This window comes from the organism of the source record quoted next, unplaced genomic scaffold, assembly GCF_019419815.1.
Source record: "Pyrus x bretschneideri cultivar Hongxiangsu unplaced genomic scaffold, Pyrus_bretschneideri_v1 Contig36, whole genome shotgun sequence".
Lineage (NCBI taxonomy): Eukaryota > Viridiplantae > Streptophyta > Magnoliopsida > Rosales > Rosaceae > Pyrus > Pyrus x bretschneideri.
Window position 1 is genome coordinate 3,154,408 of NW_025999679.1, and position 72,089 is coordinate 3,226,496.

At 39.5% G+C, this 72,089-nt stretch overlaps 1 protein-coding gene and 1 long non-coding RNA gene across 2 annotated transcripts; both read right to left on the reverse strand.

The window, feature by feature from the left end:
- Positions 1–28,094: 28,094 nt before the first annotated feature.
- LOC125480841 lies at positions 28,095–36,651 on the reverse strand. The gene is made up of 3 exons (XR_007261108.1): positions 36,608–36,651; positions 28,292–28,989; positions 28,095–28,210 (listed from the first exon to the last, which is right to left on the reverse strand). It is a non-coding gene; the product is annotated as an uncharacterized LOC125480841 (long non-coding RNA).
- An 11,094-nt stretch (positions 36,652–47,745) lies between these two features.
- Positions 47,746–50,186, reverse strand: LOC103950462 (protein At-4/1). The gene is made up of 6 exons (XM_009361674.3): positions 50,036–50,186; positions 49,848–49,953; positions 49,528–49,735; positions 48,666–48,799; positions 48,481–48,576; positions 47,746–48,347 (listed from the first exon to the last, which is right to left on the reverse strand). The coding sequence occupies exons 1-6, from the start codon at positions 50,135–50,137 to the stop codon at positions 48,202–48,204; spliced, it is 792 nt and encodes a 263-aa protein (XP_009359949.2). The 5' UTR covers positions 50,138–50,186; the 3' UTR covers positions 47,746–48,201.
- Positions 50,187–72,089: the final 21,903 nt, after the last annotated feature.

A 72,089-nucleotide genomic window follows, 5' to 3' on the forward strand; every position in this document is an offset into this window, starting at 1 on the left:
GATAAGGTCTAACAACTTGTTAACTCATGACATGGGTACCATTATCCTCACCAAGTGCCCCATGGTCGCCGATTCTTAGAAGACACACAACCCCCAGATCCATGCCAAGATGATTAGATAGATTTTAGTAAGTGCATAACTTTCTTAATTTATTAATTTTTTTTCCCTTACTTATTTAATGTGGTTTTACATGAATAAATTTTTATATTTTTTGGTATTTTAGGCCAACTTCTAATAGAACATGGAGGACAAGGCGACTGCCGACTACATGACTAGGTAGCTTAACCCCAACAATTTCATGAACATCCTTAATGGAATGCTTTCAACATAGTCAAAGGTCAAAGACCTAACCACTCGACAACTGTGATGTCTCAAGTTAATTGACTACTTTGCATAATTGCAACTTATGAGTTCTTATATGACATGTATGTCAGAACTAGTAAATAGTTGTTTAGTGTAATCAACACTAATGACTTTAAGACAAGTAATACTCTTAATGGAGTTGATATAACACATACTAGCCTTATCGGATTGTCAAATTCCAATTAACTATCCTATGGTTATTAATGTTTTAGGAATGAACATATGAGAAAGGTCTCACTGTCCATTTTAACGTGTCTTGATATATTGCTAGCATACCCATCTGGAAATTTTACATTTTATAGCCTCTTTAAGTATCCATTATTACCTTCCAGCTTGAAAGTATAATTGTCGAATCTCTTCTTGTATTTACCATTGACAAATTTTGGCCACATATTGGTCCTTATCCTTATCTCTTGCATGCCAAAGCGAGTCTTCATTGTCTCCTTCAATTTTTCCTTGATAGGCAAAGTCGTTCCCACCACATTGTTGCAAATATTCTTCTCAATATGCATAATATTAGTAATGTGTATGATTTTAATTTGGACCAGTATTCCAAGTTAAAGGATATACCCTTTTCATCCAATTGCAATATTCCACTAGTCTTGATCCTTCCCCAAATTAGAGATTATTCAACTTAGATAGCAGCTCATCTACATATTGTTCCCTTGGTCTAGGCCGAAACTCCATAGTCCAATCAAATACTTTAGGCTTAGTACACCACTAGTAATTCCAGGGCAGCCATCTTCAATGGCCCAAGTAGCATACCTTTTCAACGTGCCAAAAGGACAACCTCACCGCATGTAGGGAATATTATATAACCTTTGGTGCTCTAAGCCGACAACATATCATAAGCTGAGAAATCATTAATTGTCTACACAACTGCAACTCACAGAGTGAATATTTTCCAGTGGATTTGTTGTACATTTATATACCATATTTTCATAAATTTGTCAACTTATCAATTAATGATCACAGATAAACATCAATAAAATCAGCGGGTGAATTAGGACGATGACCAAAGGTAAGTTATAAGGAAGGACGATCACTAGCCAAATGTTGTGCTCACACGAAAAAATTCCCAAATGGATTGAAGCCGTAAAAAACAAGTCCTATTCTGATTTTTATGGCTCCGCAGGAAAATCAAGATAGATTTTATCAAATTCTTTCCACGCTTTGCCATATGTAGGATGTCGCAGAATATCATCCTCCTTATGCCACCTTATATCACGTGTAGTGTGGGTCAATATTTACAATCTCTGTAATCTTGGCTTCAGTGGATTCTAACGGAACACCTTGTTTGAAATCTTGTTCTTTTGATATCTCCCCTCATTGTACTTGGGACAATTGTCTAGCTTCTCGAATTCACCGAAAAACAATACACAATTGTTTTTGTATGCATTGATCTTGCGATATCCCAACCTAAGATTGTTCAACATCTTTTTTGAGTTAGAATAATTTACAGGTAATGCATTAGGTTTTGGAAGCATACATTAACAATCATTATCATCATATCGTAATTTTGATTGGTCATATTATGCTCCACTTTCATGTGCATCAACTCTACACTGGCGGTTAAAGATGAAAAATCTTAACAACCGAAGTACAATTCTTGCTAAGCTTCTTTCAACAATTTATCATACTTTTTGGGGTCTGTGGACAACTCATCGCCTAATTAAGTGAAGAATTAGAGAAAGCACCGTTCAATATGTCCATCACTCAATTGTGATCAACATGGCCAGATGAAGGGGGTTTATGCCTAAGTATCCTATTATTGGAAAATGGTGACGGTGTAATGGGTGATTCTCCTTGATAAGTCCAATTTGAGTAAATGTGTACCATCCAATTCTCGTACTACTGATATCGAACTTCGTCCAATGTTATCCAAACATAGATACCTAATACTATTCTGAGCACTGATTTGGTTGCTTCCAAATTGAATAAATTTGTTGACCCAATCCATAATTTTAGTCATCATAACAAGTTGATATACGATTGATCGTCCTCTTATGCCTCCGGTAATGATCTTATCTCATTCACAAGTGCACTTTCTATGTTGCGGTTTATGATTCTCGTGACTATTTTTTGTCATAAAAAGTTCGGCAACATCTCCCTAGGGTTTCCCAAGTGTACAACATAGATATATTGTAAACAATATCTAGTATGCACTCGATGAATATTAGGAGGACTTAACTGAATTTTCAACGAGCGGAACTTAGCCACTTTCGCCACAATCCCTAAACACATACTATGCACACCCGAACTATCTAAACTAGACAATTCAAGAATCAGTTAGATCAAGGAGGCGTGTTTACACGCACATAGATTCTCAAACGGGTCTAAGCTTTTTTTAAATTTATTATACGAAGTTAATCAACATAATTAATTTCATATAAATAGTTATGAAATTTTAAAGAATTTCACACCATGATTTCGTAAGCTACTACTGCACAAATTTAATTCACCTAAGCTACATATGTTTCAATAGTCGTCCATAAGGGTAAGGAACTTTGGATGAATATGAATGGGTGTAAGCCTCGCTGCTCAGAAACAGAAACTCAAAATTTCACATAACCCACGTTTCAAGAATCATATATATATCACAATTAAATAAATTTAAACTTACTGAAAAAATAAATTAAGAGACAAATACATACCTTTCCGTTAATTTTCTTCGAATCTAGTCACAAACTTACAACAAACAAAATTAATTAATCACGCAATTAAATAAATAAAAGTTTAACAAATAAATAAAAAGTAACCTTAAATCAATTGGGAGAGGGAGATATAGGGGAGGTATGCCTGATGAGGTGGGTGTGGGTTTTAGTCAGAGAAAAAGAAAGAGAGATTTTGTAGGAGAAGTAGTACGGCGCATGAAAAGCTAAGAACTGTAAAGTCTAGTGTCAGTGTTTGGCTTTCCTTGTCAAATAGTGTAATTGAACCATCAAATATGCTCAATCTGGCTTTAGAATATACTCAAATTATGGGCTGTTGCTGCTAGAGTAAATATTCGAGAAGTGGCACATTTCAACTCAAAGGTTTGTTCATGCATGTGCATTTCATATCTTTATTTGTGTTACATTCCATCGAGTTTGATTGTCTAGCCAGTTTAGGGTGCTAACTTCCAACTATTTAGGCACACAAACAAAGACAGCCTACATGGGCTGACTGACACATTTCTGATGGTAGTCAGTTTCTGGCCATTGATTTGGCTAGATCTCTTTTGCAGCCGACAAGTGTTCTTGAGACAAGTTAGCTTGTTTTTGGGGTATATTTGCTTCTAGGGTTTTAGTTTGTTTTTGGGGGTTTTAGAACTTAATTTTAGAGAGAGAGAGAGAGAGAGAGAGAGAGAGAGAGAGAGAGATAGAGTTGTTTTAAGGCCTTGAAGCTTGCATCTTCTCCATTTATAAACCCTAACTGCCAAACCTTCCTCATGCATTAAACACCCAATCATTGTCTATTAGGGTTGCATGGTTTCTAAGGTTTTGCATTTATGTCTTGGTCTGGTTTTAAGCTTCAAATTCGTTTTTAGACCAAGCTTTTGGATTCAAGTTAGATTTTTCCTTCAACAGTTTGATTGGAGAATCTGACTAGTCATTCGAATCCAGATTTCTTGTGCACATCATAAAATCATATCATATCATTGATCATGTTGATCTCAGTGCCATAAGGTGATGAGCTTAGGAGGAGCTAGCACTTCATGAAGACCGAAGAAGTCCGTCTCGTGTAAGGCAAGATTGCACAAAGGTAAAGCTGCTCCTTAGATAGGGTTCTAGGAATTAAGCTTTGTGTGGATATTTGTATGAACCTTGGTTTACATTAGTGGATTGGACTTAGTGGAAAGTCCCCGGTTTTTTAACCAAAAGGTGGGTTTTTCCGGGCAAAAATATCTTATGTTCAAGTTATATTTATTGTGTCACACATCCCACATACACATACATGGTACGTATACTTGTTAAACATTTAAATGGCATGTGCTCACTGTCATGCTCACTTGACGCATTTATAACTTGCAACGAACTACAACCTTGCTGACTAGGATAACTTTTGGGGTACTAAAATTGGTTTTTGAATCTTAGATTTATTGACCAACAAATCTATCTTAGTTGACTAGTGGGGTTGACTAGTCAGTCCAATGGATTATTATTTTTATATACAGCTTATTCCACATGGTACCAATTTCAATTGGTATCAGAGCTTTGTTATAGATATAGAGTGATCACTGGGTTTTGTTGGTATTGCGTGGAATCTCACCATGGACCGTGATCGTGTCGGTAGCTTATGTAATACACCTCCATTCTTTGATGGTACAAATTATGCTGCTTGGAACGAGAAGTTTCAAATCTTTCTTAAGGCACAAGATCTTATTCCTATGGATTATTACATTCTTGAGTGGAAGGCTTAGGGCTAGAAAAAATTCCTAAAAATCCCAAACCAAAAAAAAAAATCCCGATCCCAAACCAAAATTCTTGAAATTTTTGGGATGACAGACCGAACCGATCCTGAAATTTTGGTACAGGAATCGGTATTGTCTCCTCAAACTTTTGGTAATCTCATACCGAACTGAAAATAAATACTATATATAATAATATTTATATATACATCTATATATATTATACATTTGAATTGTTGCTAACTACTAGTAGCAATATAATTTATGTGGTTTACTGGTACTAACCATAACCCTTTATTGCCACATCTGTAGGTACGAACCTCCCACACACACACACTCACCCTGCACTACGACTTCTCAACCAAATATGTATATTTCTTAAACATGAAATCAAAAAAATTGTATTGTTAGTCTTCGAACATATTAGGTTTGTAACTTATTTTTTTGCTTTTGGGTTTGTTACTTATTTTATTTTGGTTGCATGCTAATTTGACTTGGTATGAGTGATTGGTATTTTAATTTGTATGAAATTTGGGAATACTGAGCCATCTCGAAATACCGAAGTATTTCAGGAATCCCGAAAATTGGGAATACCGAAATTTAGGTTCAGGATTGGTTTTTGAATTTTCGTCTTGAAAATTTTTGGTTTGGGATTCAGGATCCCATTTTCAGTTTGGGATCCCATACTGAACCACCCATAGGAAGGCTTCATCGAGGCTTGTCAATGGAGAGTCTGTGATTAAGCCAAAAGGTGAATGGAATCAAAGAGAAATTGCTTCGGCTATGACAAATAGGAAAGCAAAGAATGCAATTGTTTCTGTCATTTCGTCTAATCAGTTTGCTCATGTACAATATTGCACTACTGCCACGCAAGCTTGGGACAAACTCTAAATTCTTCATATGGGTGATAAACAAATGAGAGGTCTGAAGCTCCAAATGGCCCTTTCAAAATTTGAGGATTTGAGAATGCTCAAGTCTGAGACTTTCTTGGTCTTCTATGAGAAAGTTGAAATGTTAACAAATGAAGCCTTGGGGTTAGGGAAGCCTATTGATGAAACAACCATTGTTCAAAAGATTTTGAGATCCTTGCACAAGAGATTTCAAGCAAAGAATGTTGCCATTCAAGAGGTTTAGGATTTAAATGAGATCAAGCTTGGAAATTGATTGGGAAGCTCATTACCTATGAGATGGAGCTTGATATGGATGAAAGTGACTCCAAGAAGAAAAAAGAAGTGGCCCTTCAAAGTGTTGAGAACTGTGTGGTTGTTGGTGATGTGTGTAGACATGCTACAAAAGATGATCTTGCCCTATTCGTCAAACAATTCAGAAGAATTCTCAAAAACAAAGGAAAAGATTCTAAATGGTTTAGTGAGTCATCAAACAATCAGGAAAAACAATCTATTAAAGTGAAGCACAAATGTTTCACTAGAAAGAAGACAAATGTTTGTTAAAGGTACCTGGTCACTGCTTTGCATTGTGCTAACACCAAACTCCTTGGTCAAAAGCACAAAAAGGTGATGATGGTTACTTAGATGACAATAATGATCATAGTTCTGTTCATTTTGATGAGTCGTCAAATAATGAAGAAAAGGTTGTTGCTTTTATTGCTTCAATTAAGGAAGTGTCGTTGAGTGATGATGATTCTGTTCTGAATGGCAATGAGGAGATGTCTTATGATGAATTGTGCATAAAGTATGATTCTCTCCTTGATGAGACTTGTACTACAAAAGTGGAGAAGATTAAGCTCACTAACAAGGTTACTGAGTTATACAAAGAAAACAAGTCACTTCGTTTAATCAAAACTGAACTGGATGAAAAAATTGGTTATCTTGAGGGTCATGTTGAGGAGTTGAATGAAAAGGCTTCTAATTGCAATGACAAAGTCGAAAACGATGATGTTATTACTACTTTTGAAGCTCATGTTCAAAACTTGCTAGAATCTCAAGATAACTTGATGAACCAAATGCATGCATTGAAGGCAACTAATGTGATGTATCATGAGGCCAACAGGAAACAACTACTTGAACTGAATGAGGCAAATGATAAGGTTATTCATCTCACTATTGGGGCTGAAAAAATTGACAAGATACTGAGTATTGGGAAACTACACGGTGACAAAAGTAGTGTTGGTTATGTAAAAAGAAGCTTAAGTTTTATCCCCACCAAAACAAAATTTGTTAGAGAATCTATACCTGTATCTCAGAAAGTCAAACCAAGTCTAAGGACAAGATATGTTCCAGCGTGTCATCACTGTGGTGAAGTTGGGCACATTCGTCCAAAATGTAGAAAATTGTACTCTGGAAAGACTAATTTGCTGAAGGATCAGGTGGATCATTTAGCAATCGAAGTCAACAGAATTGCTCAGCTTATTCATTCTTCTTCATCTGGAAATATTAAACAAAGTTCGAAGTGGGTGCATAAGGACTCAAATAGGTGTCTTGTTGTTCTAAATGCTTTATCAGCTACCATATCAAATGTGTGGCATCTTGATAGTGGGTGTTCTCATCACATGACTAGAGATAAGGAAGCTTTCTCATCTCTTACCCCTTTTGTTGGCGATGGAGTTGTGTTTGGTGGTGGAGACAAGTCTCAAATCACAAGAAAATGTGATGTCAAAATCCCCGGATTGCCTAAGCTTGAAAATGTAAGTTATGTTGATGAGTTAAAGTCAAATCTCATTCATTAGCATTAGCCAGTTGTGTGATGATGTGGCTAATAAAGTGTGCTTCTCAAAAAGAGGGGGTCAGATTGTAGATGAACACAAAAACTTGCTTGTTCTCCCGAGATTTGGTGACAATTGCTACATTCTTGATGTTTCTAAAGTTGCTGAATACTCCAAATACAACAAAGCCATTGATGAAGCAAGAGACTTGGGCATGTGAATTTCAAAGACCTCAAGAAGTTGTCCAACCATAAGGTTGTGAGAAGGCTGCCACCTATTTCTATTTCTGACTTATATGTTTGCAAACCATGTCAATTGGGAAAGCAATCTCGGGTGGCACATAAGAAAGTGACTGGCATCGAAACAACTAAGCCTCTTTAATTGATTCATATGGATCTTGTTTGACCAATTCAGACCTTATCGTTTGGTGGCAAGAAGTACATCTTGTAATTATGGATGACTACTCTAGATTCACTTGGGTATTCTTTTTAAGGGAAAAATCGGATACCTTTAAACAGTTCATCACTGTGTACAAAGTAATGTTGAATGAATCTCTGTCTAGCCATCCTGCTCTAGTCAGAATCATAATTCATCATGGAATCAAATTTGAGAATGCTCACTTTTGTGATTTCTGTTCAACCAATGGCATCAAGCTTAAGTTTTCTACTCCAATCACCCCTCAACAAAATGGAGTAGTGGAAAGGAAAAATTGTGTTTTGATTGAAATGACTAGAGTGCTACTTAATAGCAAAAACTTGGCAAAGCACTTTTGGGGCAAGGCAATGAACACTGCTTGCTACATCTTAAATCATATGTTCCTCAGACCTAGCACTAATGTGACTCCCTATTTATTCTAGAGGGGGTAAGAAGTCAATAGCAAAGTATTTCAAAGTCTTTGGGAGTGTGTGCTACATTCTGCGTGATTGAGAACATCTTGCAAAGTTTGATAGTAAAAGTGATGAAGGAATCTTCTTGGAGTACTCCAACACAAGTCAGGCCTATAAAGTTTATAATCTGAGGACAAAGACCATCATGGAGTCCATAAATGTCAAGATTGATGACACTGATGTCCCTTCCCTTTGACAACTGAAAATGATGATGTGTTATTTCCCTCTTTTAAGGATAATGGTGATGCTTTTGGTGAGTCAAGTGTGGTGTCAGAAAGTGACAATGAGAGTAAATCAAGCACTGATCAAGACTCTCATGTCAAGTGTGGTGTTATTTCCCTCTTCCTGCTCTGTCATCCTCATATTGCTCGCCCTCATCTCCTGCTTGTCATTATCTACTCCTGGTCTGGTAAATTTTGAATCTAACGATTGATTTCTTCGATTTTGTTTCAGATCGTTAAATTATTACTGGGTTTTCATCGATTCGTTGTTTTGGGTTTGAAAAATGTGAAAATTTGGAATTTTTACATCAAAGATTGTCAATTTTGTAGATAATATTAATTTTCTTGAATTTTGTGGTTTTGGGTGTTTTTGATTTGGGTTGAATTTCATAAATCAGTAGTGGCTAAGTGGTCCGAGGCGGGTGGGTGATTAGCATCGTTCAAATTGTTTGTCTGTGTACTTTGCAATGACTCTGCAATGGCAGTAGCCTGGTGCACTAGGCTGCACATTTGTTTATATTAGTATCAGTAATAATTAGGTGTTCTATGAGAAAAGTAAAATGATAATTATGGTGCACATTTTGATTAGAAAATTAGTATTAAGGACAAAGAATTGTGTGCCTCAGCGTGTGATGCTCTTGTCTATTCCTTTCACGTCCACAATTTGATGTATATGCAAGGCTTTGTTTGCAAATGCAAGGCTTTTGATTAGAAAACTAGTATTAAGGACAAAGAATTGAGATGCAAATGCAGAGTCTTGGAGTTTGGGTGTTGTTTTTGATAAATTATTAATAAATAAAATTCAAAAACGTGGAGCCAAATTCATTAATTGTTTGTCTATGTATCTACTTTGCAATGACTCTGCAATGGATGCCATGGCAGTAGCCTGGTGCACTGGGTTCAGTTGTTTGTTTTGGTCTGTTGTACTTTCCCGTTCATATCCCTCCGATTCTATTTCAATTGCTTTTTACAATTTTTCATTTAATCTCACTTATGTAAATAAAAGCAAAAAATTGCTGTTGTTTGATTCCTTATGCTGAAATACTTCAGTTTTATTTGCAATTCTTGATTTTTTTGCATGGTATTTGTCCGGGAAGATCTAAGTGTTTGATCACAGAGGCTATTCCGACAAAGCTCTGCATTGTATTTTTTCCATTACTATGTGCTGCTCTTGTGGGAATCTCTCATGTGATGATTACTGAATCATTGGCAGGACGTCTTCGCCGAAGGTCATGTAGGAATGGGCACCTCAAGTGTATTTCCACATGCTGGGTGCATAGAGGAATGTTGACATGTCCTTACCTTCGGCCATGAGGTTAAGCTCTCTTCGTATGCGATATGCGAAGAATAGATATTGAGAGTTCAGACTAGAGTGCACCAGTTCGCTAGTTACTAGAAGAAGGGAGAAGATCCTGATTTGAGTTTGTATGCCAAATAGAAATCATATAGAACGTATATATACATTTTGTATACGCAACGTATTACTTCATTCGATGACTCCATATCATGTGTAGCTCCTAACATCATTCTTTATTAAATGAAAATTTTATAATTTTATATATAAAAAAATGTATGATTTTTGTTCTAAATTGCTTTGTTGGTCTTTTGGGTGATGAATGTGATGGCTTTTTGTTATCCTGATTTTTAGTCCGAGATTGCACCAAACGTTTTATTAAGTTAGTCCAGTTTAATCTAATCTAAGCTAGTTTAGCTTAGTCCTGAAGGTAGTCAAGTCTGAGATAGTCCGATGCAACAAATGCACCCTTAAGGTCTTGTACTGTAAAGTTTACAACGGTCATTGTTATAGTCAAAAGTTTTCCTCCACCTTTTACATCTTTTTTTGGATCTCTTTATTCAGTAAATAACAAATAAATAAATAGTATTTCTTTTCTATTTCATTTAAATCGTTGGATATAGGATCGAATAAAAATAAAGCTTTATCCGGATCTCACATTTTTATGTTTTTGAGAATTGAGACTCTCGGGCGACTCTCGGGCTCTCCTTGCTATGTTAATTCCCTCTCTCTGTCTCAAACATCTGAATTGCCACCAAGAGGACAAACTTATACCAATCTATAAAGAAAATGCAATATTTGTTTATGGTATGGAATATAATTCTCTTTCTTCCTAATTTCATTTATATTTTCTCTTCTTCTATTTAAATGATTATGGTTAAATTACGTCAATATTTTGTTTTGAATTTTTTATATTTAAAAAAAAACAATAAAAGGAGAAAGGAAAGAGAATGATAATAGGAGAGAAGAGAATCTTACTCTTTATGATATGTTGCATAACATTATATTTTATTAGATAACTTATATATATAGACAAGATGAAATAAAACCTTGGCATGAATGAATGATAGAGAGAATAGGAATGTGCTCAATTCCCCTAACATTCCTTAGTGCCTTCGATAATATGCCACACAACAAAACAAGTTCCTTTCAAGTTTGAAGAGCGCATGCCTTTCTCAACCTGACACACACACGTTCTCTCTCTCTCTCTCTCTCTCTCTCTCTCTCTCTCTCTCTCTCTCGTATGTATGCATGTATATTTCAAATATAATATTTGGCTAACCTTTTCAAGCTCCCAACATGGATTCTCCTTGCCAGTGCAAAACCCATCACCTCTCTCAATAGATTAGTACTAGATTCTATCATCACACTTTTTCTCCCTTCATCATTTTTAAATACCAAATATTGAGAGAGACAGAGAGAGAGAGTTATGTTTTATTGTCTACTTTTATTTTGGATGGGAATTAAAGGGCTGCTAGTGTTCGACGACGACCCTTTTCAGTAAAATATGAGAGAGAGAGAGAGAGAGAGAGAGAGAGAGAGAGAGAGAGAGAGAGAGAAGAGGTCCCCCTCTTGAAGTCATGATTGCAAGTGATGTGGGTGAGGATGGATGGGGCTGCCTTTTGCTTTGTTCGATCACACTTTTTTTCATTGGTAGGTGTTGAAGGCAATGTCTGTTTGCTTGGGCTTGTAAATTTTCTCGATTTTATCTTTGAGCCTCCACTCGTCTTGGATTTGACTACCCATTGTGTGAAATGGAGGAACATTCAGGCACAAGCTCTCCTAGTCGCTACCTAGTTAATAATTCATTAATTTCTAGCACCAAGTATCATGCATCATTTGCACTAGCACTAATGAGAACGTGACATGTAAATTCTCTCCCCGGCCTTTGTGTTGATTATTATTCGTCTATGATCCAATGTTTCATTTGTTTATATTTAGACGTAAAATTTGTATTTTTCTTCTTTCTAATACGATTAACAATGTATAACAAATTTTTAATTTAATGATATTTTTCGTTTCATTGTTAGAAAAAATTTCAAAGAGAAACCAGATATATTGTCCGCCTTTCCCGAACTACATGATCTCTATGAGAGGGTTATGGGAATTAATTTGGGCACAGTTAACATGGTATGGGAACTAGGGTTGAGATGTGTGATCAGCTAGCACAAAGTACGTAACTCCTTTCAGCAACAAAAAAGGGGAGAAAAACAAACAAAGTGAGTCATTTGGCTGCAGTTACAGTTTTGAAATATTCATGCAGTAAGTCATGTACTGATTACAAACCAAATGTTTTGATTCCTGTACAACTTTAGTCTTTATACACCTAAAAACATACATAAAGCTCCATCTATATCATTAATCATTAATATATATATATATTCTCTTGTTTCCTATAGCTAGCTAATTGCATTTATAATTAAGTTTTATCGTGATCCCTTGCTTTCTGCAGAAGTTTGGAAGCCCTTAGATCCTCATCATATCCCTTATGATTATGAAATTAAAAATATAACGTAAAATGTTAGTTGATTGAATACATACATGCTTTGAAGTTTTAACAGTATGAAAGAATATACCAGAAAACTAAGAACACTAAGAAGAATTTAGAGAAACTGAGAGAAAAGCAATGAAAGTTTTCGTATTGATGGAAATTGTAGTTGTTTACAATAAGCTGCTCACAGCCTTTTTATAAACTACATCCTCTAACCAACTCTCTTACACAGTAAGTTTTCTTCTAACCACCTCAACTAATTCTTAACTGTTTCCTTGATGATGTGGCATCTGATGTAGCATAAGTCAACATGAAGCAATGCCGTGACTTATGTAAAGCGTATTTCACTTGTATATTCTTCAAAATTAGGCATGCACAAGGGTTCAAAATAGACAAGAGAATTATTGATTGTGATGTGTGAAATATTCAGATATTTGGTTTGGATGTTGTCATCTTTGTTATTGTCTATTTTGAACCCTTGTGCATGCCCAATTTTGAAGAAAATACAAGTGAAATACGTTTTACATAAGTCAACATGAAGCAATGCCGTGAGCTAAATATCCCTGGTAACCTTTTGATAACAACCTTTTTGCTCTCACAGCAGAAATGACGCCATGCCTCACAACACTCTGCTCACCCACAAAAGTAACCACAAGTAATCCAGGACGATGGAAAGTAACTATTTTCCCGTAGCAAACTATATTGGCATGATTATAATGCAACCAATATGTGCCCAAAATCAACAATATCTAACGAGATAAGGTTAGCTGGCATAACTATATCCCCCACCATCACTGGACATCTTGGATATACACAATCAACATAACATCTCTCCCCTCTAGGCATAGCAAACTCTAAATCATACCTTAGAGGTGTAGGTTGAGGTTGCATCACTTGAGCAAATGTATGAGAAATGACAAAATGCGTAGCACCACAATCAATGAAAACTCTAGCAAAGTGACCAAGAATGTTTAACGTACCTATGATCAAGTCTGGATGATTCTAAGCATCCTACAGAGAAATATTGTTAATACGTCCCTGGGCTTGTTGTCGTCCCCCACGACTTCTACGAGCTTCATTATTTCGCCCCTGTACACCACGACCTTGACTTGATTGACCAGGTTACCTCGAAGATCCTGCACTACGGGAAACAATCTCCACTTGTCGGGGTTGTCCTCCTTGGTACCACTGAGATCGACCAGCTGGAATGGGAAGATATGGCGTATAACCTCCAAAATACTGAGGATACCCACTCTGATAATAAGGATCTTGGGAATACTGATACTGCCTTGAAGCATAAGGAACGGCATCACCCTAATAATGGTAGCACCACCACGACCCATATGACCATAACTACGAGACCCTGGAACTTGGTGGATCGGTGCTGGTGGTGGCAAGGAAGACTAATGGGGCCTCTACTGATTCTGAGGATAATTTATAGCTCTATGCCCTATTTGACCGCAAGTAAAACATCCACTCCTATACTCCCCAAAATGTCTATTGTTACATCTGCGGCACAACGGAGCCCTTCCTTTACTAAGCATCCCCCTGTATCTGGAATCTAGGAGCCCTAGAAAATCTACCACCTCTTCTCTGACCAATGGCACTAAAACCCCCACTAGAAGAACTGGAACTAGCTCCATTACGCTTAAAGCTCTGAGTCTTGCGAGGTCCTTGAGATGAGTGTCCTTTACCTTTATCATCTCCCTTCTGATTGCCGTCATTTTCTTCTTCCTCTTCACTCTCACTAGGTATATTCTCTGAATCCTCAATCCTCAACAAAATCTCATAGAACTCCTAGTAAGAAGCACAAGGAGTAGTGGTCGCCATAGAACGCCACTTCTTCTTAGTACCCAATCTGAAACGACGAAGCATCTCAATTGGATTTGTAGCAACATCCGAATGATAACGAGACAAGTCAGTGAATCTCCTATAATACTCATTTGCCGTCATCTTCCCCTGTCTCAATTGAGTAAATTCTTGCTTCTTGCGATCAATATACTCAGGGGGAATAAACCTTTTCTGAAACAACTGTTTAAACACTTCCCAGTCAACAATTTCCTTTGGGGTTAAATTATAAGCCTTATATTCCTACCAGGATGCTGGTTCTTTACCTAAGAACCATGTAGTCGTCTCTACCCACCTTTCAGAAGGAAGATTCCCTTAACTTTGCATCACTCGAAATGTCTTTTCAAGATGATCGAGCCACTGCTCTGCTCCCTCATGTCCTTCATGACCCTCAAACTTATCTAACTTTAAGTTATACATAGTCTCCAGGGGAGTCCTTTAAGGAGGGTGAAGCGAAGACTGAATCGCATGAGCTATAACTTCCCCTAACTGAGCTATATCGAGGAAACTAAGCTTAGCAAAACAATGTGGCTCTCTACAAGGCGGCATAGTTCTGAAAGAAGACACCAAATAATTAGAATATTCACAAAATATGCAGGACTGCTAAACCTAGGCTCTGATACCAAACTGACACACCCTGACTGAAATCAAGGCGTGCTGGCCGTCACGTGAAGGTGACGTAGCCATGTGCACAGTGTGGAAGCAATATTAATATAAGAAATGCAAATAAATAAATAAAAGCAACTAACTAGAGCACTAGATAAGATAAGGTGCAAGACGAAATAAGTGTAATTCACAACCAGAGCATAAGTAGCCTAAGTGCAGTCCAGCAGGACAATACTAATTATACAACACCAAAGGTAATCCTACAATGGTGATAATCTGTCAGAGCTGCCATGGATTCCTTGCAAGCCACCAAAAAGCACTCCAAACTAGAACCTGGAGGGGCGCAAAACAAAAATTCTGAGTGGGCAAAAACAAAGCTTTTCAAAACCATTTCAGTTATCAAAGATAGTAATCCCTCGCCGTAAAACCTGTATAATTTCCCAGAGAATAGAGTACATATATGTACCACAACTATGCTCAGAATAGCAAAATTCACAAATATGCCATGTCGAATATCTCAGCATAAAAATATGTAAGCCAAGCGATATAAATCAATGCAAACGATATGTCAACCAGAGTCACCTAACGTGACCTATACGGCTGAATCTAGAGCTCATTCATCTAGCCGAAGTCACCTAACGTGACCTGTACGGCTCAAATCCACATCTCAACAAATATACCTGCACACGAGTCGGAACCATCTAAAGTGGTCTATACAACAGGACTGGTGTAAATAAATACGCTCAAGTGCTACGATCACGTGAAGACTGTGCGACTGATCGCTGGTCACCTACGAGTCAGAACCACCTATTGTGGTCTGTACGACAGGACAGTGCACCTAACTTGGATCCAAGGTGAGCATATGGTGCAAGAGGTGAGCATCACGGAACGATTGTGCCCTAACCACGAGCGGGAGCACTAACACCGGGGTGCAAGTTTATGAGCACTCAACACATCTCACATAATCATCAATTCACATAAACAATCTACAACTCACATGGTACTTACCTGTGCGCCCACCACGTCAAATCACAATATGCACATATCATACAAATTCATAGTCTAAGCATAAATCAATAGGCATGGCATTTCAAACATAATTTCATTTAAATCGATTTTCTGGGTAAAATTTCAAGTATATAGGTATATACGGAAAACCAAAAGCCCATTCACTGGTATGTGGAAGGGTCGTAGCCCACAAGCCTCGATTGATTGCGCTCGTCCTGAGGATAGGTCTCACCTATATGCGAAACAACTATATAAACGTTAATTTAAAGCACATAAACGAAACTAGCTAATAACTTCTCATACATTGCTCAAATGGGGCGCTTGAATATACCAACGTGATCTACTCAACACCACGAACATACCCATATTTTTAGAAAATTTTTCCGACCAACCACGCGCCGCCACGCGCAGGCACGTGGCTGGCACATGTACGGAAACCCTAACGGAGTTAGGGAATATTCCGTCCAAAAATGGAATATACCATTAAATATACCTGACGCCGTTAGTAACTCCGTTAGTATATTCCGTCAAAGTTGACAGAATATTCTTCGTCTTCTCCAGTGATCCTCGCCAAAGCCGCTGCCGGTCGCTGTCTGCATCGTCGAAAACTGGAAAAACTTAGAACTTCAATATCTTCTTCATTGCTCAACCAAAATTCATGAAAATTTCACCAAAATGAAGCTTACAACGAGTAGAACAAAACCTTACCACTTTTAGGACTTAAATCCAATGGGATCTCACCGAAGAAACCTCGAACACTCCGACAACCTCTGCAACTCGATCAACTCGAGCTTCCTGACGTCCAAAACACTTCAAAATTACTCCCCAAGCTTCGTGGAGACATCCTAAAGCTCCCTAGAACCTTAAAACTCGAAGAAAAGTCCACGATCACGACTGCATGAACAGTAACCCAAAACTGGGTTATCTGGCTTCCGGGTTCTACGAACTCTCACGTCAAACTAATGGTTGAGCTCCTGAGTTCACAAAGAACACAAAAGCAACCTCCTCAAGGTTGATCCGTCTAAGATGAAGCTAGTTTGAAGAGTGACCGTACAACTTGTACGGACAACAAATGAAATCTAAGAGAATGAGAGATAGAGGGTCAACGAAGAGGTTTGGGTGTATGTGTGTGGTCCTATTGGGTCACCAACCAAAAGCAAAAGAAAATAAAACCTAAGTCCTAACTAGTTCCAAAAGTATAGGACAATTAGGAATTGGACAACAACCAAAAACATATTACACACAACACATCTCAACGTCCAAGGGCAATTAAGTCATTTCCTTACTCTCGAGGACAAAATAATATACACCTTCGGGACGGGCTATCACAACAACATAATTTTAACATAGTTTAATTAATTTTATATTTTAAAAAAAAATAAAACGAAGGGGAGTAGTGCAGAGGCTGAATCTACAATTTCTGCAGTTCTGCCTCTGCAACTGATGAATCTAGATTATAAACTTAACTTTCAGACGAATGATTTTGCGCGACGAACATTGTGTTCGTCGCGCAAAGTGTACTTGCGCATGTTCATCACGCAAAGTGTATTTGTGCGACTAATATACCATTCGTCGTGCAAGTCTACATTTTTTTTCATTTACTTTATAATTTATTAATGTAAATAAGTTATGCGAGGAATACCAGTTTCATCACGTAAAATGCATATTTTTAAATTTTTTTCTGCTTTCTTTTTATCTAATGTAAATTTTAGTTTAATCTACATAAAAAAACTCAAACCTAATTAAACATTACCAAATTAATTAACAAAACTAATTTATTATCCCAAATACATATTATAATTAATGTAAATATTAATAGTCATCCACATAACATAATTTTATTAATTAAAATCAAATATAAAGTGACACACCCCGACCGAGATCAGGGCATGCTGGCCGTCACTCGAAGGTGACGTAGCCATGTGCGCGTGCGGAAGCTAATTAAGAAGGTAATATAAAAGTACTAATAATTAAAAACCTAATAACGTACAAAGTACTAGTGTATGTGAGACACAATTCAGAGCAAGTCTACAACAGTCCAAAAGGAAAAGATACGACATATTTACACCCGAAGGTGACCCTACAATGGTGAGTGTCTGTCAGAAATGCCGGGACGCCCTCTGGGATAAACCACTGAACCTTCTAGACCACTAGAACCTGGAGGGGCGCAAAAACAAAAGCGTGAGTGGGCAAAAACAAAGTTCTTTGAAAACTCTTTAGCAAAATACATTATAACCCCTCGCCGTAAAACCTGTATACTTCCCAGAAAATGAACATATATACGTATGTATAGATATGTCAATCATGCTCCACAATATGCCATTCATGCTCACAATATGCCATTCATGCTTGAGAATATGCCACAACAGAATCTCATGATCAAATATAAATGCTCAAGCGTAATTCACATCGAATATATATAATATGGCAGCCGGGAGTCACCTAACGTGACCTGTACGGCTGAATCTAGAGCTCCACTCTCAACTCAATAACTGAATCTGCACACGAGTCGGAACCACCTAACGTGGTCTGTACGACAGGCTGGGTGTAATATATATATGTATGCTCTAGTGCTACGATCACGTGAAGCTGGGCGATAAATCGCGGGTCACCTACAAGTCGGAACCACCTAATGTGGTCTGTACGACAGGCTTGCACCTATCTTGGATCCAAGGCGAGCATGCGGTGCTGGTGAACATACACGTGAAGGCTGTGCCCTGGCCCTGGGCGGGAGCACTAACACCGGGGGTGCAGATTATGAGCTCTCTAAACCTCTCAAACTACCATTGCATAATAAACAGGAATGCATAACCACATGAATACCGCTTACCTGGCACTTACCTGTGCGTCCACAGCACCAAATACGCATTTATATATATGTATGCCACTACTAATACATGCGATGATGCGTAAACAATATTCAAATTATGCATGGCATAAAACATATAACCTTTTCTATTTAATTTCTGGGAATTAATATGTATATAGGTATATACGGAAAACAAAAGCCCACTCACTGGTAATTAGAAGGGTCGTAGCCCCCCTGCCTCGAGTGCGTACGCTCGTCCTCGGAAAACGAATCACCTATACGCGACAAAGTTACGAAAACATTAATTTAAAATCACCTAAACAACTTCTCGTAATAACTTCTCATACATTGCTCAAATTGGACAAATGAATATACCAACGTGACCTACACAACCTCAGGATCACGCCCATATTTTTAGAAAAATTTTTGGACCACGCACGCGCCCCCACGCGCCGGCCAAGGCACGGACCTACGCGCCCCCCACGCGCGGCCACGTGCCAGGCACACTGACGGTGTCAACAGACGCCGTCAGGAATATTCCGTTAACTGACGGAATATTCCGTCAAATCTAACCGGATTCCGTCACTGCCGTTAGGAATATTCCGTTAGACTTAACGGAATATTCTCCTTTCTTCTCCGGCGAGACTTCGGCGCCGGCGACGGCGCCGGAAAACTGGGTAATTTTCAAACTAAGTTTTCTCCTTCGTTTTTCAACCATTTTTCACGTTCTTTATACCAAAATGAAGCTTAGGACTAGTAGAACAACGTTAGACTAGTTTTAAGGCCTAAAAATCACACGATCATACCTGCAACAACGATCAAAGTTCGGCCAACTTTGAACCTAGCCTTCCCAACGTCCAAATTCACCCAACGAACCACTCCGAGGCTCCTTGGGACCTCACAAACACATCTACAAGCTTAGAAATTCCAAAAACACACTAGTTTAGGTTTGCATGAACAGTGCAATAATTCGGCCATTGTTGAAACGACGTGAAAACGTTCGAATTCTTACCTGGAATTGGTATGGTTGTGCTCCTCACAACCTCACGAGTTCAATGGTGTAATTGGTTTCTTGATTGGTGAAGGTTTTGAGTGTGTTTGTGTGTAAAACCGTATGTTGAAGAAGAAGAAGAAGAGAGGAACTCGGGGAGAGAGAGAGACTGAGAGAGAGAGAAGAGACAGAGTGAGGGAATGAGGGAGGGAATCCCGGAAAGTGAGGGTGATGTGTGAGTGTGTGTGTGGTCCTACAACACCACACTACACAACACTTAACGTACACAAACAAATTAGGGTAAAATTGTAATTTCAATGTACGTTTTAAAAATCCCGGGACGGGATGTTACAACCTACCCACCTTAATAGAATTTCGTCCCGAAATTCAAAACAACCACATATAACCCCTAGTGATCGAAAAACAATCTAGGATACAAATCCCTCATCCTATTTTCTGTCTCCCATGTCGCTTCTTCAACCGAGTGATTCCTCCACAAAACTTTCACCAAATTCACCGTTTTGTTCCTCAGAACCTTTTCTTTCCAATCTAAGATCGTTAACGGTTCCTCGTCGTACGTCAAATCTGGATTTATCTCTAACGGTTGAGGAGGTATCACGTGCAATGGATCAGCAACGTAATGTCGGAGCATAGACACGTGAAAAACGTTATGCACTTTAGCCAACTCCGGAGGCAACTCCAACCTGTAAGCTACCTCACCAACTCTTTCTGTGACTATGTACGGTCCGATGTACCTGGGACTTAACTTCCCCTTCTTTCCAAACCGCACAACACCTCTCCACGGTGAAAGCTTCAGAAACACCCAATCTCCGACCTCATACGTTCTGTCCGTAGCATGTCGATCTACTAAACTTTTCTGCCTGTCCTGAGCTGCTTTCAGGTTAGACCTAATTACCTGAACATTTTGAGTAGTCTCCTCGACAATCTCCGGACCTACTAAGACTCTTTCGCCAACTTCTGACCAACATAACGGAGTGCGACAAGATCTACCATACAAAGCCTCAAATGGCGCCATGCCAATGCTCGAATGGAAACTGTTGTTGTAAGCAAATTCCATCAAATCTAACCGCTGGTGCCAAGCATCGCTGAATTGTAACACCGATGCTCGCAGCATATCTTCCAAGGTCTGAATAGTTCTCTCAGACTGTCCGTCCGTCTGTGGATGATATGCCGTACTGTAAAGTAGTCTCGTACCCAAAGCTTCTTGAAAAGCTACCCAAAACTTCGATGTGAATCGTGGATCACGATCTGAGACGATACTTACAGGGACACCATGGTACTTCACAACCTTTGAGATAAACAATTCCGCTAACCGGCTCAAAGAATACTTCTCTCTTACTGGAATGAAATGTGCCGACTTAGTGAGCCGATCAACGATCACCCAAATGCCATCAAAGCCATTATGTGTACGTGGCAACTTGTACACAAAATCCATAGTGATATTTTCCCATTTCCACTCTGGAACGGGAAGCGGCTGCAACAATCCAAACGGCTTCTTTCTTTCTGCTTTAACCTGCTGACAAACAGCACAACTGCTCACATACTCAGCTATCTCCCTTTTTATACCCGGCCAATAGTAAAATGGTCGAATGGTATGATACATTTTAGTTGCCCCTGGGTGCATGGCATAAGCCGAGATATGTGCTTCATCTAGAATTTCCTTCTTCAAATCCACATTACTAGGCACGAACATTCTACCCTCTAACATCAACATGCCATCAGAATCACGAACTCTGAGATCTCGCCTCCTTCCTTGATCTCGAGCTCGAATTAGTTCTTGAATCTGTTCATCAGCTACCTGAGCTTCAAGCACCCGATCAACTAAGATTGGTCTAACTTGAAAATTAGCAAGTAATGCCACTTCTCGATCTTCTGCTTCTAACCTTACTCCCGTAGCACGCAAGTCCACCAAAAGAGGAATACGACTAGCGTACAACGCATTGATACGGCCATGTGACTTTCTGCTAAGTGCATCAGCCACCACGTTCGCACGACCAGGGTGATAATCAATCGTGCAATCGTAATCGCTGAGCAACTCCAACCACCTCCGTTGACGAAGATTAAGTTCCTTCTGGGTGAAGAGATACTGAAGACTTTTGTGATCTGTGAAGATCCTACACTTCTCTCCGTAAAGATAGTGTCTCCACAACTTCAACGCAAAGATGATAGCAGCCAACTCCAAATCATGTGTAGGGTAATTCATCTCATGGGTTTTCAACTGCCGCGAAGCATAAGCAATCACCCTACCATGCTGCATCAATACACATCCCAGACCATTCAAGGAAGCATCGCTATAAACCTCGAAATCACCACTATCGTCCGGGAGTGCCAAAACAGGTGCATGAGTGAGACAATGCTTCAATTGCTGGAAACTCTGCTCACACTTATCATTCCACTCAAACTTAACATCTTTCCTTGTTAACCTCGTCAGTGGCAAGGCAATCAACGAAAAATCCTTAACGAATCTCCGATAATATCCTGCCAAACCAATGAAACTTCTCACCTCAGTGACGGTTCGTGGTTGCTCCCAACTCTTCACAGCTGCAACCTTCTGAGGATCAACAAGAATACCTTGAGCAGAAATGATGTGTCCCAAAAATGCGACTTGATCTAACCAGAACTGGCACTTGCTAAACTTAGCATACAATTGGTGTTCCCTTAACCTCTTCAACACTAAAGTAAGATGTCGAACATGCTCTGCTTTGGACTTAGAATACACCAGAATATCGTCAATGAAGACAATAACAAATCTATCCAGGTAAGGCTGGAATACCCGGTTCATTAAATCCATAAAAGCTGCTGGTGCATTTGTTAATCCAAACGGCATAACCAGAAACTCGTAATGACCGTAACGAGTCCTGAACGCCGTCTTAGGAACATCATCCCTACTAATCTTCAGCTGATAGTACCCAGACCTCAAGTCTATCTTAGAAAATACACAAGCACCTCTCAGCTGATCAAACAAATCGTCGATACGAGGCAATGGATAACGGTTTTTAATCGTCACCCGATTCAATTGCCTGTAGTCGATACATAGTCTCAAAGTCCCATCTTTCTTTTTCACAAACAACACTGGAGCGCCCCAAGGTGAAGTACTAGGCTGAATGAATCCCTTATCCACTAATTCCTGTAACTGCACTTTCAATTCCCTTAACTCAGCGGGAGCCATACGATAAGGAGTTAATGAAATAGGATTGGTACCTGGAAGCAACTCAACAGTGAAATCCACATCTCGATCTGGGGGTAAACCAGGTAAATCCTCAGGAAAAACATCAGGGAAGTGTCTACCCACTCTCACATCCTCAATTCTGCTAGGAACGGTCTCCTCTAGCACCACATGAGCTAGATACCCCTGACAACCTTTAGTCAACAACTTCTTTGCTCGCAAAGCCGAAATAACACCATGTCTTACTCCACTCTGCTCACCCACAAAAGTAACCTCAGGTAATCCAGGACGGTGAAAAGTAACTACTTTCCCGTAACAATCAATGTTGGCACGATAGAAGTGCAACCAATCGTTGCCCAAAATCACATCAAAATCGACAATATCTAACGGAATAAGATCCGCGGGCATAACAACACCCTCTACTATGACTGGACATCCTGGGTACATACAATCTACAACACATCTCTCTCCTCTAGGCATAGCGAACTCTAAATCGTACCCTAGAGGTGTGGGGCAAGGTTGCGTTACTTGAGCAAATGTATGAGAAATAACGGAATGTGTAGCTCCACAATCAATTAAGACTCTAGCAAAATAACCAAGAATGTTTAACGTACCCATTATCAAGTCCGGGTTGTTCTGAGCATCCTGCAGGGAAATATTGTGAATACGCCCCTGGCCCTGCTGTCGTCCGCCACGACCTCTGCTCGCTTGAACACCGCGACCTTGAGCTCCACGCCCCTGACTGGGCTGACCCATCTGTCTCGAAGACCCTGCGCTACTAGTAGCATTCTCACTCTGCTGATACTGTCCTCCTTGGTACCACTGAGAACCACCCGTCGGAGCTGGAGGATACGGCATGTAGTTGCTGGGATACGGGGGATAACCACCTTGTGAATACGGGTCCTGGGGGTACTGATACGGTCCCGGAGCGTAGGGAACAACATCACCCTGATAGTGATAGGCACCACCTCTACCTGCTGGACCATAATTACTCGGACCTTGGATTTGTCGAATCGGTGCAGGTGGCGGCATAAAGGTCTGCTGCGGCTTCTGCTGCTGACTCTGGGGACAATTCACCGCTCTATGTCCCACCTGTCCACATGTGAAACAACTACCGCTAATCTGCCTGCACTCGCCGAAGTGTCGGTTATTACACCTACGGCAAAATGGGGGTCGGTTTCGGCCACCATCACCTTGTCTCTGGCCTCGAGCACCTCCATAAAACCTACCTCCACGTCCTTGTCCAGAGGCACTGAAACCACCACTAGACGAACTCGAACTGACACCACCCCTTTTAAAGTTCTGAGTTTGGCGAGGCCCAAGCGACACTTGACTTTTCCCTTTGTCATCTTTCTTTTCATCACTGTCACTCGACATATTCTCTGAGTCCTCTACCCTCAACAGTATCTCATAGAACTCCTGGTAGGACTCACAGTGAGTAGTAGTGGCCATAGAACGCCATCTCTTCCTAGTGCCCAAGCGAAAACGACGAAGCATCTCCGCCTGATTACCAGCGACATCAGGATAGTAACGAGACAAATCAGTGAACTTACGATAATACTCGTTAGCCGTCATCTTTCGCTGTTTCAACTCAGTGAATTCCTGTTTCTTACGGTCAATATACTCAGGGGGTACAAATCTCCTCTGAAATACATCCTTGAAAACATTCCAATCGGTCCTCTGAGCTGGAGTCAACCTCCGAAGTTCTTGTTCCCACCAAGCTGCAGACTCCATCTCCAGAAACCAAGAGGTTGTCTCAACCCACCTTTCCATAGGAAGGTTCCCCTGGTTATGTAACACCCGGAAAGTCTTCTCTAGGTGTTCCAACCAACGTTCTGCGCCTTCATGACCCTCGTTACCTTTAAACTTATCCAACTTCAGGTTATACATAGTCTCCAGAGGAGTCCTCTGGGGAGGGCGCATCACTGTTTGAAGGGCTGTGGCAATCACTTCCCCCAACTGAGTAAGATCAGGAAAACTAGACTCATCTGAGCGACGTGGTTCCCGACGAGGCGGCATGATTCTGACAGAAGACACCAACTATTAGAATACTCACAAAGACACAGGACTGCCAAACCTAGGCTCTGATACCAAGCTGACACACCCCGACCGAGATCAGGGCATGCTGTCCGTCACTCGAAGTGACGTAGCCATGTGCGCGTGCGGAAGCTAATTAAGAAGGTAATATAAAAGTACTAATAATTAAAAACCTAATAACGTACAAAGTACTAGTGTATGTGAGACACAATTCAGAGCAAGTCTACAACAGTCCAAAAGGAAAAGATACGACATATTTACACCCGAAGGTGACCCTACAATGGTGAGTGTCTGTCAGAAATGCCGGGACGCCCTCTGGGATAAACCACTGAACCTTCTAGACCACTAGAACCTGGAGGGGCGCAAAAACAAAAGCGTGAGTGGGCAAAAACAAAGTTCTTTGAAAACTCTTTAGCAAAATACATTATAACCCCTCGCCGTAAAACCTGTATACTTCCCAGAAAATGAACATATATACGTATGTATAGATATGTCAATCATGCTCCACAATATGCCATTCATGCTCACAATATGCCATTCATGCTTGAGAATATGCCACAACAGAATCTCATGATCAAATATAAATGCTCAAGCGTAATTCACATCGAATATATATAATATGGCAGCCGGGAGTCACCTAACGTGACCTGTACGGCTGAATCTAGAGCTCCACTCTCAACTCAATAACTGAATCTGCACACGAGTCGGAACCACCTAACGTGGTCTGTACGACAGGCTGGGTGTAATATATATATGTATGCTCTAGTGCTACGATCACGTGAAGCTGGGCGATAAATCGCGGGTCACCTACAAGTCGGAACCACCTAATGTGGTCTGTACGACAGGCTTGCACCTATCTTGGATCCAAGGCGAGCATGCGGTGCTGGTGAACATACACGTGAAGGCTGTGCCCTGGCCCTGGGCGGGAGCACTAACACCGGGGGTGCAGATTATGAGCTCTCTAAACCTCTCAAACTACCATTGCATAATAAACAGGAATGCATAACCACATGAATACCGCTTACCTGGCACTTACCTGTGCGTCCACAGCACCAAATACGCATTTATATATATGTATGCCACTACTAATACATGCGATGATGCGTAAACAATATTCAAATTATGCATGGCATAAAACATATAACCTTTTCTATTTAATTTCTGGGAATTAATATGTATATAGGTATATACGGAAAACAAAAGCCCACTCACTGGTAATTAGAAGGGTCGTAGCCCCCCTGCCTCGAGTGCGTACGCTCGTCCTCGGAAAACGAATCACCTATACGCGACAAAGTTACGAAAACATTAATTTAAAAGCACCTAAACAACTTCTCGTAATAACTTCTCATACATTGCTCAAATTGGACAAATGAATATACCAACGTGACCTACACAACCTCAGGATCACGCCCATATTTTTAGAAAAATTTTTGGACCACGCACGCGCCCCCACGCGCCGGCCAAGGCACGGACCTACGCGCCCCCCACGCGCGGCCACGTGCCAGGCACACTGACGGTGTCAACAGACGCCGTCAGGAATATTCCGTTAACTGACGGAATATTCCGTCAAATCTAACTGGATTCCGTCACTGCCGTTAGGAATATTCCGTTAGACTTAACGGAATATTCTCCTTTCTTCTCCGGCGAGACTCCGGCGCCGGCGACGGCGCCGGAAAACTGGGTAATTTTCAAACTAAGTTTTCTCCTTCGTTTTTCAACCATTTTTCACGTTCTTTATACCAAAATGAAGCTTAGGACTAGTAGAACAACGTTAGACTAGTTTTAAGGCCTAAAAATCACACGATCATACCTGCAACAACGATCAAAGTTCGGCCAACTTTGAACCTAGCCTTCCCAACGTCCAAATTCACCCAACGAACCACTCCGAGGCTCCTTGGGACCTCACAAACACATCTACAAGCTTAGAAATTCCAAAAACACACTAGTTTAGGTTTGCATGAACAGTGCAATAATTCGGCCATTGTTGAAACGACGTGAAAACGTTCGAATTCTTACCTGGAATTGGTATGGTTGTGCTCCTCACAACCTCACGAGTTCAATGGTGTAATTGGTTTCTTGATTGGTGAAGGTTTTGAGTGTGTTTGTGTGTAAAACCGTATGTTGAAGAAGAAGAAGAAGAGAGGAACTCGGGGAGAGAGAGAGACTGAGAGAGAGAGAAGAGACAGAGTGAGGGAATGAGGGAGGGAATCCCGGAAAGTGAGGGTGATGTGTGAGTGTGTGTGTGGTCCTACAACACCACACTACACAACACTTAACGTACACAAACAAATTAGGGTAAAATTGTAATTTCAATGTACGTTTTAAAAATCCCGGGACGGGATGTTACATAAAGTCCTAAAAATCTTATTTCATTAAAAAAAATACAATTCAACTTCAATCCTCCTCTTCCGAGGCAACAGCACCTCGCCTCACATCCCGTAGCACATCAAACTGCCACTGCCAGAAACATTTCCTGAAAAGCTCATCCAGATACTTCTGTCCCTTCTCATCGGTTTCGTCAACATCCCAATAAACCTACATTAATGCCAATAACAATAAATTAGTAATTCAAAAAATGCTACATTTTAACAAAAATAATTATACATTATGTAATACAAACTTACCGATAACTCCCTCAGCATGGATTTCTTCAACTCCTTAGGCACCTTTTTCCAAGACTCAAACTTGGCAGAACATTTCATCCACACCAAATAGCCAATATCATAAATAAGTTTGGCGTACGCCTCAGCCATACTTTTTTCTTCAAAGTAGGGCACTTGCATACATCAATACCTCTCTACTCGCAATATAACTTTCCTTCCATGAGAGCCTTCTCCCGAATCGGCCATTACCTTTGAAACAAAATCTTTGAAAATTAGGGTTCTGAAATTATGTTTATATAGGACTCAGAACACTTTGCGCGACAAACATCTTCGTCACGCAATGTCCTTATTCATCGTGTAAAACGAGTCATGAATGTGTAGTAAATAGGAACAGTTAGAAGGCATTTTGACCGTTTCAGTGAAACTTTACGCAATGAAAATGTGGAAATTTTTTGCGCAACGAACGTGATTCATTGTAATTATGAAGTTTACGTAAATTTCATAATTACAAACAAATATTCAGTTATAATATTTATTCTAAAAATAATTAAAACCTTAATTAAATTGAATTAATTTATTAAATTATTTTAAAAAACCAAACAGGAATTAAAGCATAATTAAGTCCAAATACGGAACCTATAAAAAACCTTAAACTTAAATATTGTCCTCAAAAACATAAATTTAAAACTATTATTTCGATGGTCTTCCATTCCGCTCCACATTATAACGCCACCGCTTTTAACTTGCCTTCAACGCATCCTCCATCAACTTCATCAACTCTTTGTTCGTATCATCATCAAGAGTATACTTACACTGTTATGCAAATAATTAATTCCAATATATAACAAAAAAAAATTATAAAATGAATTATTTATCTATCAACATTATACTTACTAATAATTGATCCATCACCGCCTTCTTCAAATTCTCTGGCACATATTTCCAAGAACGCCACTCAACAATAGGACAATTATTCTGCATGGCTACACCTATCGCATGCGCGAACTCCACATGTTGCCTCATATCATACAGGTTGGCAAGCATCCTCTGATCCCGGTTTTTATCATCCATCGCAACAGGAACAGAATTGTGGAGAATAAGAAGAGCAGAAGCTCATATTTATAGGAAGGTTAGGGCCTTTGCTCGACGAAGGCTTGTCACGCAAACCTTTGCACAACAAAAGCTTTGTCGCACAAACATCTATACTAAATACAGTATTGATTTCTCTAATTTACATGCACTAAATGATTTGACTCAAAACTTACAGTAACTTGCGCGACGAAGCCTTTGTTGTGCAAAGTTTTTTTTTTCTTTCCTGCCTTTTTTGGGCGACGATAATATTTTTTCGTCACACAGTACCTCTTTTGTGACGAAAAATGTTACGTCACGCAGGCTGTTTTTCCTACTAGTGGAATTTCATTAGTACTAGTTTGATATAGTCCCAACTGAGAAAATCATACGCTTTTTTTAAATTAAGCTTGATAGCCATGGCTCCAAACTTACCTTTCTTACCCTTGAAAGAGGAGAAAATTTCATGCGTAATAAGAATGTTGTCCTATATAAATCTTCCAGGAGCAAACGCACGTTGATTCCTGGAAATGCAATTCATTAGTAAAGGTTTAATCCTATTGACCATAATCTTAGTTATAATCTTGTAAGTGGCATTACACATGCTAATCAATCTAAAATTAGAAACCAATTCAGGGTTTTCTACTTCAGGGATTAGAGAAATATTTGTGTGGTTTATTAACCTTAGGCTAGAGCTTGTGTTGAAAAGGTTTCTAATCATGTCAGCAACTAAACGGCCCACAAGGTCCCAACAATTTTGATAAAACGCGCCATCAGGTCCTGGAGCTTTTAGAGCCCCAATTCTTTTAACAACTTGAAGCACATCTCCCTCCAAAATAGGCTTATTCAGCAAAGAGTTGTGCTCTTCATTGATGCATGGTTCAATGATATCCACACAGTTATCAAGGCCTAGAATAGAAGTGATGGTGGAAGCAGTGAATCTAAATTTGAAATCTTCAACAAAGATATTTTCCATTCCTTCACCTTTCCACCACCAATTACCCTGATGGTCATTTATTTTGGAAATTTCATTCATTTTCTTCCTAATGTTAGTCACTGTTTGGAAATATTTTGTATTTCTGTCTCCAAGCTGGAGCCAATTAACTCTGGCGTTTTTAGCCCATCAGTAGGTTTCCTCATTTCTCATAACTTGATTTAATTGGTTTTTAATTGCAATTTCATTATTTATCAAATTACTAGGATCAGGCATACTCATAATATCCTGTTGGATTCTATCTAACTCACTAACGAGCTCCTTATTCCACTTCATAATTAGAAATTTGAATCTTTCTAAGTAGCCCATAACCTTACCTCAAGGGTTACCAGAAATGTTATCACTCCAAGCTTTGCTCACAACTGTTTTAAATTCCAGATAGGATAACTACTTAGCTTCAAACTTAAAACATATTAGTTCTTAACGTACCAACATTAACACTATTGTTAAAGTCCTATAAGATTGGACTATGGTCTGAACAAAAGATAGGATAATTATGAAGGGAAACATTAGGAAATAAATTTAACCATTCAGTATTAGCAATGGTCTTGTCAAATCTTTCATAAATGATAGTATTATCTTTGTGACCATTACACCAAATGAAAGGCACATCAGAAGCAGGGATAGAAATTAAATTGCCTTCACTCAAAAAATTGTTATAATGTATCATATGATTATTGATCTCCTATCTCCTCCAACTTTCTCACTAAGATTAGTAATATTATTAAAATCACCCAAGATAATCCAAGGATGACTAGAGTTTCTTGCAAGATTAAGATTGATAATATTATTTCAGAGTTAAGGTTAAAGATTCTTTTGAGGGTAAGCATACACAAAAGTAAAAAAGAAAATGTTAGCTTGTTTATATCTAGCTTCACAATGAACGAATCTAGAATTGTGGGCAAGCACATTCATATTAATATTAAGATCATTACAACAAAGGAAAAGACCACCAGTCCTCTCATCCCCCACAAGCAAAAAACACATTCGAGAACATCTTGGAAAATAAATTATTAAGACCCCTATCAAAGTTGGACTTAGGTTCTACAATACAAAAAAAATCTAAATGACTTAAACAACAAAGTAAATTAAACTGAGAGGCAAAATTAGGCATGCCCCAGACCTTACAGTTCCACAACAGCGACTTCATTAATCAACATCCTCCGAATTAGCTTGGGCCCAAACCACCTTTAGCTTCACTCCTTACCCTCTTTCTATTACCTCCAGCATGAACCTGCTCAATCTCACCATCCTCAATTTCCATGACAATCCTCATCATCATTCACAACTATAATCCTTTTCTAATGTAGTCTCAAATCCACTTCAAGAAGCACCCTAATGAACAAGCCATTGAGACCAGAAAGAGTAGTGTAGAAAATGATTTTCCCTTATTTGTTCATTCACTGAATTACAAGATATATAGAACATATTTGATACAATAATTAATTACAATTGAAATCACCAAGTCAACCCTATACAATCATTCTAAATATAACTCAATCAAGAGGATTGGGGAAAGATTTGTGGAGATGATGGAATCTTGCTAACACCCCCCCCCGCAAACTGGACGGCCTCGGTTGTACAAGTTTGGAGCAAAGAAAGGTGTGACGCGGCTTGTGCAGTGCTTTAGTAAGAACATTAGCTGGCTGATCGATGGATGGCACAAAAAATACACGATGACTACCAACAGTAACCTTTTCACGGACGAAGTGGTAGTCAAGTTCAATGTGACGAGTGCGAGCATGGAAGACAGGGTTGGCAGCCATGTAGGTGGCGCTGAGATTGTCGCAGTAAAGGTGAACAGGAAACTGTATAGAGACATCTAGCTCATAGAGAAGATAGGATAACCATGTTGTTTCTGCACAAGAGTGAGAAAAAGACCTGTATTCGGACTCGGCACTAGATCTAGCAATAGTGGGCTGTTTCTTGGAGCACCATGAGACAAGGTTTGAACCCAAGTAAATTAAGTAACCACTTGTAGAGCGGCGTGTATCAGGGCACCCCGCCTAGTCGGCATCGGAATAAGCACAAAGGCGTGCAGTTCGTAATTGAGGTGTAAGGATAAGACCATGATCGAGGGTCCCTTTGACGTACCGAAGAATACGCTTGGCGGCAACAAGATGAGAAGCACGAGGGGCACTCATAAACTGAGAAACTGTATTCACCGCATAAGTAATGTCGGGACGTGTCAAGGTAAGATATTGAAGGCAGCCAACAAGTTCGCGAAACTCCGTGGGAGAAGAGAGGAGAGAACCATCAGTATTGGACAAAGCCACCTTTGTAGCAATGGGTGTAGTGACGGGCTTGCAATGTTCAAGATTGTGCTTTTGTAACAAATCATGAGCATATTTTAATTGATTGATGTGTAGGGAATCACCATGAGTAAGAACCTGCAATCCCAAAAAATATTGAAGTGGACCAAGATCTTTGATGTCGAAACCACTGCCCAATGCATCAATAAAACTTTGTAGCAAAACAGTATCACTACCAGTGAGAACAATGTCATCAACATATAAGAGCAAAAATATGGTGTGAGGACCAAACCGATAAATGAAGAGGGATGGATCAGCAACACTTTGTGTGAAACCGGCAGTGAGGAGGAAGGAGCTAATGCGATGGAACCATGCTCGGGGCGCTTGTTTGAGACCGTAGAGAGATTTGTATAACTTGCATACATAATGGGGACGATCAGGGTCAACGAAACCGGGAGGTTGAGTCATGTAAACATCTTCTTGGAGGTGCCCGTGAAGAAATGCGTTTTTGACATCGAGTTGGCGTAGTGACCAACCACGAGAAATGGCAACACTGAGAACCGTTCGAATGGTGGTAGGGTTTACGACGGGGCTAAAGGTCTCCCCATAATCAACTCCGGGCTGTTGATGAAAACCCTTGGCGACTAAACGAGCATTATAACGCTCAATAGATCCATCAGGCTTTCGTTTAATCCGGAACACCCACTTAGAACCAACCGTGTTATGATGAGGTGAAGGAGGAACGAGAGACCATGTATTATTTTTAAGGAGAGCATTGATCTCTTCGGACATTGCAGAGCGCCAAGCATGACTCTTGGAGGCTTGAGAAAAGCAGGTGGGCTCAAGATCAGAGAGTGTTGTGAGAAGGGCTTTGGGCAGGGGATAGCGGACGATGCCATCGGTGGAAGTCTTGGGCTTGGTGATGCCAAGTCGGAGACGTGTGACCATGGGATGCATAGATGGAGCAGTGGTGACAGGTGGTTCGTGATCCATAGGACTAACATTGGAAGGCATCATGGAATCTGCATGGGGTGCATGCGGTGAGACAATGGGCAGTGCAGTCGGTGCAGTCGGTGCAGGCTGTGCAGTCGGTGCAGTTGGTGCATCATCACATGATGCTTGCGGTGGAATAGGTGTTGTCGGTGAAGGCTGTGGAGCTGTAATAGAGGCAGCAGCTGGGGCCCGCGAGGTGGGAGGTGAGCTCGGCAGATTACTGGAGGAAGAAGTAATCTGCGGAGGAAGAGAAGGCAAGGGTATATGAAGGCTCGGCAGCGGGGGCTGCGGAGGTGCGATAGGTTGAATGTCCAACAAAACGGTGGGAGAGTCATGAGGGACCTGCAATTTAGTAAAAGGAAAATAATCTTCTTGAAAAATTACATGACGGGAGATATAGACACGACCAGTGGATGGGTGGAGACACCTATAACCTTTATGACTTGGACTGTAACCGATGAAGACACATTCTAAAGAGCGAGGAGAGAGTTTGTGGGATGTATAAGGACTGAGGTTAGGAAAGCATGAACAACCGAAGACACGGAGATGAGAGTAAGAGGGAGAGCGATGGAAGATTTTGGCATATGGAGATTCCCAATTTAGGAGGGGTGTAGGAAGAAGATTAATGAGATGAACCGCGGTGAGAGCCGCTTCAGTCCAATAGGAAGGTGGTAAATGTGCAGTATGAAGAAGGGTGCGAATCATGTCTGCAATATGGCGATGTTTGCGTTCGGCGACACCATTTTGTTGAGGGGTGTGAGGACATGAGAACCGTTGTTGGATACCCAAGGTGGTGCAAAAATTGGCAAAGGCATTGTTCACATATTCGGTACCATTGTCACTTTGTAAGATTTTAATACTAGAGTTGAAGAGATTTTGTGCCATGGCAACAAATGTTTGAAAGTGGGTAAACACTTCGGATTTACGGCGCATGGGATAAATCCAAGAGTAACGTGAAAAATCATCCGTAAAAAGAACATAATACCGAAAACCACTAATAGATGGCACATGAGACATCCAAACATCGGAGTGAATGAGATGAAATGAAAGGGAGACTGAAATATTACGGTTCGAAAACGGTAGTTGAGTGGATTTGCTGATAGCACAATCCGTACAAAATGTCTTATTAAAGTTTATTGCTTTTCCTAACAAAGATCCTAGGTGGGAAAGAACAGAAGACGACAAGTGACCGAGACGACGATGCCATGTAGAGGAGTGAAGAGTGGAAAGAGCTTGAGGAGCAAGGGGTTGACGGATGGAAGAAAGTTGAAGAGGATATAAGCCATCTTCACAGGGGCCCTGAAATAAGAGTGCACCGGTGAGCAAATCATAAATTTGATAGAAATCTGGGGCAAAAAGGAAATATACACGATTATCTTTGGTGAAACGAGCAACGGAAAGTAAATTTTTGCGAATGGCGGGAATGCGAAAAACATCACGAAGAGTGAATGTAGAAGAGCCCAAGGAAAATGGAAGAGTACCGGTGTGGGTAACATGCATGGAATCCCCGTTACCCATAAATACATGTTGATTACCATTGTAGGGATACGGGTTTTGAAGAGATGTGCCGGGACCTGTCATGTGGTGAGTGGCGCCGGTGTCAGGATACCAAACGGGATCGGCCACAGCAGCAGATTGAGCCATATGTGCACCAGCAAATGGAGGAAATTGGGCAGGACCAGTGTACCTGTGCGGGTAGTGAGCCTGATTATGTTGATTGGTGTTGCAATTGGGACACCAGGTTGGAGGAGGGCCCAACAAGCCGTTAGTTGAAGCAGACCAAGGAGAGGGGCGTGGAAGCCATGGTTGCGGACCTTGCGTCGGGGGAGGAGGGAAGCCATGATTATTGTTGTACCGGCGGTGAGAGATCCGGTTGTTGCGGTAATTACCACCACGTCCAGTATGGTTTCGATGGAAACCCTTGTGATTATGAGGCTTATGTCCAGGGAAATGTTGAGGTGGGGCTGGGTTTTGAGGAGCCGATGGTGGGAGGTGGTTATTAAAGAGAGCATGAGAGGATGGAGATGATGCGGTGAAGGTGGGGTCTTGGGCTTCAAATGCGAGAATGCGAGAGCGAAGTTCAGTGAAGGTTGGGAGAGAAGAACTTTGAAGAATGGCAGTTCGAAGCATGAGATATTCGGGACCAAGGCCTCGAAGAGTGAGGGTGACTAAATACTCAGGATCCACAGGTTTGTTTATTGCAGCCAAGGAGTTAGCAATGTGTTTGACTTGGAGCAAGTATTCATTAAGAGATTTGGTCCCTTTTGTGAGGTCGAGAAGTTGAAACTGGAGGGATGCAGAGCTAGCAATAGAGGTTTGGGAAAAATGGTGATGAAGACATTCCCAGATGGCTTGGGCTGTCTCACAACCAATGGTAAGAGAAATTATAGGCTTAGTCAGCGTAGTGGTAATGTAACTGACCACAAGTTGGTCTTGTTGAATCCATGTGAGCAAGGCCGGATTAGGTATAGGGACAGGAGCAGCAGGAGCATCGGTGGGGGAAGGAGGGGTGGAGCGCACGGCAAGAATGGTGGCTGAAGGTTTTGGGTGAGAGCCATCAACGAACTTGTAAAGTCCTTGGCCAATAAGAAAGGGTTTCATCTGGGGAAGCCATTCAGGATAATTGTCTTCATCTAATTTCAGGAAGCTAGCAATACTAGGGCCAGAAGAGGCAGCCATGGGAGAAGAAGCAAGGATCGGCTAGGGTTTTTCGAGAAGAAGGAGCCTAGACCTAGGTGATACCATGTAGAAAATGATTTTCCCTTATTTGTTCATTCACTGAATTACAAGATATATAGAACATATTTGATACAATAATTAATTACAATTGAAATCACCAAGTCAACCCTATACAATCATTCTAAATATAACTCAATCAAGAGGATTGGGGAGAGATTTGTGGAGATGATGGAATCTTGCTAACAAGTAGTCTCATCCAATCTGATAAAATTACCCACATGTTGAGTAATCCACCTCTAGAATCTCAACATCTATGTACTGAACCGATACTCTAGGAATCCTCACTTATACCCTCAAATTAGAAACAAGATCAGTATCTCTAAATGAACACTTCTCCATATGGAAGATCTACCCCCGGACATACCATGTCATATTATATAAAGCAAACTCCAACTCTTCATCATCAGTAAACTCAATAACATACCATAAAAGCCCAAAATGATCCAAGTAAAATGGTTTCTTAACTCTTGCACCCCAAGTTAATCCCAGCTTCCACTTAATGGTCCTAGCATCCAATTGCATACCCACCAGCTTGCCCATAAGAACTATGCTCTCCATGTATTCAACATTAAGGTTGGAGTAAAGACTGGTTGACACTCTGGTAACACCACTCTCTAACGTGAAGGTACCACGAGCACCTTCAACCACAACTGGGGGTTAACCAGGTAGGGGGTTGGCAAACTTGTTAGCCCAGGCTGAGATTCTTGGGCTAGTAGGGATTCGGGCATGTTGGGAAGAGGAAGCTTCAAGTTGGGAAATGACCTTCATGGTTGTGGGATAAAAGCTCAGAGAAAAGTTCGACGAAGCTAAATGTTAACTTAATCTAAGTGACCAGCGACTATAAATACTATCCAAAGAGCAACTTAAGATACTCTAACCACGGTAAGCAAACACGAGCAAAACATGAAGAGACACATACAAGCTCCAAGGAGTAATTATTAGCTTGCAAACATTAAAACCAAACCAGTGGGCAAAGAACGCATGCTTGATCTCAAAAAACAGAACAAAGGGAAACAAACATATATAACAAACCAAGAGATAGCACTTAAGCAATCATGATTAAACCTAAAAATTGAAATCTCAGCCAAATCAAGAGGTCTGTTTAGCTTCCTACGTGTTATAATTAACCCCGCCAAATTTGAAGCAATGACACCCAAGACATACCTTGCACGCTCCGCCTAGTAAATCATCAATATTGCTGCGGCAGATGTTAGTGTTTGTGATTGGTGATATGTGCTTCAATGGAGATTCTATGCAAGGAAAGACAGACAGAGCTCAAGAAGAAGATGAAAGGAAATATGCTTCTCTCATTTCACACACTGAACACGCATACATTTTGTTATTGTTGCACACGGAAGGAAGGGAGATCCTTCACACTTCAATACACAACATAATCTCAACCATTCATTGGTATGATCCTATGAGATAATGCCACGTGTCTAATTCTATTACTTAAAACTAAATACAACATTGAGTAACCATGTGGAGTATGATCCAATGGCTGACATTCAAACTGAAATGGAAAACATTTGTGAAATGATCTCAGCCATCAATTTCCTGCTGAAGGGTTACATTCCAACACTCCCTTCTAACTCTTTAGCTGATTTAACTCCAAGTAACTCCCTTAGATACACAAACCGGTCTTTAGGCAAAGCCTTAGTAAGGATATCTGCAATCTACTCCTCTGTCCTGCAGTACACTAGCTCAATTTCTTTGGCTTGAATTGCTTCTCAGATGAAATGAAACTTCCTGTTGATGTGTCTTGTCTTCTGATGAAAAACTAGATTCTTTGCCATAGCAATGGCTAATGTGTTATCACACATGATCTGAGTTCCCTCCACTTGTTCTTCTCCAAAGTCTTCTAGGACAAACCTCAACCATTTTGCTTGTGATGTAGCTTCTGCAGCACTGACATATTCTGCTTCTGCAGTAGACAATGCCACAGTGTTTTGTTTGATTGAAGCCCATGAGAACATACCAGACCCTACCCTGAAGTGCTTATCATATCATCCTCACTTCCAGCCCAGTCACTGTCACAGTAACCAATTAGAGTAGTTGCTTTGCCTCTATCGAAAATAATTCCAAAATCAAATGTTCCCTGGATGTACCTCAGTACCCTTTTGGCTGTTCCCATATGTTTCTTGGTAGGATTGTGCATGAATCATGACAATAGACTTGCTGCAAACATCACATCAGGTCTAGTTGCAGTCAAATATAGCAAACTTCCAACAAGCTGTCTATATTCTCCTTCATCTGCAGCCTCACTCCCATCAATTTTGTTCAATTTCTCATTCATGGCAAGTGGAGTAGCAACTGGTTTGCAGTCTTTCAAGCTAAACTTCTCAATTAGCTTCTGTGCATATTTCTTTTGGTGTATAAAAATATTATTCTCAGTTTGGAGCACACCTATTCCAAGGAAATGATGTAATAAACCCAAATCAGTCATCTCATAGTGTTTCATCATGTCATTTCTAAACTCTTCAAGCATTTGTGGACTGCTACCAGTGTAAACAATGTCATCTACATATAGGGAGACAATAATGATACCAGAGTCCTTCCTTGTCTTAACATACAAGGTTGCCTCACTTGAACTTTTCTCAAATCCTGCACTATTGAAGTATGCATTAATCTCATCATACCAGGCCCTTGGTGCCTGTTTCAAACCATAGAGAGCCTTGTTCAGTTTGTACACCTTTGTTTCTTCACTTTCCTTCACAAAACCTTGAGGTTGTTCGACATACACTTCTTCCTTTAATACTCCATTGAGGAATGCAGACTTCACATCTAATTGATATAAGTTCCATTTCTTCTGTGCAACAAGAGCAATCAAGGTTCTAATCGTGTCCAACCTTGCCACAGGGGCAAAGGTTTCATTATAGTCAATTCCAGGCTTTTGTGAATAGCCTTTAGCCACCAGTCGAGCTTTGTTCTTCTACACAGTACCATCCAGATTAAGTTTGGTCTTGTAGACCCACTTAACACCAATAACAGGCTTGTCATATGGTCTCTCAACAAGCTGCCATGTGTTGTTCTTTTCTATCATATCCAGTTCAGCTCTCATTGCACTCCTCCATGACTCATCCTTAGCTACATCATCATAATTTTCAGGTTCAATAACACACATGTTGCATTGAGCCATGATCTCATTCATACTTCTCCATTTCTTAGGTGTATCATCATGTGCTTGAGATCTATCAAACATATTCTCACTTTGAGAAACAGTATATTCCTCAGAGTGAGAATTCTCACCAATCTCACAGTTTTCATTAGCATCCTGATGGTCATTACTGACTGGAAATGTTATTCCAGTATCTTCATTGCAGTTCCAATTCCAGGAAGCACCTTCATCAAATATGACATCTCTTGAGAGGACAATTATCCTTGAAATTAGATCAAACAGTCTGTAGCCTTTCTCACTTGCACCATAACCAACAAAGATACATTTGTGACTATTCTCTTCTAACTTGTGTCTAAGATTAGAAGGTATGTGAACATAGCAAAGGGATCCAAATATCTTCAAGTGAGTTATTCCAGGTTTTCTTCCACTATATGCCTCAAATGGTGTTGTCTTTCTCAAAGCTTTGGATGGACACCTGTTAAGCAAATACATTGCAGTATTGACTGCCTCTGCCCAGAACATGTATGGAAGACCCTTCTCATGCAACATTGACTTTGCCATTTCCACTATAGTCTTATTCTTCCTCTCTGACACTCCATTTTGTTGAGGAGTGTAAGCCATAGTTAATTGTCTTTGGATTCCCAGATCACTGCAATATCCAGTAAAGTCTGCAGAAAGGAATTCTCCTTCTCTATCACTTCTGAGGCATTTTACCTTATATCCACATTGTAGCTCAGTCATTGCCTTAAACTTCTTAAAACATCAAAATGCATCATACTTATTTCTCAGAAAATACACCTATGACATCCTTGTGCAGTCATCTGTGAATAGCAAGAAGTACTTGTTTCCAGAATGAGATTCAACTTGCATTGGACCACAAATATCTGTGTGAACTACCTCCAGTGGATCCTTAGCTCTCCAAGCCGATTTAGAAGGAAATGAGTCTCTGTGTTGTTTGCCTAGCATACACCCTTCACACATATTTGTGGACATCTCTAACTTAGGCAGTCCCTGTACCAGATTCTGTTCTTCAAGCAATTTCAGACCTCCTTCATGCAAGTGACCCAGCCTTTTATGCCATATCTGAGAGCAGTGTGTGACACTTGCTTTTAGAGCACACTGAGTTACAGGCATCATTGTCAAGGGAAAACATCTATTTGCAGTCATATGTACTCTTACTACCAAGTTGTCAAGTGACCAACCATCAAAAACATTCACTACATCACCTCCAAACAACAGATAATAGCCGTGTTCCATCATCTGTCCTACACTGAGAAGATTTTCCTCAAGTCCAGGAACAAGCATCACTTCTTGTATATGTTTTCTTCCCAGTTTAGTCTCAATCACCAAAGTTCCCTTTCCTGCCACCTGCACAACTTCTCCAGTGCCCATCTTTACCTTAGAGGTCAAATTTCTTTGAACATCAACCAACAATCTCTCATCACCTGTCATGTGGTTGCTACAGCCACTGTCTATATACCATGAATTATTTACCTTCACATCTGTCACTGCATTGCAAGCATAAAACAATGATCCCATTTCTCTCATCTGCCTTACATAATTAGCCTTCTGCATTCCATTGTTCTCATGACAATCTTTTACAGAATGACCTGGTTTCCCACAGCCTGTGCATTTTGGTTTACCCTCATACCAACACTTCTCATAATGTAACCTGTCACACCATTTGCAATCACCTTGAGAATTGTTTTGTTTCTGAGTATAATTAGGCCTATGATCCCAATCTCTTTGAGTGTTGTTCTGTCTCTGAGCATAATTGGGTTTGTGATCCCAACCTCTTTGAATGTTACTCTGCCTCTGAACAAAGTTAGACTTATGATCCCAACCTTTTCCTCTTGATTTCCAATTCTCTTGAGACCTGTGATTCCCAGAAAATCCACCACTTCTAGCACCCTTAGTTGCAACAGTTAAACTTGCAAATGCTTTCTCAGTAGAAGACTCAACATGTAAATCAAGCCTCTGCTCAAATCCTTTTGGAGAAGCCACAACCTCTTGAACCTCAATAGTCTCAAGATCTCTAGAGTGCTCAATTACAGAACAGATTGCATCATATGTTTTAGGAAGACTAATCAGTAATTTCTGCACTATTCTCTCCCTAGATAATTCTTCTCCATAGCTTTTCATTTGATTAATGATATCAAACAATCGAGAGAGATATATAGATAATGATTCACTATCCTTCATACGAGTATATTCAAAATCTCTACGTAACCCTTGTAATTTTACATTTCTTACTTGTTTATCACCTCGAAATTCACCTTTTAGAGCATCCCAAGCTCCTTTGGATGTCTCTTCATTCACAATTTTGGGAAAAATCTGGTCCGAGACTACGCCTTGAATCATCCCAAGCGCACGAGCATCCTTCATCAGAATCTCACTGAACGACGTTTCACCTGACATCTCCTTCTTCGTCTCGTCAACCGTAGCTTCTTTAGACTTCGGATCTGAAGATTCAAACCCATTTGCAACCAGCTCCCATAAACCATGAGATTTCAGAATGGTTTTCATTCGAATACTCCAGAACTCATAATTCTTTCCATTGAAAACTGGAGCTCTAAGCTCAACATTGCCGGATCCAGCCATATTAGACTTGGATTTAAGCAATCGTAAATTTCCAGATTCGATTTGAGCTTAAGTATGTAGCTCAATCGAACTTCACGAACTCACAGATTTCACGCCCAAATTAGACGATGAAACCTGGTTCTGAGGCCATGTTAGTGTTTGTGATTGGTGATATGTGCTTCAATGGAGGTTCTGTGCAAAGAAAGACAGACAGAGTTCAAGAAGAAGATGAAAGGAAATATGCTTCTCACATTTCACACACTGAACACGCATACACTTTGTTACCGTTGCACACGGAAGGAAATGAGATCCTTCACACTCCAATACACAACATAATCTCAACCATTCATTGGTATCATCCTATGAGATAATGCCACATGTCTAATTCTATTACTTAAAACTAAATACAACATTGATTAACCATGTGGATTATGATCCAATGGCTGACATTCAAACTGAAATGGAAAACATTTGTGAAATGATCTCAGCCATCAATTTCCAGCTGAAGGGTTACATTCCAACAGCAGACGCCCGCTTGCGTCACCACCCATTGCTTCCACCTTGAGTTATCCCCCAGACTATTGAGCTTCACAAGGTGTTTCAGCACACAATTATCTTCACTTTTTCCAAAACGATGAGAATTATCTACCTGATGCTTTATCTCACACAGACAGACGCAAACTCAAACATTAGTATTGGGAAACCCTAGTTTCTTCAGGTTATCATCCCTAATTGATGTTTCCCGCCAACTTGTTATCGATCTAGTTAACCAATTTACTACTACCCAGGTGAAATTTGCAAAGAGATACCATTTAGTCAAGAGAATTGATCGAATAGAGCTAAACCCTAACCCTAACCCTAGAAATTTTCCCCTTTCCCCCTTTCGACTCTCATTCTATTGTTTTCGATCCAGCTTACTATGTTCTTTTTTATTTTATACTCATTTTATGTTTTTTTAAAATATTAAAAATCAATTAAAATCTTCTAATATTATGATTTTCCAACCTCAAAAAATATAATTAAAAACTTATAACAAAAACAAAAACTAATATACTAACATAAATCTATTTGCAAAACATTGTATCCTAACTCAAGTAACAAATATATGAATGTATATTATACCTGTGACAGCCCGTCCCAAAAACATTTTAACGTACGTGTGAAAAGACGAAATTGCCCCTAGTTTGATTTCTTTACGTTCATTTGTTGTTTTTGAGTTTGGGTGGCATGTTTGGAGCCACACACATCTTCCCACACACCACCACCTTTCTCCCTGTTTCTCTGCACCTTTCCCGAGCCCCATTCCTTTCCTCTTCCTTCGAAAACGTACGGACACACACACAAGCACACTAAACCTCCACAGATCGAAGAAACTAAACCCATATTTGAACTCGTGAAGCTTGTAGGAGCCTAACCGTACCATTTTCAGGTAAGAATATCAATGTTTTCACGTCAATTCCACGAAGTCCGATTTGGGGTACTATTCATGCAAACGTGATTTCTCACGTTTTAGGAAATTTGAAGCTCGTAGGTAGCTTGGTGAGGTCCCAAGGAGGCTCAGAGTAGTTCGTTTGAAGGAATTGGACGTCGGGATCACTGTATTCGAAGTTGGCCGGAGTTGGATTGTGTGGACAGGTGAGATTTTGTGGTTTTTAACCCTTGAAAGTAGTATAATTGTGTTCCTCTAGTCCTAAGCTTCAATTTGGTACCAAGTTTGTCAATTTTGGGTGAAAAACGAACGAGATATTGAAGTTTGAAAATTTTCCAGTTTTCCGGTGTCGGCGACGGCGCCGGAGGCTCACCGTAGAAGGAGACGGAATATTCCGTCAAGTCTGACGGAATATTCCTGACGCCGTTGACGGAATCCGTTAGAACTGACGGAATATTCCCTACGGCGTCAGTTGACGCCGTCAGCGTGCCAGGCACGTGCCTGCGCGTGGGGGCGCGTGCAGCGGTGAAAAAATTTTCTAAAAATTTGGGTGTGTTCCTGAGGTTGTGTAGAGCACGTTGGTATATTCATTTGTCCAATTTGAGCAATGTATGAGAAGTTATTACGAGAAGTTGGTTATGTGCTTTAAAATTAACGTTTTTGTAGTTGTTTCGCATATAGGTGATACGTATCCCGAGGACGAGCGTGGTCACTCGAGGCAGGGGGGCTACGACCCTTCCACTTACCAGTGAGTGGGCTTTTGGTTTCCGTATATACCTATATACTTATATTTTCCCAGAAATTGATTTGAATTATTATTTGCCATATGCCATGCATTATATTATCGTTGTTTATGCACCATTAGCCGCATTATTAGTTGCATACATATACATATGCATATTGGGTGCTGCGGACGTACAGGTAAGTGCCAGGTAAGTGTTATTCATGTTTATATTCAGTAGTGGTTTGAGACGCTTAGAGAGCTCATAACCTGCATCCCCGGTGTTAGTGCTCCCGCCCAGAGTAGGGCACAGTCCTTCACGTGATGTTCACCTCCTGCACCACACGCTTATCTTGGATCCAAGTTAGGTGCACAGTCCTGTCGTACTGACCACTTTAGGTGGTTCCGACTCGTAGGTGATCCGCGATTATTCGCACAGCCTTCACGTGATCGTAGCACTAGAGCATTTATATGTTTTACACCCAGGCCTGTCGTACAGACCACTTTAGGTGGTTCCGACTCGTGGGCAGGTTTAGTATTGATATTGAGATTTGAGCTCTATATGCAGCCGTACAGGTCACGTTAGGTGACTCCGGCTGCCAGGCTATATGTTATTGATATGATTTATACCTGAGCACTTGCATTTCATTATGAGGTTTCGACATGGCATATTCTTGAGCATGATTGGCATATCTATATACATACGTACATATGTTATTTTCTGGGAAGTATACAGGTTTTACGGCGAGGGGTTAGAATGTATTTTACTAAATAGTTTTCGAAAAGCTTTGTTTTTGCCCACTCACGCTTTTGTTTTGCGCCCCTCCAGGTTCTAGTTGTCTAGCAGATTCGGTGGTTTCCCAGAGGGGTTTCCCGGCATTTCTGACAGACGATCACCAGAGTAGGGTCACCCTCGGGTGTACTGTTGTCGTATCATTTTCTTTTGGACTGCTATAGACTTATTGCTCTGAACTTGTGTCTCACCTACGCTAGCACTTGTTTTATTACTCTATGTTGCTAGTTTTTATTTATTCATACTATTTGTATTACTATTTTATTAGCTTCCGCACCGTGCACATGGTTACGTCACCTCAGTGTGACGGCCAGCACTCCCTGATCTCGGTCGGGGTGTGTCAATACCTATAAGCGAGATATGAAACATAACTAAAAGTTAAAAAAAAAATATAATATACCCACAAGCAAAACACATTAATCCATGAAAGGTTGATTATAAAAAAGAATTTGTCATATAGATAGATAAATATAATTAATCTATGATATATGTTGATTACAAAAATTAAAAATAAAATCTATAAATAGGGTTTAAAGCATGAGGTAGAATAACAATCGCAATAAACTGGACTATTTTAAAATAATTAAATTTAAGAAATTTGACTTATTTTAATAAAATGAAATATTCCTACTATTGGCTCAAAAAACTTATATCATGGTTGTGATTTTCTTTTATTACTGTTCTTGTACTCTAACTTGGGAAAAGAAAAAGAAAAAGGTTTCTTAACTTTTGCTTGATACAACAATAGCAATGGGGAATAAACTGATATCAAACATCATTCATAAGATTCAAACCTAAAACCTTAAAAATGAATATCACAAAACCATAATAAACATTGTAAACTTAAAATCATTCAAAATCCATACACCCAAAAATGAATACATAAATAAGGCTCATTTATCGTCCTCTTACAGTGACATGCATTTGACACTTGATTCAGCATATATACAATGTAGCTAACCATTCGATGTTTACTACAGGGCATCCTTATGCATTTCTTATCCTAAGATGCAGACCTCTGCTACTACAAAAATGCTTGTACAAAATTCTAACAGAAATAGGTGATAGGATTTTTACCACCTATAAAAGTATGGATAAAAATATTAAAAAAATACTTGCAAGAGTACAAAGTTATCATAGTATAGCAACTCAAGTAAAATCGTTCGCTACAGGGATTGAATGAATAATTTGTATTTAAACTTATCCTTAGCTAATTATTCGAAACAAAGCTTCGAAAATGTTGATTTTGGGATTTAATAATAAAAACGAATTTTAAACAAAAACAACTAAATAACTGGCAAAGTAAGAAAAACTAAGGAAAACGTTTTGAAAATCAATTTAAGCACTAGAGTTCTCCCGTCACCACTAACAATCCTATGCAATTTTACCAATTACTTATGAATTTCCACGTACATGCTTTGAAGGTTAGGTTTTCCTAATGCATATTTTCCTTGTGATGTTCAAGCGAAAACATATATCTAACATGCAACCCTTGTGTGATGTTCAGGTCAAATATAAACATGCAAGACTCATTAAGTTTTATGAAAACCCTTTGAAAAACCATGCAACCCTTAAGAGCATGATATTTGCCTTAAGTGAACTTATAATTACTAATCACAAGAAGCCCTCCTCAATTTCAGGGGGATATTCCAACAGAAGTTGCATCAAATTGCTTGTTTAAATATCTTAATGGTTGCAAATCATCAAGTCAATTAGATAGTTAAAACACGGTGATTAACAATTCAATATAAACATGCATCCATTCATAAACAAATTAATAAAATCACATATTCATGTTAAGGCTTGTGGCCTTGCCCTAGCAAAAGGACTAGTTACGCATAATCATTATAAAACTAAAGAAAATATCATTAACTAGAAAAATGATTGAAAACACCTTGTAGGTAAAAAGTCTGAAATTTTCCAAAACTAAGTTCTCTCAATGTTGCGTCCCTCACCCTAATGGCTAAATACTCTTATTTATATTACTACCAATTAAAATCCTTGCTAGAAAAGTCTTCTAAAAACTAGGAAATATAATAGTAAAAGGTTAACTTAAAAACACAATCCAAATCTGATAAGGAAATCTGTCCAGCAAAGAAATAGCCATGTTTTTTTACCTTCAGAGCTCCAAAACAAGCCCAAAATGACTTGAATTAAAGATTAGGACCTCTTCTTCAAGTTCCAAGAAGAACACAAGTGCAATCATCTTTCAGCCCAAAAGTCATAAATAAACTCTGCAGCTCAATCTGCCAGCACTGCGCGCTAGACATAAATTAATTTGCTATGATCAAATGCTTCCGGATAAAATCCTGAAATTTTGAAACAACCTTCTTGACAGACTCATGAGTCCCTTCAGTTGGAATCACTCAAAAATTCCACCGTTTGCTTATTTTATGTGCAAAACAAATTCGCATGTCCTACATTGAAAACACATATCAAAGCATCAAAATCTCATCAAAATAGTCACCAACATGTACCAAGAATAGGGGAAAATATATAGTATAAAATCAACTCATCAATAGGATGGTCTACTTAACTTTTCTCCGATGAGACGATGCTTATGCCAAACCGATATCGTCTAAATATAGGGATTTAGGGTTTATATTGGAAAGAGAATTCAAGGCTGAAATAACATCATGTATCTTGGCCATAAGCACATCATCAGCAGAGACAACTACAGTGGATTTTTACCTATTCTAATATTTCTACAGCCTATTGTTATATACCAAGAAGCAACCAAAAGACAACCCCATCTGTTTCCAGCACAGCCACTTCACCGTCGCCTCACAATTAACTTGCTCCACTCCCTTTAGTATCTAGTTCAAGTTGCTAAGGCTGTTAGATACCAAAGAACAGTTGAATATGGCCCGGGATCTTATATATGGGGACCCTTAAGGACTTGAAGTTTATTAAGTAGGAGAACTAATTGGATCCTGGCCGTCCTTTCCTACCATGAAATGTTTCAGGTAATCTGTCCTGTTCAGTTGTACTATTGCTCTCTCCGCTAGCTTGTCGAGTCACATTCCTTAGAGGGTGCACTCCTGCGTTGAATACACATTCATCCAAAGAGATGAATTATGGAGATGAGAATAGGAGATAGAGATACTTGAGCGTTCCTGCAAGGAAGAAGCTCTGCATCATATCGTCTTTCTCGGCTGTACTCACCTAAGAAAATTTGGTTAAAATACTTCAGTACAATATTAATGTATTCAAGTATGTAAACCTATACATATATGCAAAATAGTAGAGAGAGTCCCAGTTAAACAACTTGGTTACTCATTTTGGAACCACATCAATAGCAGCGGTAGTTCAGTTGTTGTTTCCATCCTCTTGTAAACCGAAATGCTTAACACCAACCAAAAACAAACTTTTTCTTGGAGAAGAAAAAGAAAAAACGTGAACAACTAGTGATCTCTAAGCAGATTCTCAGTTGACGGTTGAAACAAGGAGCAAGATCTCATTATTTGCATGAAGAGTGGAGATGCAGTGGGAGGCAACTGAATAAAGGTTCAGTTGCTTTTGTTTCTTCATTTGATGTGTTGCTTTTCTTCTGGAGGTTGGTGTTCAAACACAGTCGAGTTATAAAAATTTGGAAATCCAAATCAGAAACCTTGAAAGATTTACATCAACCTTTTTCATGTTTTCAAACTAACAGTGCGCATCAACTAAAGAAATGCTTTTTTTCATTTGGGATCCAAACACTGTACTTCAGTATCAAAAGCACTTTTGTGCAACCTGGATTTTCATAGAAGCGCTACGAACAAGTGCAACTGACAAAACACTAGTGAGTGAAAGCACTTTATAGAGTAAAACCTCCAAAGGAGCCCTAACTAATGCACTTACCCACTAAATAAGCAATAGAAGAGTCAAGGAATCTGAAAAATGCTGTGTTACTTTACTAACATTCCACACCAAAAAAAGAAAGAAACTTTACTCTGATACACCAGTCCAAACTCCATACTACGAATTTGCACAACCACTCTGTCCACTAATCTACAGAGGCCCTCTGCCGTTGAACTAATACAAAATGCATATATGACATCCTTTCGGTCAAGTTCTGGAACGGAATGAACTATCTGAGCTCATCAAACACCTTATGCAGCCACCCCATCTCCATCTAGCCCTTGTCTGAATGAAGTATCTTGCGCTTTAAGATCTCATTCTCCTTTCTCAGCTTCATGATCTTGGTCTTCAGCGTTTCGACCTGCCAAGTTGAGTTTGAGTCTTGTTTCTGCTCAACTAGCTTTGATCTGCTAACTAGCACTGTGTGCACCAATCACCAAAGTACAAACAAGTCATTAGCATGTAATTGTTTACGAAGGCCAAAGCAAGCCCGATCAAGTCACATATAAAACAATTTGAACACGAGAGAAACCGAAAGCAATCTCGCACTCACATTCCTTTTCCAAGTCTTGGACTTCTTTATTCAACTCATTTTTCTCCTCCTGTTCAATTGCGAGGCAGTCCTTCAAATCCTGAATCTCAATAATATCTGTCAAGGAACGATGATGTCAACTTAAGCATGCTCTAAACTATACTTCTGACAGAGATAAAAGCAAAAAGATTTATTTAAGACCTCACATTTCGATTCCACATCCAACTGCAAGTGGTCCAACCTGCTTGCTAGAACATGCATATGGGACTTATGGGCTGCTAAATCCCGTTGAAGGTGATTAATGGTTGCTTCATTTTTTGCCTTCTCAAGCATGAACCCTCTGATACAACGCAAACAGCTTAGCTTGTACGTAGAGTAAATTTCTCTTGACAGACAACATACGTGGTAAAAACCCTTATATTTAAACATATCTCATCTCTGACCAACAATTCAAATTGACGGTCTGATTTAAATGAAACAAACCTGCTAACAACCCTACTCTTATACATGTTGATCACAACAATATATTTAGACATGATTTCTGAATTCCCATTACAAAATGCTGCATTTCTACGTCTATTCTTTGAACGGAAGCAAATTAGGATTTCCAATTCTTCACCACGACTAGGTGATAAAATATTTTCAGGGACATGGACATCATATTTCTCTCTATTTCCAGTCATCCTTTGATCTTTTGTAACTTCATCAAAACTCTTATCGACATGTTTTTTTTCTTTTCAGTATCGTTGATTCATTTGGTGTTTACTTTTCATCTCTAATGTTGATTTTGATTGACAATCTAGCGACGCTAGATACATGAATAACAAATATCCAAGAACTATATTTTGGTGGTGAACTTAAAAAGTTGCAATTTTTTTTACAACTACTCTATTTATTGCAACTTAGCCAAAATTTGGCACTTCAATAAGTTCAATCAAATTACTCCTCAGAAGAGATTAAAGCATCAAATTTGGACTAAATTTGCAAATCTTACTCTGTAAGAGATTTAATGGACTAAAATTGCAAATCAGATTTATTTAAGGGGCTAAATTTGATATTAAAACTGACCTAATTTGAGCCTCCAAATCATCAAGCTTGGCAGCATAATCTTGCCTAACCAACTCCATTGCTTTCCTGTGCTCTTCTTCTTTATTCATCCACTGATCCCTCATTTTCTTCACCTCTTCCTTCAAGCTCTGGCTTCTTGTACACCGCTCGAGCTGATCAGCAACACTGCTGAACGACTCCGTGTACAATCTGCTCAATCGTTCGTTTTCTGCAACAACAAATCAAATCATCGCTTTCCGATTCAGTCATCTTAACCGCTGAAATCGAAAAAGCTGCATTTGATTGTTTCGAAGAAGTGAATCGAAGCGAAGCGAATTGACCTTGTCTGAGATTGTTGCAGGTGAATTCGAGAGCCTCTCGCTTCTTCGCCTCCGCATTGCACGCGGATTTGCTCGACTCGATCTTGGCTGCGCCGGTCTTGAAGTCCTGAGAATTTTGAGGAAGCCAAACGGAATTAGCAAAGTGGCACAGTGAGGAGGAGGAGGAGGAGGAGGAGGAAGATTTGTACCTGGTAGATTTGATCCAAAGTGGAAAGCAGAGAATCCATTTCTTGGTCACTGGTTGCCGCCATTTTTCTCTCTTTCTTTTCCAATTTCCAATTGCTGCACATTGAGCGCCTTTTTTTTTTTTTAACATAAATATATAATAACCACCCATTAACAAAGGAGTATGGGAACATTAAATAGAGTTCAGACAACCGTATAATCTCTAAATATACACAGACGGAGCCATCCATAAGGCTAAGGTGGGCTGTAACCCAAGAAGGTTTTTTGGCCTTCGGGTCGAATGTATTGATGAAAATCAATGACAAATAATTAATAAGAGTGTGTGAATAGCACTATCATTCTTTTTATCCTTTTTTAAACTCATGCTTTAATAGCTGATGTTAATGCATGTAGCCTATATTGTAACATCCCACATCGCCCAGAAGAGTGGATTCTGTAAGTCTAATATGTATATTCTCATCTCTACCTAGCACGAGACCTTTTGGGAGCTCACTGGCTTCTGGTTCTGTAGGACTCCGAAGTTAAGTGAGTTCACACAAGAGCAATCCCAGGATGGATAACCCACTGAGAAGTTCTTGTGTGAATTATCATAAACAAAACCGTAAGGGTGTGGTAGGGGCCCAAAGTGGACAATATCGTGTTACAATGGAGTCAAGCCGAGGATGTGGTAGGGGTCCGGGCCGGGATGTGACATATATAACCCACTCAATTCTAGTACAAGTTATTATTTCATGTATATTTAGCAGAGGATTGGTAATAAATAATACTTTTTTATGCTAAAAATAATAAACTAGTTTTATCTCCCCTCCTCCCTTCTATCATATTCATTAAAGAAAAAAACCATTTATCATTTAGCCTTTGCACTACTTACTCAAGATAAGAAAAAGAATTTTCCTTTCATTCACAATTAAATCCCTATCTCCACAATCTTTATTTTTCGTTGCGATTTTCCAATGAATATAAAATTTGGTACATTCTAATCGCTTTATTTACTTATTCTTGATTTATGTAGTAGGTCAATTATTTATATAGTCCTTGAAGTTGTCGGTTAGGGCTATGATTTCAAGAATTGTTTGTATTCTATGTTTGTTCTTTTATATTGATTATTATATAAAAATAAATAAACATATGATTTTATGATACTAATTTCAGCTAGCCCACACAAGAAAAAAATTATGGCTCCACCCTTGTAAATATAGGGACAAAAAACTTCTCATGAGTTGGAATAGAAGTCCTCAAAGTATCTCAATATATAGGTACTCGCCGGATAACTCAAAGAAAACCTTAAATGTGTGGACTGTATATAGAGACTCAAAGAGTGAGCCCACTGTTGATTTTGAGTGGGAAGCAATTTAATTACATAGTAAATTGATTTTTGTCTTAATTTTTCTTAAGTTGATTTTTAGACGTGTTATCATAAAAAAATTTATGAACTTTTCAACCTAAAAAAAAATTCAAATTCTGGTAAAGTTAGATTTCATCATTTTATGCACTATTGGATTAGATTCTCTTACCTCAATCTCATGCACAAAGAGGCTAAGTCTTGTGTTTGTAGCATTTAAATTGTAATGACTTTACAGTTTAGGTTCGTTTGCTTGTTTATGCTTTCAAATAACAAAATTGTAATGTCCTTACAATTAAGGTATGTTGTTTGTTTATATTTTCAGTTTAGGCCTCTAAACTACCAATGATAAATTTCATCACCTTTTTTATGAACTTTTCAATCTAAAAATTAAACACAAAGCACAACATTTTTCTTAATCAATTACACACAAAAAATAGTTGTTTGTTTATTTTAAACAAACAAACGATTGAAAAATAAACCTTTAAAATCATATTTTGGAATTAGAAATGGGGCTCACCCATTTTTAATAAAAAAAAAAAAAAAAGACAGGGGGCATCAATTTTGACACACCCCGACCGAAATCAGGGCGTGCTGGCCGTCACGTGAGGGTGACGTAACCATGTGCACAATGCGGCTAAGAATAATAATAAAAGTACGAACAAATAAAAACCAATCCACAAATAGAGTAGTTAGCATACATGTGCAAACGTAAGTGTGAAAAACAATATTCAGAGCACAGAAAACCTAGTGCAGTCCGGAGGAACAAATACTAACTAAACACAACCAGAGGTGGTCCTACACTGGGGATAATCTGTCAGATATGCCGCGGATTCCTCGGGAAGCACCAAGAGAGATATCCAACTAGAACCTGGAAGGGTGCAAAACAAAAAGTGTGAGTGGGCAAAAACAAAGCTTTTCAAAATCATTTCATTATCAAAAGTTCTAACCCCCTCGCCCTAAAACCTGTATAGTTTCCCAGAAAATAGAATATACACATATATAGAAAACATGCTCAGAAATATGCCATGTCGAATGCCTCTACATAAAATGTAAGTACTCAGATAATGTCAATCAATGCCACGTAATCTATCAACCGGAGTAACCTGACGTGACTTGTACAGCTGAATCTAGAGCTCAAATCTCCAACTCACTAACTATACCTACACACGAGTTAAAACCACCTATAGTGGTCTATACGACAGGACTGGGTGTAAATAAATACGCTCAAGTGCTACTATCACGTAAAGACTAGGCGAATTATCGCGAGTCACCTACAAGTCGGAACCACCTATAGTGGTTTGTACGACAGGACTGTGCACCTAACTTGGATCCAAGATAAGCGTGTGGTGTGAGAGGTGAACATCACGTGAAAGACTGTGCCCTACTCTGGGCGGGAGCACTAACACCGGGGGTGCAGGTTATGAGATCTCTATGCATCACAGATCACTACTAGTAACAAACATAACCATAACTTACCTGGCACTTACCTGTGCGTTCGCAGCACTAAACATACATATATGCAACTACTAATGCATAATTAAATAGGCAAACGCAATGCATGGCATTTAAAACATATAAACATTTCATTTCATTTTCTGGGAAAATCCACAAGTATATAGGTATATACGGAAAACCAAAAGACCACTCACAGGTATGTGGAAGGGTCGTAACCCCCTGCCTCGAGTGACTGCACTCGTCATCGGGATAGGTCTCACCTATATGCGAAACAACTATAAAAACGTTAATTTAAAGCACATAACCAAAACTAGGTAATAACTTCTCATACAATGCTCAAATGGGGTGTATGAATACACCAAAGTGATCTACTCAACCTCACGAACATCCCCATATTTTTAAAATAATTTTCGACGTCTCACGCGCCGGCCAAGGCACGACCACCTGCGCAGCCCACGAGCAAGCGCGTGCCTGGCACACTGGCGGCATCAGTTAACGCCGTCAGGAATATTCCGTTAAAGTTAACCTAACACCATTAGGAATATTCCATCCAAACTGACGAAATATTTCGTCGTCTTCTCCGGCCAACCTCCGGCGCCATCGTCGTTGCCGGAAAACTGTAAAATTTTCTAATCCTTGTTTCTCACTTGTTTTTCAACCAAATTTCATGAAATTGGTACCAAAATGAAGCTTACAACTAGTAGAACAAAACCTTACCACTTTGGAGCCCTAAAACCAACAGAATCTCGCCGGAAAAACTTCACAAAATCCGGCCAAACCTACAACTCACGATCCCGACGTCCAAAACCTTCAAACGAACCACCCCGAGCTTCCTAAGGACCTCACCAAGCTTCCTACAAGCTTCAAATTCCCTGAAACGCAACAATTCACGTGTGCATGAACAATGACCAAATTGGGGATCTCGAGTTCGACGTGAAATCGTAGGATTCCTTACCTGGAATGGGTATGGTTGAACTCGTATGAACCTCATGAACATAAAGGTATAGTTTTTAACTTCGATCCGTAACCTTTTCGAGTGTTTTGGTCTTGGTCCGTACGAAGAAGAAGAAGAGAAAGAGAGAGAGAGAGAGACTCGGGACAGGGCAGAAGATGAGAATAAGAGTGTGGGTGTGTGTGGTCCAGATACAGCCAACCAAATCCCCAAAACAACCCTACAACGAAACAAAAATACTAAGGGCAAAATCGTCATTTCACACCTACAATACAAATAATCCGGGACAGGCTGTCACAACCTACCCACCTTAATAAAATTTTGTCCCGAAATTCATAACAACCACTCACACCAACCACTAGCGATCAAAGAACAACCAAGGATACAAATCTCTCATCCGATCTTCTGTCTCTCAAGTAGCCTCCTCCGCTGAGTGATTCCTCCACAAAACTTTCACTAAATTCACAGTCTTGTTCCTAAAAACCTTTTCCTTCCAATCCAGAATCGTTACTGGTTCCTCATCATAAGTCAAATCCGAATTAATTTCCAAGGGTTGAGGAGCTATCACATGTGACGGATCCGCAACATAATGATGAAGCATGGACACGTGAAAAACATTATGCACTTTAGCCAGCTCAGAAGGCAACTCAAGTTTGTAAGCCACTTCACCAACTCGCTCAGTGATCATATACGGTCCGATATACCTAGGACTCAGCTTACCTTTCTTTCCAAACCGTACAACACCTCTCCACGGGGAAACCTTCAAAAACCTCCAAACCGTACAACACCTCTCCCGTAGCATGCCGGTCCGCTAAGCTCTTTTGTCTATCCTGGGCCGCTTTCAGGTTAGACTTAATTACCTGAACATTTTGAGTAGTCTCCTCAACAATCTCGGGGCCCACCAAAACTCTTTCTTTGACTTCAGACCAACACAAGGGTGTACGACAAGATTTACCATATGGTGCCTCAAATGGTGACATGCCGATACTCGAATGAAAGCTGTTGTTGTAGGCAAATTCCATTAAATCCAACCGTTTGTGCCAAGCATCGCCAAACTACAACACCGAAGATCTCAACATATCCTCTAATGTCTGAATGGTCTTCTCTGACTGTCCGTCTGTCTGAGGATGATATGCCGTACTGTAAAGTAATCTCGTACCCAAAGCTTCCTGAAAAGCCACCCAAAATTTAGAAGTAAATCTTAGGTCACGATCCGAGACAATACTCACTAGAACTCCATGGTACTTCACAATCTTCGATATGAACAACTCAGCTAATCGGCCTAAAGAATACTTTTCCCTCACTGGAATAAAATGTGCTGACTTAGTAAGCCAATCAACAATCACCCAAATGCCATCAAAACCATTATGTGTATACGGAAGCTTGTACACAAAATCCATAGTAATATTTTCTCATTTCCACTCTGGAATGGGAAGCGGCTGCAACAACCCAAACGGCTTCTTCCTTTCAGCTTTAACTTGTTGCCATACGGCACACCTACTCACATACTCAGCTATCTCCCTCTTCATACCCGGCCAATAATAAAATGGTCGAACGGTATGATACATTTTAGTAGCTCCTGGATGCATCGCATAAGCTGAGATATGTGCTTCATCAAGAATTGCTTTGTTTAAATCCAAATTATTAGGCACAAACATCCTACTCTTCTGTATAAGCATGCCATCCGATTCACGAACTCTGAGGTCTTTCCTTTTCCCCTGATTCATTGCTTGAATTATTTCCTGAGTTTCTTCATCAACCATCTGGGCTTCGAGCACACGATCAATTAAAATTGGCCTAATTGAAAATTAGTAAGTAAAGCTACCTCTTGATCTTCTGCCTCTAACCTCACTCCAGTTGATCTCAAGTCTGCCAGAAGAGGAACATGACTAGCATACAACGCATTAATACGGCCCTGATATTTCCTACTAAGTGCATCAGCTACCACATTCGCACGACCAGGGTGATAATCAATCGTGCAATCATAATCACTAAGCAGTTCCAACCACTTCCGTTGATGAAGATTAAGATCCCTTTGCGTGAAAAGATATTGAAGACTCTTATAATCCGTAAAAATTTTGTAGTTTTCTCCATAAAGATAACGTCTCCACATCTTCAACGCAAAGATAATGGATGCTAACTCCAAATCATGTGTAGGGAAATTCAACTCATGACGCTTTAATTATCGTGAAACATAAGCAATCACCCTACCATGCTGCATCAACACACATCCCAGACCATTTAAGGAAGCATCACTATAGACTTCAAAATTACCACTATCGTCTGGAAATGCCAAAACAGGTGCATAAGTGAGACAATACTTCAACTGCTGAAAACTCTGCTCGCAATTATCATCCCACTCAAATTTAACATCTTTCCTCGTTAACCTCGTCAGTGGTAAAGCAATCACGGAAAAATCCTTTACAAACCGTCGATAATACCCTGTTAAACCAAGGAAACTCCTCACCTCAGTGACGGTTCGCGGTTGCTCCCACTTCTCCACAGTTGCTACCTTTTGAGGATCCACCAAAATACCTTGAGTAGAAATGACATGTCCCAAAAATGCCACTTGATCTAACCAAAATTGACACTTGCTTAACTTAGCATACAGTTGGTGTTCCCTCAACCTTTTCAACACCAAAGTAAGATGTCGAACATGCTCAGATTTAGACTTAGAATACACCAGAATATCGTCAATAAAGACAATGACAAACCTATCCAAATACGACTGGAATACTCGGTTCATCAAATCCATAAAAGCAACTGGTGCATTCGTCAATCCAAATGGCATTACCAAAAACTCGTAATGACCATAACGAGTCCTGAAAGCTGTCTTAAGGACATCATCCTTACTGATCTTCAACTGATAATAACCAGACCTCAAGTCAATCTTGGAAAATACACAAGCACCTCGAAGCTGATCAAACAAATCATCTATACGCGACAATGGATAACGTTTTTTAATTGTTACCCAATTCAATTGCCGGTAATCAATGTAAAACCTCAAAGTCCCGTATTTCTTCCTCATAAACAACACTGGAGCTCCCCAATGTGATGTACTAGGCTGAATAAAACCTTTATCCACTAATTCCTGCAACTGGACTTTCAATTCCCTCAACTCAGTAGGAGCCATATGATAAGTAGTCAATGATATAGGATTAGTACCTGGAAGCAAATCAATGGTGAACTCCACATCTCGGTCTGGCGATAACCCAGGTAAATCGTCAGAGAAAACATTAGGAAAATGCCTAACTACCCTTAATCTTCCACACTACTAGGAGCAACATCGTTCAACACCACATGAGCTAAGTATCCCTGGCAACCCTTTGATAACAACCTTTTTGCTCGTACAGCAGAGATAACGCCATGTTTCACCCCACTCTGCTCACCCACAAAAGTAACCACAGGTAATCCAGGACGATGGAAGGTAACAATTTTCCCGTAACAATCAATATTGGTACGATTGAAATGCAACTAATCCGTGCCCAAAATCATATCAAAATCAACAATATCTAACGGGATAAGGTCAACTGGCATAACTACATCCTCCACCATCACTGGACATCCTGGATACACACAGTCAACAATACATTTCTCCCCTCTAGGCATAGCAAACTCTAAATCATACTCTAAAGGTGTAGGGTGAGGTTGCGTCACTTGAGCAAATGTATGAGAAATAACAGAATATGTAGCGCCATAGTCAATCAATAGTCTAACAAAATAACCAAGGATATTTAACGTATCCATGATCAAGTCTGGATTATTTTGAGCATCCTGCAGAGAGATATTGTGAATACGCCCCTGGGTCTGCTACTGTCCACCACGACCTCTACTAGTCTGACCACCACGACTCTGTGCACTACGCCCCTGACTAGGCTGACCAAACTGTCGTGAAGATCCCGCACTACTAGCAACAATCTCCCTTTGCTGAGGCTGTCCTCCCTGGTACCATTGAGATCCACCCGCTAGAACTGGAGGATAGGGCATATAGCCACCAGAATACTGGGGATACCCACTTTGAGAATACGGATCCTGCGGATATGGATACTGTCCTAGAGCATACGGAATGGCATCACCTTGATAATAATAGGCACCACCACGACCCGTCTGACCGTAACTACCAGGGCCAGGGACCTACTGGATCGGTGCAGGTGGTGGCAAGAAAGACTGTTGGGGCCTCTGCTGACTCTAGGGACAATTTGCAGCTCGATGTCCCATCTGCCCACAAGTGAAACAGCCACCACTGCCTCTCCTGCACTCTCCAAAATGTCGATTATTACACCCGCGGCAAACCAGAGCCCTTCCTTTACCAGTATCACCCTGCTTCTGGCCTCTAGTACCCCCAGCAAATCTACCACCACGACCCTGCCCAGTGGCACTAAAACCACCGCTGGAAGAACTAGAACTAGTCCCACCTCGCTTAAAACTCTGGGTTTTGCGAGGTCTGAGAGATGCCTGACCTTTGCCCTTGTCATCTTTTCTCTGGTTGCCATCTTTTTCTTCCTTCTCACTATCGCTGGGCATGTTCTCGGAATCCTCAATCTTCAACAGAATTTCATAGAACTCCTGGTAAGAGTTGCAAGGGGTAGTGGTCGCCATAGAACGCCACTTCTTCTTAGTATCCAAACGGAAATGACAAAGCATCTTACCCAGATTGGTAGCAACCTCCAGATAATAACGGGATAAATCAGTAAACCTCTGATAATACTCGTTCGCCGTCAACTTCCCTTGCCTCAACTCAGTGAATTCCTGCTTTTTACGATCAATGTACTCAGGAGGCACGAACCTTTTCCGAAATAACTCTCTGAACACCTTCCAATCAGTCATTTCCTCTAGGGACAAACGACGAAGCTCCTGCTCTCACCAAGATGCCAATTCCTGACCTAAGAACCAAGATGTCGTCTCAACCCACTTCTCAACAGGGAGATTCCCCTGACTATGTAGTACACAAAAGGTCTTTTCAATATGTTTCAGCCACCGCTCAGCTCCCTCAAAACCCTCGTGGCCCTGGAACTTATCCAGCTTCAGATTGTACACAGTCTCCAGAGGAGTCCTCTTGGGAGGACGGAGCATCGACTGAATAGCGGTAGGATAGCTTCCCCCAATTGAGCTACATCGGGGAAACTAGGCTCAGGAAAGCGATATGATTCCCTACGAGGAGGCATAGTTCTGACAGAAGACACCAAAAACAATTAGAACACTCACAAAAATATAGGACTACCAAACTTGGCTCTGATACCAAACTGACATACCCCGACTGAAACAGGGCGTGCTGGCCGTCACGTGAGGGTGACGTAACCATGTGCACAATACGGAAGCTAAGAATAATAATAAAAGTACGAACAAATAAAAACCAATCTACACACAGGGTAGTTAGCATACATGTGCAAACGTAAGTGTGAAAAACAATATTCAGAGCACAGAAAACCTAGTGCAGTCCGGAGGAACAAGTACTAACTAAACACACCCAGAGGTGGTCCTACACTGGGGATAATCTGTCAGATATGCCGCGGATTCCTCGTGAGCCACCAAAAGAGCTATCCAACTAGAACTTGGAGGGGCACAAAACAGAAAGTGTGAGTGGGCAAAAACAAAGCTTTTCAAAATCATTTCATTATCAAAAGTTCTAACCCCTCGCCGTAAAACCTGTATAATTTCCCAGAAAATAGAATATACACATATAAAGAAAACATGCTCAGAAATATGCCATGTCGAATGCCTCTACATAAAATGTAAGTACTCAGATAATGTCAATCAATGCCATGTAATCTGTCAGCCGGAGTCACTTAACGTGACCTATACAGCTGAATCTAGAGCTCAAATCTCTAACTCACTAACTATACCTGCACACAAGTCGAAACCACCTATAGTGGTCTGTACAATAGGATTGGGTGTAAATAAATACGCTCAAGTGCTACTATCACGTGAAGACTGAGCGAATAATCGCAGGTCACCTACGAGTCGGAACCACCTATAGTGGTCTGTACGACAGGACTGTGCACCTAACTTGGATCCAAGATAAGCGTGTGGTGCAGGAGGTGAACATCACGTGAAAGACTATGCCCTACTCTGGAAAGGAGCACTAACACCGGGGGTGCAGGTTATGAGATTTCTATGCATCACATATCACTACTAGTCACAAACATAACCATAACTTACCTGGCACTTACCTGTGCATCCGCATCACCAAACATACATATATGCAACTACTAATGCATAATTAAATAGGCAAACGCAATGCATGGCATTTAAAACATATAAACATTTCATTTCATTTTCTGGGAAAATCCATAAGTATATAGGTATATACGGAAAACCTAAAGCCCACTCACTGGTATGTGGAAGGGTCGTAACCCCCTGCCTCGAGTGACTATGCTCGTCCTCGAGATAGCTCTAACCTATATGCGAAACAACTATAAAAACGTTAATTTAAAGCACATAACCAAAACTAGGTAATAACTTCTCATACAATGCTCAAATGGGGTGTATGAATACACCAACATGATCTACTCAACCTCACGAACATCCTCATATTTTTAAAATTATTTTTCAACGTCTCACTCGCCCCCACGCACCGGCCAAGGCACGACCACACGCGCCGCCCACGTGCAGGCGCGTGCCTGGCACACTGACAGCGTCAGTTAACGCCGTTAGGAATATTCCGTTAAAAGTAACAGATTCTGTTAAAGTTAACCTAATGTCGTTAGGAATATTCCGTCCAAACTGACGGAAAATTCTGTCGTCTTTTCTGGCCAACCTCCGGCTTTGTCGCCATCGCCGAAAACCTGGAAAATTTTCTAATCCTTGTTTCTCACTCGTTTTTCAACCACATTTCATGAAATTGGTATCAAAATGAAGCTTACAACTAGTAGAACAAAACCTTACCACTTTGGAGCCCTAAAACCAACGGAATCTCACTGGAAAAACTTCACAAAATTCGGCCAAACCTACAACTCACGATCCCGACGTCCAAAACCTTCAAACGAACCACCCTGAGCTTCCTAAGGACCTCACCAAGCTTCCTACAAGCTTCAAATTCCCTGAAACGCAACAATTCACGTGTGCATAAACAATGACCAAATCGAGGATCTCGAGTTCGACGTGAAATCATAGGATTCTTTACCTGAAATGGGTATGGTTGAACTCGTATGAACCTCACGAACATAGAGGTATAATTTTCAACTTCGATCTGTAACGTTTTCGAGTGTTTTGGTCTTGGTCCGTACGAAGAAGAAGAAGAGAAAGAGAGAGAGAAAGACTTGGGACAGGGCAGAAGATGAGAATGAGAGTGTGGGTGTGTGTGTGGTCCAGATACAGCCAACCAAATCCCCAAAACAACCCCACAACGAAACAAAAACACTAGGGGCAAAATCGTCATTTTACACCTACGATACGAATAATCCGGGACGGGCTGTCACAAATTTGATGTGGGTCCCCTTACTTTTTGGGCTAGATGTAGCCTTAAATTTGATAGAGACTCCCATTGGAGATGCTCTAAGTTATCCTCTCCACCACTGCCTTCGTATTTGAACGGTCAAGATTAAGTCGCGACAACTACTTGTATTGACTTCTTTCTAAAGAGAGAAAGAAAAAAAGGAAAGTGAGACTGAAGGGGACTGGAGGGAGAGACAAAACACTCTTTATCAACCAAAAGATGATGAAAAGACAATCTGATCTTATATCAGAAATTAAAATTATAAGCAGTTACATAATTTTAAACAAACCAAATTTTTGCTTTTTTCTTTCATCATTCACATGTCATTATAGCATATGACCCACAGCTCTCACACATCTCCAAAGGGGATATCGAAACTGCCACATAAACATACAACAATAAAAAAATAGCGACAAGACTCTCTCCAGCCGAGCCATCAGTTTCTTATATGGAGTTAAGTCAATTGAAGGCCAACCCTCTTATGTTATTTTTGACAGCTGCTGCCATCTATTTAAACCATATTTTATAAATTATATGTTGTGGTTATTGATGATTAGATTATTACCTAATTGTTAATTAACATACTTATTTTCTATTGATAAGATATCACATGATTTATAAAGTTGGTCTAAAAATTGTTCTACCTAGCATTACCCTTTTTTATTAGCGGTAATGCAATTCATAATAAATGGTGCTCAGTATTCCAAGTACTTGATTGGTGGTCTAAATAATTGGACCCAACAAAGAGATAAAACAATTATAGAATGAAATTTTCATTTAAATTTTCGGGTGGAGAAAAAATTGTACAAAATATCAAATTGCCACATAAGCCATCAAATATTATTTTTATGTTTTACATTTGACATCTTATGTAGAGATGCTCTTAGGCTACTATATTTTATTTTTCTTTTTTGTTCAAGTAGTCAACAGCCGGCATTCCATTTTCACTTCAAATCCCTATGATAATGAATCATAAATGAAATTGCACAAAAGGTAGGTCGTCTCCCAGAAGTGACGCGCTGCGTGGCCCGACCACAGTGATATGTGAGCATGGGTAGCTGTTTCTCAATCAGCACGGATGTAGTATTAAATATTAACGGTGTTGTAGAAACTTCTTATTGAACGACTCCACTCAAAGTTGTTTGGAAGCATCTGTTGACATCAACTTTAATCAGGACATGCAAAAGAAGCATTTTGACCTTACTATACAAGTCAGGTTAAAGAAGTTAGGGAATGAGGGTAGAGTTTAAAAGTAGGGGTGGGTTCGGTTTTTTGCCAAAACCGGAAACTGAACCGAAATTACTATTCAGTTTGGTTTTAGGTCGGTTTGTATTTAGTCAGGTTGTTTTTAATTCGATTTCAGCCCGATTCAATTTTTTTTTTTGTCTATAAATAAATTCAAAGTTCAATTCCAACATAATCGATATAATAAGCATTCCAAATTTCCAATAGAATCATAGACAATGAAAATAAACATTCAAAGTTTAATTACAATCAAGTCTTCCAAAGTCCAAAACTTTAAATAAACATCATCAAAAGTCCAAAGCTTAAAACAAACATCAAAGTTCAAATATTCCAAAAGTCCAAACTTAAGATAAACATCAAAGTTCAAGTCTTCCACACCTAAAATAAACATTCCAAAGTCCAAACTTTAAAGAAATATTCGACTTAAAATAAACATTACAACTAAGATCATAAATTCAAGTAAACATCCAAAGTTCCATGTCTTGCACACACTTCTTCAAGTTCTCAAGTTCCTAAAATAAGCACTATTTAAAACAAGTATTCAGAGGGAGATGACTAAATACCCTATGGCTAACTTATGCCTTAACAATGCATGCTTGTTTCTAAAGGGATTTAATGCCAAAAATAAAACAAATGCATATGGCACTGAACTTATGAATCATGATCACGAAGTAAAATCCCACTTTCGAAATTTGCGATTCAATGCAAATGGGGATTTTTCAAAAGATATTAGTGTTGTACTGTGAGTGCGACCACACTGCGAGGACAGCTCAAAGAGTAACCCAAGGCCCGAACCCAAATCGTCCACTCCATTCTTACATGTCCTTTTGAAAACGGTGAAGGGGGAGAGGGACCATTTTCTACATCATGGTTGTTCGACTTTGAGATGGTGTACATGCCCCTCAACATCGATCACCATTGGGTTGCTATCAAGATGAACTTCAATGCTTCGAGAATCATTGTTTATGACTCCTTGAGATCAACAACCCACACCCGAAAATCGACGATGAAATTGGCTTCAATCTTTTATGTGTTGCCCAATGTCCTTTGAAGCATGTCTAGGGAGGTGAAGGAGGGACCTTGGCCCATCATTGTAAGTCAAAGGGCTCCACAACAAAACTACGGGTAAGTTCAAAATTTATTGAATTGTTAGTCAAGTAAGTTAAATGATTGAATTGTGTGTGAATTGTTTCTGAAAATTGTTGGTGGCACAAGGGGGACCGCGGGATTTTCACTTTAAAAGTGATAGAGTTCTTGTATGCTAGCCTTCCTCTCGATATTATTAAGTCGATTAACATCCTTGCATTCCGGATGAGGATGGCAGTCGACATATTGCATGGGGTGCACAATGTCTAGGGAGCGTTGGATGATTCACTGGTTGTCCAAGTAATTTGTTTAGTGTAGAGTGACTGGTGAAGAACAATGGTAGTCGATAAAACAATATGTGATGGTGTATATATTTTTATTTTGTTCAAACAAGTTCCTTTAGTTCGGATGAATATAATTTGTCGTCCAATTGTTTAAGTTGAAAAAAAAAATTAACTGTTGTTGGGCACCATCTTTGATTTAATAACGCGTCATTTGTGACCCGATTTCACCCTAAGCTTGTTTTGATTGATTTGTTTTCCGCTATTTAGATTTGATCCAACCGATCATATTTGGTCCACACCTTGAAAAATGCGAAAAGAACAAGGGTAGACTATTTTTTTAAGGGTGGTGCTAGTCACACACTTATTTTTACTTCTCACATACCTATTTTAATTTTTAGCCATCGAATCAAATGAACTGAAGAATATCATTGACAAAAATTAACAAGGGTGTGTGAGAGGTAAAAATGATTGTAAGTAACACTACCCTTTTTTAACTACAATACGAATATACTTGAAGAATAGTAGCCTAGATTTTTGTCAGAAGCTTAATTGTTTTAAAAAATAGTCATGTGGAGAACAGTGCCCTTGAGATCATCTCTAAAGGATAAGTCAAAATGTCCAAATCAGCAATAACGATAACAAAAGACAGCATTAATATTTTCCAACCGAGAAGCCAAATCTGATGTGGCATGACATGGATTGACATCACTCCCCCTTGCTGCCAAATTTGACAACACCTTCAAATTTTTTTAATTAATTATTAAATGCTTTTTATTAATTTTTTATTGGTTTAAACCATTATCCTTTTGTTTCTTTTCATTCTCAATGCAAAGAAAATACATATGAATTATTATTTTATGTTTAAATTTTGACATATCAGTTGGAGATCAAAAGTTTAAAAAAATGTCAAAGTGCCACGTAAGCCTTCAAATTTAAATTTTAGGTTTAAAATTTGAGATGGTCTGATTACAATAGCTATTAATTTTATGTCTAATTTCTTTAATGAATGTCTTAATGATTTGAATTTGTTTAATTATGTACAAAAATATGAATGATATAATAAATTAATATTAAAAGTTTGGGTCGTTAAAATTTTTTGAATAAGCGCCACAATGCTTCCCTCAAATAAAATTATTTAGAATGTCCCTCAACAAAGGGGCACTATATATATGTACACACACAAAATGGGCACATGATACAGATGACGATCAGGATGTCAATTTGCTGGTAATGACGCGCATATATGACGACTATGTTTCAGGGTAGTTGCTCGGCATTTTTCATGTTCCTATGTTGATGTAGTTTGGATGCATGCATACAAGTCAAAAGGACCGTTATGTGTAAGTCAAACATCTAAACAAAAATACCACTGGTCATTCACGACTAATTGTACCAATGCATTTAAAAAATAAATAAAAAATCACAAACTATGGAGTCCATTAGATATTTTATCATCCATCTAGGATATTGAAAATGATCGATTAAGTTGGAGACAATATATCGGAACATAATGCGCAGTTAGTAGCGGCTACATACAGAAGAGGAAGCGCTTCTTTCATATAGTCTGTTGGTACAAAAAGGCCACACAAAACACATTCATCATGAGGTGCTAATAACGGTAACGAGGTGTTCATATTAGTTGTTAATTTCGGAGTAATTTCCTTGTCATAAAGAGGCATGTGGTGCTCAAGGTCGAAGGTCAAATTAATGATTTAAACGCGACAAGTTTGGTGTGAGAAAAACAGATAAAAATGGATGCATTGGCAAGAAAAACAGAAAGAAAAAAAAAACTGTTAAATTGCGTATTAGACGCTATGGGATGACTGATGCTGCATATGACTGATACTGCATATGGATATTAGATGATATGAGATTACTAATGCTGCCAAATTTTATGTTCCCTTTTTCCATGGGATTTTCTATTAAGTCTAATCCCTTAATTTGAGGAAGATTGACATCTAGATGACTTGTTGATAGTTGTGTGCTAGCTACTTGCTGCACTCCTTTAATTTAAGGAGTGATAGCTTTAGGGTTTACCGAGTTAGTAGGATTTTCCAAGGTAGGGTTGCTTGTAACCTTCTACCTCATTATATATCCCCCTTGTACATTCAATCAATCTATGAAAAATAAATTCAAACAAACTTAAAATTTCCACATGAGGGCTTCTAGGTGATCCCTGCTCATTCCCATTTGTTCTTCTATTTTCACCAAACAAAAAATTAGTTAATTATTGTAAGCATCGTGTATGAAGCATGTTGCTCCTTAGTTTCTTAAACATGAAATGCCATAGGTTTAACCATGCTTTTTTGAATTCTAGTCGTGGTGTAGAATTATGACTACTTGAATTAATATGTGGAAAATATTACAACATATATAAGGATATATTAATTCTTGGATATATAGAAATCCTACATTAATTACATGAGCAATTATATTCTTATAATACATAATATAGTCACGAAGAGGATCCCAGATTAATTAAGGAGTCCATGATGAGGCTAATGAAGGGCTGTAGTGAGAAGATCGGGCGGTTGATCAGCAGAGGGAATATAACAAACATGATGACTACCAAAAGTAGCTTTTTCACAAACAAAGTAATAATCAAGTTTAATTTGACGTGTGCGAGCATGACAGATCGGATTTGCAACAAGATAAGCGGCACTCAAATTATCACAATGCAATAAAATCAGAGAAAGCAATCAAACCCTAAGCCCACCAAGAAGAAAGAAAATACAAGTGGTCTTAACACACGCATGAGCAAGTGAACGATATCCAAACTCAGCATTGGAGCGAGAAACAGTATGCTACTTTTTGGAGCACCAGATGAGATTGGAACCCAAATAGTACCTGGACAACCAGCCTAAATTAGCATCCTAATAAGCAAATAAAGTAGCGGAAGTAGTCTAAAGACGCAGATGAATACCAAAATCTAAAGTATCTTATAGAGGATCATCTTAGTAGCAACCAAGTGAGTAGTATGAGAGAACTCATGTACTGAGCAACCATTTTAACAGCAAAGGAGATATCAGGATGAGAGAGAGTAAGATACTGCAGATAGTCAACTAACTCGCAGAAAGATGTGGGAGACACGAGTAAAGTGTTGGAAATGTGCCCTAAAACCAATCATATGATGATACTTTACGGACATTTCACAAAGTTAAACTAATGTAGTTTAAATGTAAAGGGCAAAGATTATTATTTGAGCCGTCTCATATAAATGTTATATGCTTAAACGATAAGTCCAAGGAATATGTGATTGGAAGAATGCGATCTAAAGAAGTTAGATTCATGAGACCATTCTTTCATTGACACATCCTAAACGTTCCTGATCATAGGATTGTCAATTGGGCATTGACAGTCCATTAAGATCAGTACGTGCTATGTCTTCTCTCAGGGAGAGTGACTAGTCTCGAGTCATTGGTGTGTGCGACATCAAGACAAGTACGTAGGTGCTCAATAGAGAATGAGTTCACTGAACACGATCAACGAAGAGTTCTCATATTCATGTCACATGAGAACTCATGGTTGGGATAATGCAAATTAGTCTTTTGACCTGAGGCATCACAGTTGTCTTGTGGTTAGGTCCTTAATCTTTGATTATGTCAAAGTCACTCCATCAGGAGGGTGTCCACGGCATCGTTGGGGTTAAGCCACTTAGCCATGGAGGCAAGTGAATGCGCAACAAGGGATCTCTAACCTTCAAACTGTTTGAGGGAGAATACTCTATGATATGATTAAGAATCTTTGGCCAAAGTATGAATGAGATTTAGGAATGTGTTCCAAATCACATTCAAGGTAATCATATAAGCACAAGACTCACATTGGATAGTAAACATGAATAAACTATCAAACCAAACAATGTGGTCAAGAGTATTGTATTAGAGAAAGACCGTATTGCATTTGTAATCCTAAAACTGAATAGGTTCTCCACCTCTTCTGATTAGCTTGGTTAACCATGACATGCTGCTAGGCATCAACCATGGTTTGTGGAAGCCCTAAAAGTGTATTATCACTAACGGGAGAATTGAAAGTAAGTTTCAATTGACAATCGATTTGAAAGAGTTTGAATCACCCACTGCCTCGCTAAAAGGAACCTAATGGATCGTACACCGTGTAAGGTAAAGATTGAAGATTCAACGGAGATGAGTAAGAATAATTAAATGGTTTAATTATTTATGGCAAGGATTAATTAATATGTTAATTAATCAAACGAATAAGTTCGTTAAAGACCTCGGGATAGTTTTGGACCTTAAGGCCCAATGGGCTTCGAACGTCAAGTCCATTGACTTAAGTTGTGTGACAACTTAATGAATAATGATTCACAAAGGCCCAAATAGCCCAATGAATACCTAAGGCCGGCCATTTAGAGAAAGAGTGGGTTTTGGACTTATTTACAAGTTTGCCACTCAAATGAATTAAGGTATAAGTGTGACTTTATAGCCAAAATTCATTAAGGGTAGTTTTTGGGGAAATTGGAGAAACACAAACTCTCCTTTCTCTCTAGAAATGGCCGGCCACACTTGAGGAAAACATCTAGCAATCTTACTTCTTCAAGGTCACTCATTTCTTCTCCAATCTTACCTTGGTGTGGAGACTTAGAGGTTCTCAATTTTGGGAACTTGGAGAAACCTTTTCATCCATCCAAATCCATGGATCTAAGATGCAAGGAATGAAGGCCCTCTCTTTGGGTGATTAGCCTTTGCTTATGCAAAGAGGAATCTACAAAGGTATTGATTTCTCAACTCACTTTGTTTTGAGTTGAGTCTTGGTTCACCTATCTACTAGGCTTTGAAGTTCATGGGTTAAGTTTTGTTTTTGAGTGCATATAAACATGATTCCGCCTTTTAATTGTTAATTGCATGTTGTTGATGTTGCTCAAATGAACTTGTTTTTCACAAATCTTCCTTCATAAAGAACTATCAGTAGCAGTGAGAGCAACCTTGGCAGCAAGAGGGGTCGAGGCCGGCTTGTAGGAAACCGTATCAAATTTCATAAGCAGATCATGAGCATATTTAAGTTGGTGAATATGTAGGTCAGTGATGTCATGATTAACCTATAAGCCCAAAAAGTAATTGACATGACCTAAAATCCTTAATGTCAAACTACTTACCAAGTAGATCAACAAATTGGGTAACCAGATTGGAAGAGCTACTAGTGACAACAATACCCTCCACATAAAGAAGCAAAAAGATAGTGTGAGTGAGGTGCATAAATATAACAAGAGATAAGGCAACAGTACTGGTTGAACAAAACACGATGAGCTTGTTTGAGACCATAGAGAGATTTATGAAGGTGACCGAAATGGTGAGGACGAGTATGGTCAACAAAGCCACGGGGCTGAGCTATGTAGACAAATTCCTGAAGAAAGCCATGAAGAAATTCATTTTTTACATTCAGTTGGAAGAAAGGCCAATCTTGAGAAACAACCAAACTGAGAGCATGCAAATAATGGTATGTTTAACAGCATGGCTAAATATCTTGACATACCTAGTTGCCGATGAAATCTCTAGGCCACGAGACGAGCTTTATATCTTTCAACAAGTCATTAGGGTTACGTTTCATATGCAATACCTTTTTACATCTAACAGTGTTCTGACTGGATGAAAATGGACAAGAGACCATGTGTCATTATGCAAGAGAGCATCCTCCATCATGGCTAGGCGTTATTGATGATGTTTAGAGGCCTGTGAAAAACATGTAGTTCGTTAATTTCAAGAAAAGCTAAAAAAGCATGAAAAAAAGATACCACACATTGCCATCAGTACGAGTTTTTGGTTGGATAATGTCATCACAAAGCCACGTGAGCATAAGATAAGTGTAGGTTGTAGTCAAGGGAGTTGCTGAGGAAGGAGTGGGCGCAAGTCTAATAGCATCTAAGGAAGGATTGGGCATGGACCCAGTCTGATCTGTCATTTAATGAAGTGCGGGCCCATAGCTTAGGGGAATACAGAAAAAGACAACGCAAGCCCTGATGGAGTCATAAGATGCCCACAAGACCCTAGTTTAATCCAATATTGCTTTTGTTGATAGCAATGTTGGAGATGGATTGGTGTTAGATTAAACTAGGAAAAATGATGAAAATTAAAATAAAAAATAAGGAAAGAAAGAAACTTGTTGCCAGACCAACCTGAATCAACCAGCCGAACCCACGACTCGCTCTAAGTAGTGACCCTGCTTCCTCGCCAACTGGTGCGCTGCACTAGCCAACTCTCTCACATGCTTTAGCCCTTCACCGCAAGCATCATCAAAGCAAGCCCGTATGCTTAACCATGTTCCAACCCAGTGGAGTAGTACCTGCTGCTCTTTGAGCAGCCCAACAACACCTCTGTGAAGCCAAAAATAATCAAGAGGTGACACGTGGATTTTTGGGCAAAAAGAACAAAATTACCCTTGAGGAGCACCAGAATTCCTACGCGCGAGCAGTGGACAAACATCCCACAATCAAGTCAAAAGTAATAGGTATTTATTTTTAAACCTATTTCATCCATCCTCATCAAATCCTCTCCACAAGGTAACCCCCAAAACATTTCTTTTAAATTATGTTAATTGGCTAATTAATGGATTTATTACCTAATTAATCTATTAATGGCCAATTAAATCACCAATCACACCCAAAAATACAGAAAAGGCCGGTCACCTTCTCTCCCAAAGAGACTGGCCATGCACTATATATTCAACCTCATTTCCTCTAAAAACCCAGGTCTTGACTCTTGCTAAACACTAAAAAATTCCCCAAACACTTTTCTCTCAAAATTCTAACTTTGGCATCGGAGGATCTTCGGCCAAAGCCCCCCCCCCCCCAAAAAAAAATAAAAAATCATCGTGGGCACGTGAAACTCTTGGCCTTGACGAAAGGTGTTATTTGTTTTGTAGGTGGAATTTTGTCCAAGATCAAGCAGGAAGAAATTTGCATCCATAACCTCGCGTGCTGCCAGATGAAGATGAGATAGGGGGCCTCCCCCGCTACCCCGTTATATGTGATAAAATTAAGGAAGGCATAAGAATAAGGAAAATTTTCATACCTGGAATTTTTCTCTTTTAATGCTTTACTCAAACCTGAACTTTTTTAGGTATTCAAACAAGGTTATCTCCTATTAATATTAAGTTCTTGTGGGAGAGAAAAAGGAAACATTTTACTATTAGGACTTTAAAACCTACCTTTTCTTAAAAGAAAATTCCTACGCAATTAGGAAGTACATCTCCGTTTTGTTTCCTAATTAAACAAAAGCAAATGTGGGGGCATTTGTGGAACCATAAATTAACCAAATCCAATAGAAGAATGACACGTGGACAATATGCTCGCTATGACAATTCTACCCTTGACGTCATGAGCAAACCACAAAGGCATCTACTTGCCTTTTATGAAGGACTGTAACACATGTATGTCCTGACTCCTATAAGTATTAGGCCTTTGGATGACCATATATCAAAGGTGCTTCAAGCCCATGATATTGCCTGGCACTAGGCTATAGTCGGTCAAATGGTGGTGGAAAGCCGACTCTTCAAAGTCTCCCATTGGGTGTTCGGCTCATCTACGCTCTTACCAACAAGGACCTTCATGCCTAATAGTTGGCAGGACTGTGGATACTGGTATGCACCAATCACTAACAGAACATTAAGATTTACCAAGTATGGCATGCAACTTCCCCTCACAATTGCTTGTTAGGGTTCAAGTCTATAAATAGGCAAGTCAGACGAGAAAATCGGTAATCGACACTTACTTCTTAGAACTCTCTCAAGTTCTTATTTTCTCTCAAACTGCTTTTCTGACTCAAGCATGGTGGACACCCTCTCCCTTCTTCTGGTGTTCATTAATTAGGCTAATAACATTTGTTCTCTTGTAGGTAGAAATTTGGCAATTCAACTGCGTACAAAATTTTCATCTACATAGGTTTCTTTTCAAACTTGCTTTCATAAAAGTAGAGCTAATCTTGTAATAAATATTTTTAATTCCTGTAATCTCTTTATTAGATTTTTAAAATGACATTATTATCCTTGTACACACACATTTTTTCTCTTGAGGAACAAAGTAACCACTACCAGCATCCTTACACGACTACTGCCATCACCACCATGATCGTTATCAGCACCACCACCACCACCACAATCACTGCCACATATTGCTACCACTATTGTTACCTCTACAGCCCCAATCACCAACACCACCATCATGCCACTGATAGGAGCATATTTAGGCGACTTACTTAGCTTGTTTTCATGCATTTATGTTATTAATTCATAGTTGTTTTAGTCT

Bases quoted from the DNA above. Each gene is read 5' to 3' on its own strand.
- LOC103950462 (XM_009361674.3), bottom strand. From the start codon at position 50,137: ATGTGCAGCAATTGGAAATTGGAAAAGAAAGAGAGAAAAATGGCGGCA. The intron at 48,800-49,527 runs GTCAGTTTTAAT...GCGTTGTATCAG, and splicing joins GATTTGGAGGCTCAAATTAG to AGGGTTCATGCTTGAGAAGG. The intron at 48,577-48,665 runs GTGAGGTCTTAA...GTTCCTTGACAG, and splicing joins GTTGGATGTGGAATCGAAAT to ATATTATTGAGATTCAGGAT.